The sequence below is a fragment of the Opisthorchis viverrini genome, assembly GCF_000715545.1.
Source record: "Opisthorchis viverrini unplaced genomic scaffold opera_v5_159, whole genome shotgun sequence".
NCBI lineage: Eukaryota > Metazoa > Platyhelminthes > Trematoda > Opisthorchiida > Opisthorchiidae > Opisthorchis > Opisthorchis viverrini.
The window spans coordinates 625480-697568 of NW_008751816.1; the positions used below are offsets into that span (position 1 = coordinate 625480).

Here is a 72089-nt window from a genome sequence, read left to right on the forward strand (position 1 = left end):
GTAGATGATCGAGCAAACAACCAGTCGGGTTTGTTTCAAAAGCTACTGCTTAGGTCCGACCCGTATTCAGAGATGAGACAGAATGCATTAGTCCCGAGGAGAATGAAGTACCCGTGGGGATACCAAGCATATCGTTGGCTTGGTAGTTTGTCTTGGGAGGGGCGAGAGTTAAAAATTATTTTCCTCGATGTACGCATTCGAGGAAACAAGTCCACGTATCACCTTAAACAAGACAATGCAAAGAGTAAAAAGTTTCAGATTACAGAATGGTTAACTCCTTGTTTGACCAAATTTGGCGTTCACCTTCAAACTAACACCATATGGCTGACATTTTGTTTCCCAGTGATTGGGTTCCACTGCAGGCCTCATGATCAGTGAATGCGAGTCGTGGTTTTTCTCATCAAATCCTCAATTATTCTCCATTGTTCTTGGAAGTTATTTTGTATGCACCTAGTCACGCTATAAAGCAACTGATTTGTTCATACGGAAAGAAAATTGCCACATCTGGTAGATTACGAGGAAGAACCTGTGCAAGGGTTTAACTAGACGTTTAGCTGAGTGGCTAGACATGTTCTGCTCGAAAGAATAACTATTTGCGCGACATAGGTGTTGTTTTCCAACTGTAAGCATCTCTATTGCACCACTTCTGACTTACACTCAGTGAAAATTTCTCCAGAAATAGGACAAATCAACTCCAACAACATCTCAGCACCCTCTAAAAATCGACGATCAGCGACTAAGCTAGCGTGGCTGATCAGCGAGCCTTGATTTCAGCGATGAACCCCGGATACGAAATGCTCCTCATCAACCCCGATGGTGGATCTTCAAGCATTCAGCTGACCTCTCAGGCGGCAACGTTTTCCTGCACAAGGCGGTCCTGAAAGTGGAAGTTTGGTCAGTACTTTATTAGGACCACGCAGGATGCGTCCAAACCACCAAAGATTCTGCCACCGAGGCCCGCTCGGGGAAGGTGAAGTGCTCTAGCAACGTACGTATTCGTCCACCGCAAAGTAGAAATCAAAAGTCGAACTCCATGAGTAAGCAACTGGAAGGGGCCAGGTGTCAGAGGTACCCAACAGCGCGGGTAAAACTGCAAGAAATAGTGGACGCATCATCCGCTTCAAGCATTCGAGCGGTATAATAAACGTGTCAGCTTCCCAACAGCCGGGCTGATGGAAGCTAGTGCCCTAAATTGTTGGCATTCGTTTCGGTGCTTTCAACGAGATACAAAAAGATCTTGGTAGAAAGCGTGGTTATATGGAAACAGTTTGCAGCGAACAAGCGAATGATAAACAACACATGTTATGCTTTTCAATCCCTTTGCAGCTATCCTTGTCAAATATCTCACTCGACGGTTCATTGTTGAATATGCACCTTATTTGAGTAAGTGATCGCATTTGTTTGTTCCGTATATCTAGACGATTCTATGTGGTCTGACGAGGTTTGGGGTGTTCTTTCTTGATACCAACATTCATTTGTCTTTGTCATATGACTCTCTGATAACCTAGTGGTTTCTAGAACGTAGCAGGCGTATCAAGTAGTACCAGACCATAATCAGCGAACGGCTATTTCGTCAGGCGTTGCCACTTGGTCCCGAATAGACTAACTGTGCTACTTATTACATGCTAGTAACTGAACGAAACACTAGAGTCACCCTGGTAAGACGATCGCGGAAGCTATCTTGCTGCTAATTATAGTTATCACTCGACCAACTTACAAGCCAGACAGATGGAAGCTGCCCTTTCGAAAGATTCTGTGTGGGTAGCGTCATGTAGTGACGAATCACCTGGCGCGGAAATGCAGCGGAGCAAGGCGCGTGCGCCATTGCTCGAATCCGAAGCCATCTGTTAGGCTCACTCTTTGTTATCCACTTGAACGGACGGATAGTTACACTTGTGACATGTTGTCCGGCACTTATGTGCGTTTATCTTCTATTCGAAAGACGACAATAGGTCACCGGACGTTCCTGGTGAGTACCAGAGGTAAGCGATAGCCATAGAGAAACAATGAAATGAATAGGCCAAAAGAGTGTTCCCTGATAAATATGTCACCGCACACGCAATTTTTCTTGATCGCCCACTACCCACCAGTATTAGCTTTTATTGAACTTCAGTGTGAATGTACGTCCAGCGATCATGGGAGCAGATGCGAATTTCCCCCCTCCAAGGTTTTAGTGTGTTAGCGTTACCACACTACATTGCAGACTCCCAAAATAGATTCAGTACTACTACGGAAAAATACACGATCCAGTGGTATACGAGAGAAATATATACATGAGAAGGAAACCTATTACTCGATGAGTGCTGGTAGGAAGCAATGCCATCATTATGCGTCCAAAGATTTATCTGCTAGCAGACGTCGTAACAGTCAAAGTGACGCACTGCAAGCATGCGGATGTAATAATTCCAATCCCCATCTCAGGCACATAGTATCTAATTCTGTTGAATAGTATGGAGCGAAGCGATGAATTAAAAAATTTATTCCTATGTGCGTTCGAGCAGGCCGTTTCATAAATAAGTTTTGTCGGAGAAATACTACGCAGCATTCCACGCAAACCAATCGATAAGTATGTAGCCACTGAGAATATGAGATCAAAGAGCAAAGGGGCATAAAAGTGATGGAACTTTAAATTGTGTGTAAATGTAAGCAAGCGTTCCCCTTTAATACCCTTTCGGTGCCTAGCTTCCAGATCCCCTGAAAGTGGCACAGTGACTGGGAAAGTACAAGGTTGCCCAAGAGAAGATGGATTCAACCCCCGACATTCCGGTCAGTAACTTAGCACCTTAGTCACTGAGATTTCACGGCCTCAGTATGATAACTGTCAAAGCGGTCACTGAGAAATGTCGGTCTGTCTGCTAGTATGTGAGTTCTGCAGCGCTGTGGTTATAAGAGTAGTAAAATTGGTTCGGCTGTGACAGGCTTACTATGCGCAAACCTCGTGTGATCCATAGGAACCAAGAAATCTGGGGTGCAGCCAGGTTATCCAAGCCCAGATGGGAATAGCTGAGAAGCCAGAGTTGAACTACGAATCGTCTGATCCGATGCCTAGTGTCCGAAGTTTTGGTATGTGGATGCAAAAGTTCTTCCAGCCAACGATGCGTCTTCATTTCGTGACAGAACGTTTGCAGATCGATTGCCGAGCTCGCTGAACAAATCACTTGCCACCTGAGCAACAACCGGTTCCTGCTATATTCAGCATTCTGGTCCTATTAGGTATGGCCAGGCCAGGTAGACGATTGCGAAGAGAGGTGTAACCCAGATCCCAAACCATGCTACCATGCAGTCAGAATCGGACAGAACAATAGGACTGATTGCATTTTGTTTCCATAATCGACCTGGCCTCATAATGTCTCTAATAATTGGTAAAAATTGATATGTAACCAGTTTATTGGGTCCTTGGTTCATACCGCGCATTACGCGGCACTCTTCTTTTGACGCAGGTGACAGTTACACGAAAGCGGACACAATTGATGGACAAGAAGTCACGCTGAATATACAGGACACTTCGGATAGTGTAAGTTGAAAGGTCCTTTTGCAATAAAGAAAAGCTTCAAATGTCCACGGCGTAACCTGTAACGAGGCTGCTAATGTTATGTTTAATCAGCGTCCTTTTAACGGTGGGCGCAAGTCCATTTTTGTCCCAAGTCAAGCATCCAAATGCTTGTCGATAGGTGGTAGTAAATCGTACATTTAATACCTCACAGACAAAGAAGAAAATATTTCACTTGGAATTGCATCCAATCAGTGTAAAGTATTACTGCTAGACAACGTGATGTTGCTGGAAGTACGTGGGTATAACATATTCGATGGATCCATCTCTAGACAAACTTCACAACTAACATTTCTGTATTCTTGCGCACGCAGGACGATATGGATCTGGAGGAAATCTTGAAATGGTCCCAAGCAATCATCATCCTGTTCTCTATTACCAGTCGTCGGAGCTTCTATCGCGCACAAGAACTGTTGGAAAGCATCAAACAAAACTCCGAGCCTCATGGACGCCAACTGTCTCAGAGGCCATCCAGCACCGGCAGTGCGTCCGCGCTTTCGAGCTCAGTGGGCAGCTCCAGTACAGCTTCACCTGTCTCATCACTAGGTCCTGGTTACACAGGTTCTTTGAGACGCACGGCAGTATATGGTGTGGCTACGGTTCGGACACCAACGCTGATGTTAGTTGCGAACAAATCTGACTTGGATCGATTCAGGTTCGTGAATAACAATGGCTTCGTCCTTAACACCGTTCGTCAAAATAAATGCACATAAGCTAGCGTAATGCACAAGGAAGTGGGTTGTGCGTTCAAACAAGGGTTAACATGAGCCTGTTCTTATGACTAGTTTGCAAAACAATTTGGGTTCAGCTTCTGATAAAATTGTCGTTTTCATGTAATCAAAATGGACTTGCAGCGTAAAGACTGGTTTTCAATGAGACAGATGTTTGTTACGTGTCGGGTCCGGGTTGAACAGTAATTAAACCAACTAGACGCGTAACACGGACTTCACACTGTAACCAAACATGTGCGCGCATCTTGTTAATCAATCATCTCAACGGTCTGACGTCACTTTAGCTTCGTTTTCCTCGTTGTTTTGTAGCTTTGCTTATAGAGAAGTTACTCACAGTGTCTGGAACGTTCAACAATAGAGCTAGATTCTGTTGGACCTTCTTGAAACCGGTTACCTTATTTTACGGTTGTGATAACCGCCTGAACTTTCGCAGTTTTCTAATTACTCATTTTCTGCCTCCCCCCACAATCTTGTTTCGATTTATGACGCTACACGAATGATCAACTGGGGATCATTCAACATGAAAAAGGTAGTAATTAACTGTAACTATGGAGAACCTAGAAAGTCTGTGATATCCTAACTACACAGCAGGATGTTGTATGACATGGATGTTGTGAGGATGTAATGCACTAACCGTAAGATTGTTGAAAGCTCTTTGACAACCCATGACCGGTTTCACCCTTCTTGGGGCTCATCAGGTAGGCGCAGTAGCTGAGCTCCCGTCAACTTTACACTCTACTTGCTTAAGAACATCATAAACGAGAGATTCTGACCGGTTTACCCTTCTTGGGGCTCATCAGGTAGGCGCAGTAGCTGAGCTCCCGTCAACTTTACACTCTACTTGCTTAAGAACATCATAAACGAGAGATTCAGCTGGGTTTCAGGTGAGTCTCCCGCCAAAAGCAAATTGGCATGCAAGCGAGCTTATTTCGCTAATTTTATGGCAATTTTTTTCGTCATAGGCTGGCGGGTCATCTCTGGGAATCGGTGGCTGAGCGGAATTTGATGGGCTACTGGTATCCGTTGAATCTCTTCAGACAGCAGAGGTACGATATATTCATTTGACGATTTTCACAGATGAGAGGCCAAGCTGACAGTCGTGGATTACCACCAAGTCATTCGGCTGCACTGAAGACAACTAATAATTTTACCAGCATTCTGAAGATCGCTCAGTGTTGCTAGATAGCTTTGGAATGATGTCTATTCTCCTAATCTCAAAACCCTACATGTCGGACGCCAAAACGAGTATTGTGGTTTGAGTAGGTTTCAAAGTAGCGCAGACAGAAGACTCTGTTTTAATCGAATTTCTTGTTGTCTAAACGCGGAACTTTCATAACTTAGGGCTAGTATCGGTGCGAATTGTCATTTTCTGTGAAACCGTGCGCACATTTTTGGAAAATACCCAAACGCCACCAGTGTCGCTGCTTCGGCCAGTCTCCTCAAAGGTGTACACCGAATTCATGCGTGTGGAATATAGTACTGAATTTTTTTTATTCCAAACCATGAAACGCACCATGGGCTACTTTCACAGTATACTGCGTTCTGCAACTACAAGGCAATTATAAACCTTGTCGTCTTCGACTGAATTGTGTTAAGTTCTCGGTGAAGCGGTCACGTAAGGCATAACGGATCAAAGTCTCACTTCAGCGTTCCCTTTAGCTCCGTCCTCATGCGTTTTCTGGAGAGTACTGTAGTTATCAACGACGGGGCAGGCAACAACTACGTTATGAGTAGTGCATTCCGTCTATACATGTACCGCGATATTTCGAATAGCGTAGCAAATTGAACATGATGAGGTCTGGTGCAGCACACTCAGTTGCCTAGAGACATCATAAACGAGAGATTCAGCTGGGTTCCAGGTGAGTCTCTCGGAAAACCAGATTCGTTGACCAACGAGTCTATTTCGCTAACAACTACGTTAAATCAAGCATCAATAGCTTTATTTTATATTACATTTTATTTCGAAACAAAAGCAGCTCACAACTGACTTCGATTAATCGCCCCACAGTTGAAAGACTGTCGTTCAAACTTCAGCTCAGGTATTGCTACCTGAGGCCTGAAACATATTAGCAGAATACAGTAAGATCATGTAAGCCAAGGCAACCCAGTGGCTGAGATGTGAAATGACCTACCGGAAGGTTCATGGTTTAAACCCCATCCTAAGATTTCGACTGCTCTAGTCTTGGACAACCTGGAGGTATCTCAGCCCTCGTGCTTCCTTCGGGTGACATGATAACTAGGCTCCCGAAGGGTGTTACAGCTAAACAGTTATATATTACTACAATCATGTGAAACTGTTTATTTTTGCCTTTTTTGTGTATCCTGCAAAAATCACAGACCCATCAATGGAGAAGTATACATAAAATTTCTGACTTTTGCCTTTCTCTTCGCAGACTAGTCGAAAAATCTGAAGCCGAGGCCTTGGCCAAAGCACACGGTATTCCTTATTATGAGACCACTGCAGCCGAGACGTATAACGAAGTACAAGGTATATTCCACACAGTGGTTCGGTTGTCAAATTCCACACGCTTCGGCAAGTCACGAGGACCGAACGGAGGTGGGGCAAGTGTTGGCCGATCCATGAGCTCCAGTGCCGGATCCCTAACTCCGGCCACGGGAAGCGTTCTTTCCAGTCTGGCTGTGTCACCTGGTCTTTTGCTTCAAAAGAAAGGGATACCGATGCCTGGGTTACCTCCAACCATTCAGCCAGCANTTGGCCGATCCATGAGCTCCAGTGCCGGATCCCTAACTCCGGCCACGGGAAGCGTTCTTTCCAGTCTGGCTGTGTCACCTGGTCTTTTGCTTCAAAAGAAAGGGATACCGATGCCTGGGTTACCTCCAACCATTCAGCAGGATACAACGAGTCCAACAGTCACTGATGGTGACAACAATCTGACCAATCCGGTTGCGCGTCTGACTAATCTCCGATTCCGCGGAGCAAGCCCACCCACATTTGGAAGGAACTTGCGTAGCCCGAGCCCCAGTATCACGATTGGGAATCGACCTCAAACAGCATCTGCACCTGTGACTACAGAGTCAGCGGCAGCTACCTCCCACACTGGACGTACTAGTCTGTCGCACGCACAATCATTCACGGGTCCAACTGGACATTCAGAACATCCAGTCAAAGCCACAACCACAAGCAATCCTGTACGCCCACCACAACCGTCGCAACAAATTAAACAGCCCGCTGAAGAAGGGTCGAAGTTAAGAGCGACAACCCCGACACCCTCTTCCACAAATCTTCCACCGCCCCAAGCACCACCACCACTACCACCTAAACGAGGGCCCATGGGCTTCCGTTTCTTTGCCAAGAAGTCCAAATAAGTTGTTGCGGCATCTCGAAAAAGCAGCAATTCGCAACACTGAGTTCATTCACTGTGTCAGCAACCAGAATCACTGACTCATTGTAAGATGAATAATGCTCAACCATTGAGAGAAACTCGTTCAGTCATAACTACTTACTTTTCGACCGTGCTGGGAACGGTGAGAATGATATACTGTTGGTTCACAAAAAACTCAGCATCGGACAGTTGACTGTCACGGGACGCTGATAGACCCGATCACTTTATCTCTTTATCAGACTGCAGCTTATAACGCCTCTCAGACAAGAAGCAGTTGCCTGGTCACAGCAGAAATCAGTTGATCAACGCTGATATGCAAAAGGATGATAACGATGTAAGAGTTGTCCTAATTCTATTCCACATCAATTTGCACTGGTGCTTCGTTGTTTTTTTGCTTTGTCAGATACGAAGAGGCCTCTGGATGTGAAATTCAAATAAGCTGGTTGGTCACAGCGTCTCGAATTTCACAAAGGCTATTGGCCAGCCCTCAGCATATGTTGCTTTCACACTATCACAGACTGGATTCCGTTCTGACATCTGAATAAGACATCACGGAATGTTATGAACAGAGACTAAGGGGTAATAATCCCGTAACAGATACACATCGAGTTCCACCCTGGTGAGAGCTCATCGACAGTACACATCCTAGATCATACCGGGATAAAGACGCCGGTCATCTGACACGCGGTGAGCACCTGAGCCCACTCTGCCTAAATTACTACATCTGAACGGTTAGTGAGTGTGTTGATCCGCTTGAACAAGACCCTAGTACGAATTCAAATCGCCAGTACGGCCAAGAATATGCGCCGCTGTTAACCTCCAATGAATGCTCTTCCCCCGATTGGCGCATGTAAACTAACCAGAACAAGAGATGGGTGATTCGAAAAAAGAATTATTTGAATGTAAATCTATAATCTCAGTTAACTACTCCATAGTTCCGTCCATTCATCTGTCAGAAAGAAAACAAAGCTAGTTGCTAATATCGTTACTGCAGAGTCGAGGACCTGTTCATAATTCACAGCTCGGCAATTTTCAGGTGGAGCTCTTATTTCTGTCTTTGAGTTCGGGTTGATACCACGAGGAGTAGAAAAAGGCGACAGGTGGAGCACCAAAGTATCACGATTAAAACTTCTAACAAGAACATCGGCGATATAGAGAGTCGCGTCAGAGTGAAGTAAGTCACAAGAAGCGTCCAGTTGCTTCCGAAAAGTGGAATACTCATAGCGATGATGAATTGGTGGGCTGGTTTCAGGTAAAGTGTTACGCGATGGAACGGATAGATTTTCTGGTTCACGAGTGCACCTACCCACAGCATGTGGTCACCTAGCTCCCTACGCAGTGTCTGTCTTCGAACTCACTATTTTTGTGTGATAATTAGACGATTAGGGAGTCAAATAACAACCAATATTTGAGAGAAAGTGTCATTTCTTCTGGCGTACCAGAAGACACTCTTTTTAAGGTCATCGCAAATATGATTCTCCCTCAACAGGAGGTAAGTATGAAGCGCCATTTGGGCTTAAACTTCGCGACAGGTCGTCAGAGGAACCAGGTGCTGTGTGAACTTTTCATGGAATTAGTCTCCCGTTCTTTGTCTGCGACGTCACTTCTGCATTTGATCGTCAAAAGATGTATAGCAAAATCTGTGGCAATTTTTTTATATACGGACGTTAGCATATGTCGGGAAGGTTATATTCCCGAAGATTATCCCAAAATACCAGGAACCAACTGAGACCATCAAGTTTAAATCAAGGTCAAACAGTGTCCTTGAAAATAGAGTGCGAGGCCTTCGCACTTTCACACTCGCTTTTTGGCAATAAAGCCACTATGTTCCTTGTCGGCGAGTCCTTTATCGGCACTGAGGCACTGGAGCAGGACAGCGGTCAGATATAACAGATTGGTGACAACAGAAACCATGACAATAGCCGATAGAGCGCTGAAGGAAATCCTGCGGCAACAACAAAATCAGTTTGAATCGGTGCGATCGCCTTTAGTGGAAACCTTTATACAGCAACTTACAAATCAACCACCAAATTCCGCTCCAGATGCAAATTCCGTCGACTTGATCACCAACAGCATCACGGAGTTCCATTATGACTCTGATGTTGGTCTAACCTTGGATTCGTTAAGAAGATATTTTCAAAGTCGAACTGAAGCACAAAGACGACGCCTGGAGAGTGCACTTATTGTTCAGACAGCTTGAACCTCATGCTTCCTTCTGATGGCATGGCAGTTAGGCACTGAAAGGGTGCTACAGCTGAACAATTCAAAAGGCTTGGCACAACGGAACACACACGGTATTCCAACTTTATCCTGTCTAAGAACACGTGAGATCTCAGTTTTGACAACCCTGCAGCAACTCCCGGTAGTATTCGGTGAGCTTCGTCCTTGTTTAATATTCGCTGCCAACGTACGAAACGGGCGAAAAGTGAATCTGAAGACTATATCACATACCAGTAGAGTCAATCTTGAATGTGAACACTTCAAGTTATCTGTCATGATGGAAGACCAATTCAAACGTCTTATTTTCAGTCACATGCAGAGAGTGATATCAGGGCGAGGCTATTGAACAAGATTGAGCAATCTCCCGAGGTAACGCTGCAATCCACTACTCACGAGTGCCAGCGCTCCTTGATCCTCAAACACCACCATGTTGGAGAGGCCATTATTCAGTGTTGCCAAGACGAATTCCAGGTAACCTCCAGTTGCGGTAAATTCGAACAGAGCAAAGCCCCCGTCGGTATGCTGATAATACGGTGAATGACATTTTGTGCTATTGTGTCCCCATAAAAACCACAGATGTTCAGTGTGCAATCGACGTGGGCACAAGGGAAGTCAGTGCCGGGTATGAAAGGCTAGTTGAAGACGCAGCCGAATCCGGAGGTCACCAAGCAGACAGAACCTCGCTTCAACGAATACTTGCCACATATGATGCTCACCGCAAGTATGTTGTAATCAGAGCAAACTGAAGCACAATTCGACTGCAGTTCGATACGGCTTCCGATATTACGAATGCTTCCCCGTACACCTGGAGGAAGATCAGATCACCAACAATGGACACCGCCAGAAATGCTTCATGAGGTAAGCTTCAATTGCCTGGTAAACTTGATTATGAGATAGAGATAGCAGGCCACCGTGATCGCAGTATTATATACCTTGCTACTTGTGAGCTTAATCTGCTGATTAGAGACTGGATCGATCGTTCGTATCTATCAACATTGCCAATCGAAAACTTATTCCCATCAAGACCAAAGGAGTGGAGCTAACATCCTACTCTGGAAACGGTGTCCTTGTGTGAGACTACCGCCCCGGGCACCAAAGCCGGGCTGTTGGAATCATCCTCAAAAGACTCGGCCAGGTGATCTATAGCGTTCAGGTGGGACCATTGATATGGAAACGATATGTCAATCAGCTACGGCCGGCTGAGTATCCGATCACAAAAGAGGAAGATCAGTTACTAGACCTCAACGTACTGATTGAATCCATCGATCTCCCAAGACCAGCACCAATAGCCACCGCTTCACGTGTCCCGTCCGAGACTAATGCACTGCCGCAACCGAGACGCCGTACTGGTAGCGCCAGAAGACTTGTGAAACCTTTTAAACTTGCCCCGCGCCGACAATCTTACGTTAAACGGCCAAAAAGGTGTCAGGAAGGTCAGATTCCTGAAGATTATCAGAGTCTTGGATCAAGGTCAAACAATGCCCTTAAGGATGTGGCATCATACATTCTAGAATACAGGTCAAACTGCCATTAAAAATATAGCGCAAGGCCGTTGTACTTTCGCACTCGCTTGTTGACGATAAAGCAGTTGTGTTTCTTGTCGGCGAATCTTTTTGCGGCACTAAGACACTGGAGCGAGGACAGAAGTCAGAAATAACAATATCAATTATCACATCCACTGCTGCCGAACGTAATCCACTACTAGGATGATTGTTCTGACAGATCGCAGAATCAAGACTACAAACTGGGTGAAAACAGCCACGACTGTTCGCAGCCTCGTATTTTTTTCACATTCAAATCGGAGGACCTTGCAACACATAAGCAGATCAAGGTCACGGAAGTAACCATGAACTAATTTTACTCGCTATTTCAAGCGAGCTGGCGGTTGGAATTTTACACCATTTTCTGGGAAAATGGAACTAGGGTTATCAATAGTTTGTCGAAAAAGGAGGCACCTAGGAATTCATGCAATACATGATCATCTTCTTGAATTATTGTTGAGAGCAAGATCAGTTTGTTGACCTGCTTGCGGACATTGCAGGCGACCGGATAGACTAGGCGCCGAGGCTTGATTTCGAGGTGCCAGACCTCTAACTACTAACCAACCTGGTAAGAGAGACTGTGAGTATCGGGCGGACACAACCAGTAGAGCTCAGCGGGTCGCCGAGGTACACAAACCGTCACACAAGGTCCAGTCTCTTCGTAACTCCTAATAGTTGGGCACATTGCCATATAAAGAGATGCAGCTCACCAAGCCAGTCTTTGATGATATTACGGAAGACCAGTAGAGCCAGCGGGTCGCCGAGGTACACAAACCGTCCCACAAGGTCCAGTCTCTTCGTAACTCCTAATAGTTGGGCACATTGCCATATAAAGAGATGCAGCTCACCAAGCCAGTCTTTGATGATATTACGGAAGAGTTATTGGAGTAGGCCCGAGCTATCGAGGCGCACTGCGTACCGTGCCGCTTCTCGCGGCGATAGTTGCAAGTTGATCCAGAGGAAGTAGGCGGTGTATCACTGATTTTTTCAAGTCCTTTTGAGATCGTACATTCTCCTTGCTGGCGGGATCCTCCGGTAAACAAATGGGAAAAACCCGCGGCCTCACGAAGTTACACCAAGATAAAGGACAACCGTAGTACGAGTGATTGGCACTTTCACGTGTCACCTTGACCCCATTTACTTGCCGGATGAAGCAAATCGGTTCAAAGTACGTTCACAGAAGACAAACCAATACGCCTCAACTCGCGGCAAAATGCGACTTTAATGGTTTGTTCAATGTATGGTAAGATGGTAGGGAGATTTTAGTCGAGCGTTTGTCCTTAACCGAGAAAGATCAAAGTAGATCACCGTGGAAGGCGTCAATCAGAGGATCACGGACATGTTAGCATTTGTCCGTTATCGTGCATACTTGAGAGACGTCTGGAATCAATGAAATAGAGGTTTTGTTGCTCAGAGAAGAGGGGTTCCATAAGCAGAAATTTGCGAACAATCCTGCCTTACTGAAAGGAATGCTCATAAACGCCGTAGCTGATGGTCGTGGGGGGGGGAGGTAACTAATTCACAGCCTCGTTGATTGTTGCCTAATTTTGAGAAACAGCCTGCATGCTCTCGGATGGTCTCTTGTATGGAAGAAGCACTGTAGTAGGTCTCCGTCTGGACGATGGCTATGTCAAGGTGGAGTGCAACCTGAACAACCCTGGCAATTTGCTTGAAAATATCTTTTCCATACAAATTGATGCAAAACGCCTCTCAACGGCTAGATGTTAACTAGTGGGTAGGATGCATTGGCTGATTCACACAACTCTATAGGTTTTAGGTATTTTCGACTACTTTTTGTCGCGACCATCATTGCAGAGACTCTAACAGGAGCAGAAGACTGATCTACATGTCAAGAACTGTCGTGTAACGCTGGGCATTACGTACCTACATGAATCTTGGGCATTCACATGGATTCTCGTACTGCGTACAGTCATCTAAAGGAGAATGTAGCGAAATATTGGTGGTTGTTAATCTGTTAGCTGAACTTGGCAGTTTACTTGTAAGCCTTTCGTCACCAATCATGGCGATATCATCGACACGCGGATGATGTTGACGAGTAGCTAAAACCTGTACAGAAGCGGTAATATCTTCTGCGCAGCAGAATACGAGCGACCTGAAATCATCCTCTCCAACAACAGTAGAAAAGAAGAGGACTCGACAGCATTTTCCTCTTCATTGTAAAAAACTGCAAGACATCACAGCATACGCAAACTGGATACCATTCCGGGGGAATTACAGAAACGGAACACAAGTTACAAAAAGCGGGGACGATCAGAATACACGAGGTCTAAAGGGTAGGATAAGAAGTTTGAAAGGAATTACTGATTTCCATCTGAAGAACCGCCAAATAAACGCATTTTAGGTGAATAAAGAATACTTTTCGCTGATCCCCTTGATTTTGGCACAGGGCTATCAAAAAACTCGTCGTCAGATGGATCAGCGCAAGGGGAATTGGGGGAAAACAAAATCCGCCCGGACTTCTTCCGTTGGGGACATGATTTGTGTTCGGAAGGTGAACTGATGGCGACAGAGTGCAAAGAAAGACTGGCGGGTGGGACGGGCTGGTGACGTTCATCAGAGAACCGGTCAAGAGTCGATGGGGAATAAAGAGCCCGCACACTCAAACTGATTGACTCACGAGCAATACGGGCGGCAACGCGAGGGAGAACACCGCGCGAAGGGGTCGCATAAGGGGGTGGTGTTCCACTTGCTTTCCTCTTTCGTTTACGTTTTCTGTCACTGTGAGGCAACTTGTCAACACCTGTGCCAGGTGCGGTGCCCATGGAGAATTTGTTTTCCCTTTTGCTCCTGGGGGTTATCGGGTTTTCTGTGCCAAGTTTTGTGCGTTTGAGGACTGGAAGCTGACGTAGCACAGCGCCTTCTGTGTCATATCCCAAATTGGATGTAAGGCACCGCCGCTTGTTTGTTCCCCTCTTTCGGATTCGTTGAAGTTCACTCCCAGATGAAGCGTGGGCATCACATGGGAGTTGGGCTTCGAATGAAGCAGTGTTTAGGAGCCAATTAAGGGACTTACGGCGTTTTCCTGCGTCCGACTTGGAACTTGGTGAGTTAGGAGGCAAAACGCAACGGGACGTGGACAGAGTAGAACTGTCCGTGTGAGGGGAAACAAGAGGGGTAGAAATGATCGGTCTGGAAAAGGGAGGTGAGGAAGATGGGGTTGTTTCGGATAAAGAAGGCTGATTAGACCTTGTGGAGTTCGAAATCACGGCATGTGGTTGATCCGGTTGTTTGGTGCTGCCGGTCGACAAACGACGCATGGGTGAGGTTGGCGGTGTACAATTCTGTGGGCGGTGAGTTGTTTCAGTGTCTTTGCTGTCGAAAACAGGCGAACAGGAAGCTGAATGAACAGACTGAATAGGCGACAAACCCGCATTATGATCATCTTGAGCCTCCAAAAGTGCGGAGACAGCGGGTGTCTCTTCAGGTGTGCTTCGTTCATCTTGACTCGATGGAATAGCAGTCGGTGACAACATGCCGTCTGGAGAGAACGAAGTTCTTTGACAACCAAACCCATCCAACTGCAAACTAGGTCCAAGAAGGCTGTTCATTTTCAGGTGCATCGAATCGGGTAAACGGGACGGGATATGTGAGCGGCAGCAGACTGAACAAGGGATGTGGAACCGTTCCAAGACAGGAGACACATTCATCGTACAGTTTGAATCGGAACGAGAAACTGGTTGGCGGAACGATTCACTTACATAGATTTCAGCACAAACTGAATGCCAAGCATTAACAGTAGAGGTAGCTGGAAAATCAGGCTGTTGGGGGATGGGATCTACAAAGGCTGCAGGGAACCCTTTTTGGCCCTCGTCAAGGTCAACTGAGAATGAAATAATCCTCACGGGTCCAGGTGAAGGTTCTTCTACTGCCAAGTTCTGCTCTAATGTCGTGACCGCAGGCACCTCAAGAGGCAGCGGAGTGGAAGATTTCAAGCCGACTGCATCCTTGGTTACTGCTTTCACCAAGGCTTCGTCATCGTGATCAGCCTCATCGTCACTGAACAACTTGAGCTGATCTACTGGTTCTGCATGACCTTGCTCTGCTGGATCGACTGATTTCAAGCAAGGTGGAACCATGGGTTTCACGGGGGATTCATCCACCGCAGCAACATCCAGAGAGACTGTGGTTACTGGACTAAAACAGGAGCGAAATATGGAAGAAGAGGTAGTCATTAACCGAAAAACCCGGACTGTAGCGATTTGTTCGAGCTAGAAATTACCACTGATCCCAAGGAGGGACCTTGGTTTCTCTAGAATTGGGATTCAAGTTCAGAGAGATCAGGTCAATAAAAAAAACGAGTAAGTTGAACCAGAAATTCAGTTGGTCAACCTATTAATAGTGGGGAAATGGGTGAAATTCGTGGCCGATCTGGAAAATTGACACAGTAGTCTCAATGAATCCTGAACGAGTGGGTTGAACGATCCGATTTAAATGTCTATACATTGACGAAACGGATTCCCTAATCAGCAGTGTACAACCGGATCGAGTGCAATTTTTAAAAGTGATATTGAACTCAATTAGGAAGTTATCGATGGGTGGAGAGGCCAGGCCATCAAATAAAGTGTCCAAGGAGCGTAATCACTCAATGTGAAGAGAGATGAATTCGTTTATATTTTAAAGCTGTCTCGTATATGGAGTAGGTGCGTGTAAGAACAAACGGCAAAATTGTCTCTATCCTTAAGTACCGCTCAAGGGGCTGGGAAGTTAAACAATAGGAGTACAACAAAAGATCACAGAACTTCGAGCAAATTAGTCCCAGGAGATTCAATTGCTTTTATACTGATTAAAAAAATAAAACGTTCTGAGTGAACGTACGATGCCGCAGGGTCTACTGATCGATAAAACTCTATTTTCGATGGCCCGTCTTCCCGACAGTTTATACTCTGAAGCGTACGTGGTAACCTAATGGTAATGTAGACTCATGTTCCCATTCGAAAAACAACTGTTCCCATTCAACAGTTTGGTACACGGATGACATGGATAAAATGGAGGGAGGCAACTCACAGAGATGACAATCCGGCATGAAGTGCAGCAGTGAAATGACAATGCGATAAAAGTGAAAAGAAGATCTGCAGGGCTGCGCACTAGACACTCAATGGAGTTTACGTCATCCAGGAGACCAAGATCCGTGCTTCTAGTCGGTCAGATATGAAGAGCTACACCGGTGAGAAAACCCTTACAGAATACCTACTAATAGGCACTACATACGCTTTCATAAGTCAACGGCTCCCAGAAGAGCTCATGTTTAGTTTATTCTTGAAGCTTTGAAGCCAAAAAGAACACGTCAAGAACAATTTCGATCAGACTCTCTGAGGAGACACCGCGCAGCTTGGACGACGGACAACCAGATGTCCGCGAGCTAAAGGAGGGCGATTATTTCGGATCCGACTGGATTGCTTTGTGCAATGATAGGTTTTTAAATGATGTAATGTACTAATTTGTCCAAATATGCTGAGCAGAGGGATGAAGGAGTGGCAGGCCCAACGACTGGTTCCACTTCACGACCTACTCCGTTCGATCTCACCATAAGTAACTCGCTATCAGGACTGAGCCGATTGAAAACTTGTGCACTTTTGGTTTCATACTATTCTGTGATGCGCCGGTGAAAATCGATCACGTGAACCTCTATGGCCTTCGGTCTGTTACACTTACGCTTAATTAACCTGGGTTATGCCTTAAAGATTCAGGCAGTATGCCTTGTTACCACCGCAACCAGCAGTTTTTTGTACATCAGATGCAATGCAAAACTACCATGAGTCCAGAATGAGGGGGGGTCACACCGGATTCATACAGAAACGGGTCCATCCAACACGGGTCATCAAGGGCATTCACCTCGCGTTATCTGGCTGCATTTTAGCACCTCAATAACTCGAACCATTTTCTTCGACGATGCCGCTATCGTAGAGAGCAAAACTTGAATTTCATACCAGATTTCACTTTTTCTTCCATAGATTACTTTTCTGTCCGACACAGTGGTCGTTCGGCCGACTATTTCAACAGCACAGTACAGTCGAATGAGATGACTAGGGTCAAACGTTTGGGTAGGGGAGCATGTGGCTGATGCCTGCTATCATACGATACCGAAAACACATTCACCTTTCACCACAATAAAGATTGGCAAGGCTTACGAGGCGATGTGGATTCATTTGGGTGAAAACTTACACGCCATGAGCAGCGGGCTCGTCCAGATTGTCCTGCGTTTTCTGGGACACCTGGGCGTCACAAGCAGAAGACTTAGAAGCGCTTTGGTGGCGTTTTCTGTGAGCCGTCGGACGCCGATCACCCGCATCAATCGACTTCTGTTTGATGGTCTCCGAAGTAAGGAAGGACTGAAGCGACGGCAAACGATTCAAGACATCGTCTAGCAGGTGATAGTTCTCTGAGTTCTTGGCGAACTGTTGGTGTTCAGGACATTTGAGATGCTAAGAACGGAGATGAGTCGGAAGGGGGTGTCAGTAGAAGATCTCACCAAAGTAGTTCCCAGTACCATTGGATGTGGAAATTGTTGGGTAACAAATCGATTAGAATCATCCACGTTTTTCTCGAGCAATCTAATCCGTAGGACAGTCGAATTTAAAACAATCGCCGAACGAAATACCAAATAAGACGCATACTTGGTTTCGGATCAAGTTAAACGTGTCTGAGAAGTGAGATGCTAGTACAACCAATCATGATCCAAAAATGCGTATAGTTCATGTGTCGAGCAATGCTCAGTAGCATCTCATGGATCAGCCTCGAAGTTACACGTGTTCCGTGAATGACACTTGTCCAGTCCTTGTAATAGAGGCACTATTATAACTTGGCGAAACCGAGGAACGGTAAGCAGAACGGTGCTACCTGCGCTTTGGCTAGGATGATTTAGGGCTAACTGACTTCGAAATTATCGGTCAAATATGAAGAGCAATCTAAGAGCAGTCCAGTCGTGCAAAAATACAGAAGACAAGCATGGAAAAAGAAAGTTTCCTAATGAGTTGTGCTACGCCGAATAAATTAACATGTACCTTAAAGCAAAGGCGATCCTTCACTGCACGGATATACATTATTCGTAACAGCAGCATATAGGAAGTGCAAAAAGGTTAGACAAGTATCTCGGATGAACTATGGCCATGTTCAAAAGGGAACTTACCAAATAACGAATAATATCACCTGGAAGTTTGGATAGAATGACGTGGCCTTCGTTGATGTAAATGCAATGGTAGTGTGAAGTGACTGGGGAATTCGCAGCAAAGAGTTCGTCCTGTCAGTGAAGGCAATCTATGCCGAAAAGCTGAGAGGCACTGTACAGCTGCTTCATCCTTATGGGACTCGCAAGCAGTGCACCGGGTTAGAAACAGTTATACAGTGCTTCCAGCTTTTCCGCATAAACTGATTTCAACTGCAGAGCAAAATCTCACTTGTCAAGTTCAACTTGGATGACCCTAACGGACTAATGTTGACAAAAGATGATACCGGTGTGGAATGAGATCTTCGCAAGCATGACGACTCGTTCGACAGCTCAGAAGGTAGATTATATAATAGATAATTGTTCAGCTGTAACACGCTTTTGGTGCCTAGCTGTCATGCCACCCGGAGGAAGCACGAGGGCTGGCATACTGACAGGTTACTCAAGCCTAAACAGAAGTCGGGATGCAGAGGTTGGGTTCGAAACACGGACCTTCCGGTCAGTAAATTCGAGCTCTAACCGCTTGGTCCATCTCGCCCCTAGGACACGGCCTGGGAGGAGTCCTACTATTTGGTGCGAGAGGAACGTGAGAAAATTAAGGTGCGTTTATGGCAGAAGCAATGCTGTGTTCCTCCGAGGAACTAAGAGGTAGAAAAGGTCGAACATAAAATCTACATACTTTGACCACTTGAAGGCTGACCATAACCGTCCGAACGTTGTTCATTAGGAGTGAAACACTTTTAAAAATTAAGAGCCCAATGCTGTTCAAAAAATACTTGCTGTGCACAGTATCATTACAAGTGCAAATCCTATACTTTGTTGCCTGCGCCATCGTGTTAAGTCACTCTGCAACTGTATGTGGATAAGATCTCGAGGTGGAAGGCCCCTACTTCTAGGCTCAGCGATCAAAAATTTCAAAGGACTTCACAGAGAGGAGAGACATCTTTCGAGTCATGTAACCCAGGAATAGAGATAAATAGGGTGAAAGAGACGGGCCTGGAGGGCAAACCACCCTTGTTGTAAAATAAAGAGTATGGACTACAGGATATACCTCAGTGCACTCAAGGACACTCAGCTGACTGGTGAGGGAAAGCGACGGGTGGCTGGATCTAGTTATACTTCCAACTGGATTTGAACAATACAAAAGATACATGAACACAGTGCCAGATTCGCAGTTGCATACCCCATGAACCAGAGGATAATGGATGAACCAGACTGCATCAACCTGAGAATGATGGTTATCCCAATCTGGCTGTCGACGACATGGTTTGCCACATTTATCTGGCGCTCACACTCAGATAAAAAAAAGAAGGAATTCTACGATCAACTATCAAACCTGATCAGCTAGGCATCCTCAAATGACTCGCCCTTCTTGTTGGGTGATTTCAATGCTCGGGCTGGCAAGGAGTAGGAAACCTGGAAGAAGATACCTGGCTCCTCTGGAATATGAACAATGAACGACAACCGCGGAAGATATGTGCGGCATTGGAACTCGCAATAAAAACATGGTTCAATGTGGAGAGGACATCACCTGCCATGAGGACTCATTCAAAAATCGGACAAGCACACTTGACAGACAATATTAATGTGACGCAGACAGATTTCAATGTACTTATCACAAAGGTGAAGCATGAAGCTTAATGTAGTACCGATCACTTTCTGGTGCACGCCAAGTGCACGCTAGGGCTCCACTTTGTTAGGCATTTGTACTATTTTTACTACCGTAGAGCAGTGAAACCAAGACATTATACAGGCGATATGTTGGGGCCCATCTCACTTGCAGTGTCAGCTCAAAATCATTCAGATCCGATGGATAGACGAATCCTGAGCACCGAGGTTCTTCGAAGAACAAACGGTTGCAGTCAAACGCAGTCTGACAAGAAAGCAGTTCGGCTCTTTAGGCAAACTGGAAAGAATGGCCGAAACTCGCATTCCACATTTTGTCTGTGGTCAGATGCAAAACTGAGTTCAAAAATGAGAATGCTCAAAAGTCTGCTTTCATTTTGGATCATACGAGGACCTGGCATTTTATAAGGCGGCCTAAAGAAGGGCTGTCCATGTAGGCGTAAAAAGCTTTGGGACGCGAAGCGACCTGCGCAAGCTGAACGCACATGCCTTGTTGGGACCTGTGTAATGTGGCACCTCACCGGTTCAGTGGCTAAGCGTGGAAAGTTGGTCTCATTTTCTGAAAATCGCCTACTCCACATTGCCATCTCAAGAGCGAAGAACATCACTAACTTATGGTTGGTGTTACCATGATTATAGTTCGAGGCACCAACATCAGCGTCAACACTCATGCTTCAGTTCGAGACTACCAGAAAGACCATTTGATCATATTTATAGCCATAAAGTGAAAAAAGGAGAGTAGAGGGTGGACATGATGCCAGCATATCGCAAGAGTTCTGGGGTGCCTGCATCACCAAGCGCTCGATCAGAAAATCTAGAAAGAAACTGAAAGCACAAACGTGACTGACATCGATCAGCTGCCANTTGGTGTTACATGATTATAGTTTGAGACACCAACATCAGCGTCAACACTCATGCTTCAGTTCGAGACTACCAGAAAGACCATTTGATCATATTTATAGCCATAAAGTGAAAAAAGGAGAGTAGAGGGTGGACATGATGTCAGCCTATCGCAAGAGTTCTGGGGTGCCTGCATCACCAAGCGCTCGATCAGAAAATCTAGAAAGAAACTGAAAGCACAAACGTGACTGACATCGATCAGCTGCCATTTCTTCCGATTTCCTCGGTCAAGAACAGGGGGAACACCGGGATCTCAATACCTAAGCTGTTTCACAACCTTCAGCCAAGTCGCACCTCGAATTTTGCTTCATTCTGAAGGAGGTATAGACAAAAATCCACCCAGTGCACTATGTTTCGGCATGCACATGCCCGAGCCATCGCAGCTGATGGTAATGAATGTTGTCCGCGACTGAAATACCTGTTGTACAACCAAATACCTGTTGTCTAGTTACCTCGTTATGAATCCGTTAGCTCTAATCGACACTAACAACACTTCTGAGACATAGGTGGACGCAGAGACCGCGTCCCGCAGCCATACAACGACATACCCTGGTACAAATGATCCTTGAGACTCATTGTTAGGTCTTTCTGACACCATAAAGGACTTAAAATAGCAAACGTGATTCTGGCCTTTGATATTCGTGTACTGAATTCATCAATCATCGTCATCGACCGCATGTCATCAGTATTCAACACTGATGCTTCGTTGCCATACAACCATGTGTTCGAAGGCCTTATTGTGAAGAAAAGAATAAAGGACAGGACTCAGAGCTAGCTTACTACAATCATTCTGAGGTACCTGCACCTCCAGACATCCATTCAGTCAATCCGGATACAAACTGACAAGAAGATCATTGACACCTATTAGCAGCCATATCTTACAGCGTCTCCAGCCAGGCGCAGCGGGGATCAAGTGTCCCCATGCTGAAAAGCGAGCCGCACGGACAACACACGCTCTCACTCTCCTTAACCTCTTTCATACCCTCTGCTAGCTCAAGGGTTGGCCACCCCTCTGATTCCGCCACTATGAATTGGGCACAGAAAACGCCACTCTTTTTTTGGCAAACGATGGCTAGGCATACGCAACACATGGCTTAACCGACGCAGCTTACGGTGCTAGACACGTGCTTCAATGGAATTCCCCGTGGCACAACCGAAAACTCGCTTTTTAATTGTTTCGTTACAGATTCGTTGCAGCAGGTCCCTCTACACGTCCGCTCACCGATCCTATTCCCTCGGAGCTACGTCGGCTCCAAGGGCCTGCATTCGGCTCTATGCAGGCCATTTGTACACAAATGTAATCGGTTTGAGCACTGCCTACCAGCATGCCCAACTCGGGAGCTGATACAATGGACGAAGCAGAACAGTGCGAACTTTGACGAGTAACCGACTAGTTTCCGGCGGGAAGCAATTCCTTAGACCCTTTCTTCCGCCAATGAATGGATCTAACAGAGACAAGCGGATAGGTGCCCTCCTGAAACGACCATGCAGTGACAAAGGCCATCCCAGATAGGATCTATCCTGTAAACCAACGAACACAGGCAAAGGCGAAAACATCTTTCTCACCATGTCCGAAGAAGAAAAACGCAACCCAATCATGCATCAAGAATGTTTACTCCCATCTCCGTCCCCCTCTCCACACGTTCTCCACAAGCACAAAGGCTTGACGAGTCTATGCATACACACATAGACAAACACACGTGTGCAAACGCCCACCGATAACCGGAACAATGACACCCGACCGGTTCAGGTACGGTTGTTCCCAACGGAAACGCGGAACAGATGGAGTGAGCAACTGTGACAAAGTTCATGAAAAGTACGTGTTAGACCCGATAGTAAAGAAGTGGATGAAACTAACTGAAACCCTCATCTGCACACGAATCTGGCTTTGACAGGAGACTCAACTGAATACAGCTGAATCCCTCGTTTGTGATGGTTCGTTTCAACGGAATGTGCTACACATCATCCCGTCCGGTCACGAATGACTGACTAGCCATGTGATCAAGTTGCACTCAGTTCCCGTCACGTGATCCGGTGGTGTTGACTGGTTCTCCGAGTCAGCTTGTTCTGACTAAAACAAAGACTGGGTGAAACCACATGTACTGACGTACTTTATTGTTTGTTACTAGATGCGTTACATCTCAACTATTGGGGGAATATGCTGCGTGTCAAGTGGCGTTTAAGCAGTTGTTTAGCGCCCAGATTGCAGCTTGGGTAAAGAATATTGCTGGTGCCAGGTCTCTTTCTCCTATCAGTTTGTTTATTTTTCCAACGGTAGTACTGTGCATTGTTGTGACTGCCTGTGATGATAATGCTGATACCCTACTAACAGCGCCAGGTAAATTCAAACTAGTTCGAACACTCATTAAGCTCGAGAAAGCTCGAAACAAACCTCTGCATCTGTCTGGGCTTGGGTGACCTGGCAGTACCTCAGTCCTTGTGCTTCTTTCGGGTGGCAACTATGCACTGGAAAAGGGTGATACAGTTGAACAATCATTGTTTTTTATCGTTACTCGTTAGGCAAAAAAGCTTGGTGCAAAGCTAATCGGCAAACGAAACTTGGGTGACCGGCAGTACCTCAGTCCTTGTGCTTCTTTCGGGTGGCAACTATGCACTGGAAAAGGGTGATACAGTTGAACAATCATTGTTTTTTATCGTTACTCGTTAGGCAAAAAAGCTTGGTGCAAAGCTAATCGGCAAACGAAACATGTGCAAGATTCCAACGGGACGTGTTGGCACTACTCACTTAAGTCACACTAACCACGGAAGACTCTTAGTCTGACTTCCATGAAAGAATGTAGACATAAGGGATGTGTGAGTAAAAAAACAGGGTAACAGTAAAGAAGGGAAAGCAGAACTGACCTCAAAAAGATTTGGAAACGTCATCGAGCAACATTCACAATAACCCGATGGTTCGTCTTCCACGGCCGGCTTGGTTCGAGTGCTTATAGGGTAAAAGGACAATACGACAGGTGCAAAGTGGGCTTCAACAGAGAAATGGTCAAGAAAACAGAAAGTCTGGGACGACTCCACTTCCACCAGACTCAAACATCACGGGCCTCGTTTGCTGATCTGTCCGCCGAGCTTAGACTGTTGCCAGAAAACGTCTTATCATCTATCGAGGAGACGTCAGTGTGTGGTTACGTTTCGAAATAGTATTTATGGGACACCTTCATGATCAAGCGAAGGGAAATCAGGGCGCAACGCAACAATACCGATTAAGTCAGGGAAAGGACATCAGAAGAGATAAGGGCCTACAATCAATGAATCTCACGTAAAGATGCTAGACCAGAACGAAGCAAACATCGAACAAATTAAAGGAAAGCTGCTTTAAACCTAGCACAACATATATGCTAAAAACAGTATAGACGAAAGTTGGAGAAGAGAAAACATCCCTCTATTGGCATACTGACGTTGTCTCCTCAGTTGTTTACAAAATGCTTGCAAATTACCAAGCTCAGTAAACAGATCAACAAACAATGAGTTCACTTGAAGTACTTGGGAATACAATTTAGGCGATGCCCTAAAGTCCGCTCTGGTGTTCATAGGGTTCTCAATTATAGTAAAAATAGGATAAAACAGAATACCCCTCGCTTGCACACACTCTGATGGGCAGCCAATCTTCCCCGATATACTGGTGGAACGTTTGAGCGAATGAGCAAGTTTGACCGACGTGTGATGTTTTGTTAGACGCTGTTTACGCTTCATCCGGCTAGTCTGCCGACTGAGGATCGACGGAGTTCCGGTCGCTGCGGTAGCTGGGTGACTTTGGGATGCAGGTGCCCCAGTTCGGCCGAGACTTGCCGCAGGAACACTGCCACTACCCGCATTAGTGGATAGCTCACAGAGGGACTCCTTGGTCTTGGCGGGGCGATGCGATAGAAGGTTCCATAAGCCTGGCAAATAGTCGGTTCGGTCCATGTACAACGGTCTTGTCTGACCAGAAATATCCAAGATTTTGATGCAAGGAGTGGTAAGGTGACGGACTGGAAAAAAATGAAAAAGAGCTAATGTTAGCTACTTAAAGTCATCTTCACAAGAGAGAGATCATTCTGCAAAGTGAGTTCACATTCATCGTTCATTAGAATTACAGGATACTTCCTATCTCTTGCTGTTGTTGAGTGGCCTTAGCTCAACGTACCGTACGCTATGAGCAAAGTTGCATTCGTTACCTTGTCAAAAATATGTGAAGAATTACAAAGTGAAATGAAAGCAGTTCCGAAACAGGTTATGAACGTTGTGTGATCATCTACGACCTACCATACTGATAAGTAGTCACAGGCATCAAGTCGAATTCGCAGCTCAAGTGAATTCCTCTATACACAACAATTTATTATGGTATAATGTATTATACGCAATAATAATAAATAATACAATAACAATTCGATATGTTATGGAATAATATAATGTGACGCAATATAGTGTAACGCTACGATACAACCTGATACAATATATTATACCACAACACAATTTAATAATCTAATATTATGCAATTTCACAGTGTGGTCACCTTTAGTTATCCATTCTGATGAAAGGGTTTTGCAAAAGACGAGACATAAATACACAAATGTGAAACTTGGTTGTTCCTTCGTGATAAGCACAACTTTCCACAAACCACGAAAAAGACGGGATACATCCGCCTGGGAATGAGCAATCTTGTTGATGATGACAAGCAATAGAGGTAGACAAACATGACCAACAAGGTCGATGATTCGTTAGCGCACACACACTCATGACCCACCCTGACAAACACGGTCCCGTTCAGGATCGTCTGGAATATCTGCAATCGACTTGTCACTGTCTGCGCCCTCCGCTGACTAGAAAGCAAGGAATGACGTCGGAAGGGATGAAGTGGATATGGCGAAAAGCACCATCAAGCTCATTAGGAAGTAACCATAGAAATAAATCATCCAGCAAAAAGTGATTAAAATTCCTGGTAAGCGGCGGGTCCTTCTGTCAGATTCCTCGCAATGAAAAGCATACCTTTGTCAAGAAAGACCCTGTGGAAGGAATAACCTTCATCCAAGGCGATACCTTAGTCGATGCGGGGCAACACCAGTGCCTAGTACACCTTCACGAGAATGCATGTTTCAGAAAAAAATGTGACATGTTGTCGATATCAGAGTCTCGCATGACTGTCTGGGTCCTTCAGCCCTACAACCTTTTCGATGCATATCTGCTATGCTCCCCAAAAGAAGCAAGAGGGCTGAGGAACTGCCAGATGGTCCAAGCCTAAATAAAGAGCAGTCAAGATGCAGAGTTTGGTTTCGAACCCGACCCCGAGCCCCGACCACTGAGCCATCGTGAGCTCATGACTGTATCCTGTTTTCAGTTCCATTCGAATACACAGAAGACTACCACGCAAAATGTCAGCAGGGTGGAAAATTTGGCCAAAAAGTGGGTAATTTCAAGGTGCCCGCAACTAAATTAAATATTAAATATGAGGAGATTTCTGAGACTGACCTTTGACTGACTATTTATGCATGCCCGCCGTAACTGCAGCATAGCTATGACCGATCCGTTATCACACACTAGTGGCGTAGATAAGAGTCCAGTGTAGTTATGTGTTGTTGTCAGACAGAAAACAGTAAAACAAATAACACGATACGCAATACCTTGCTGAAAACTATTCAACAGTCTGCGACTGGTTCTACCCTTCTGGCAACTTATCAGATGGGGTGGTCACGCATAGTCCATTAACATTGGACCCAAACTGAATGCAATTCACGAGATACACTCATTTACAAACTAAGCCGACGTTAATGGAAAATAAAAATGGATCCCAGCGGAACTTGTCGTTTCTGATATTTCTAATTGAACTCGCTACACAAAGGTCCCCTCAGTTGGTACGACACTTAGGAAACATGAAGCGGTCTTTGAGCAGTATACTCAACCGAGAGATTCAGATGGGATTCATTTGAGACTTCCACTAGAAAGTATGAATGTGATTAGCGAGTTGCACTCAATTTAGGCTCAAACGGAACGCAAGGTTGAAGAAAACTCGGGGACCATCAAATGAGCCTCAAAAAGGACAAGTCCGGTATTGTATAGAGTTTTCAGTATTGTTATGTGTGTTATGTTAAATACACTCCAATATTTCGCGAAGTCTCGCCTTGAAACCAATGTGATTTTGAAATAAATGTGCTCCGTCGAAACCTTCTCACTTTACTAATAGTATTGAACAAATGATTACCGCCCTTCGGCCAAAGTTCCACTGGACAGTGACGTCATTTAACTGGGAACTTTTCGTTTTGCTTTACAATGAGTCTTTCAAAATGGGATGTAAACAGGACAATAAAACTTAGGCGAAAAGTTTGTCACCGCATTCGGAACCAAGCGATGATATGAATAGACGGGCGTTTCTTCACCATTTATTGTTAACCCACCACCCTTAGCAGAGACTGCAGTGAATGTCATAACCTATCAACGCCGCAAGACATGGAGCATTCCGGTCACGGACGAACATTCGTGTCGGTTTCCACGTTGCAACGATTTGCCTGCAAACGCTAGTTTCAATGAGAAATGTTTCCAATTTATTTATTTCTTGGTTAAAATATTACGCTATTCTAGGAGATGAAATCGCTGCGGAATTGCCAGTTTTTCATCAAACTGCTCGGGGTAGTCCAAGCCCCACACGATCAGCTCAGAAACTACCCATACACCTGGTTTCAGCAGTGTTTTATTTCATCAGTGTCCATGCACCGACTTCGATGCTCCCGTCCGAGTCGCGTTTATTACTAGAAGTTATTCCCACCGATCAAAGTTCCCAGAGGATTTTCGATCAACATCACACTTCGATATCGATATCACCAGTGTTTAACAGGTCAACCGATTGAACAGATGTTAAATATCACAGCTGAGTGCGAGAAGCCTTCTCCACGCGTCATCGTGAAGAGGGGTATGGTGTCGGGGATTTGAACACTGGTGTGCTGCAGACCGGGGCTAGAATCATAAAACTACCTCACATACACGCTGAGTCTTTGGTGATGAGATCTCATAATCAGTGTATGGACCGTGACATCACCATCGACAGCACGGTATCAGTATTCCCGATGGATGCTTAGCTGCCGTACGACAAAATTCTTCAAAAGCCTTAATGTGAAGAACAAAATTGGTCTGCAACAAAACTGAACTTCTCACGTCCATATGGATAGAGTCGCCGAAGTTGATCAGATCATATAAAACGCAATTTCAGTAATTAGTAAACTCAAATTCTCCGTATGTGCATTCGGGAGGTCATATTCCGTCACCAAAGTGGCGAATTGGGTCCGTATCTGTTGTCAAATGCTGGCGAACAAACAATAAGAAATCAGGACAATTCACGGAGGAACATTTTGTACCCAAATGTCAACAACAGAAGCACGGGAAAGTGATAACTGGCACAGTCGAAGTAGAAAGATAGATGGTCAGTCATCAACGGGACAGGGGCGCATGCTGCTAGGGTCCGCTCAGCACGATGGATATCCCGGTCACAAGCGAGTGACGCAGGACAGGAGACGATGTCAAATATAGCGACACGCTCAGGCTATCAACAAGCACTAGAATGCGTGGACCCCAAAGACAAACTGGTGGCTGGTGGTGCGAAATGATCTGTGGACGCCGTTTGTGCTGTCCGCATTCTAGGGTGGGTCCACGTGAATATTTTGCTTAGCTGGTGACATTGCCGTTGACGTCCGTGCTGTCGGTTTCTATCCAGGTTGTTACGGTGAATGGTATCCATGGCTTGGGCTGGATCCTTATAGAATCTTGTTCTTTCCACTACACAGCTTCACTTGAATAAGTGAAAATGATTTGTGAAAGTTTGTTATCCTGCGAACGGCATTGCAACTCCCACGTCGGTCCTCGACTTGCTGTCCCATCCAATATGCTGGTTTGAAACAGGAAAATTATAACAACTGTATTTATAGGGTCATCATGGAATGTTCGAAAAGGTCACGCTAAAATCTCCGTGATGGTGCAAGAGCGCCTAGCTGAAAATGCTCGATCTTGATTGGCGGACACTCTGACCAACCAGAGTATACCTCCGTTCGCTCCGTAACCGGCTTGCGACACCGTCCAACAGACACGATCGGTTACTTGGAGCGGCTCACCTCCGAACACCGCCTTTGAGGATGCTGCTCATCCAGCCGCTGATTTGATTTAACTTGTGACTGCTCAAGGGGCTACCTGGTATGCCGATCCTGTGGCAATGAGCATGGTGATTTTGGCGTGCGGCGTGGTTCCATTGTGGGACAACAACCTGCTACCTGAATTTGGTTCGTTTGACACACTTACTTCAGGAATCTGACTTGTGCCGCTAGCTTGACATACTATTGGAGCCGGTGTCCACCGTGGAAAGCGCTCACAATATCCCAGAATCAGCATCTGGTCTTCAAGCGGTGTGGTGTACCTTCCATCCCTCCCCGTCGAGGACGCTGTGCGACCTCGTGTGGTTGTCGCTGATGACGACCACCTCTTATATCAGAAGGTAAGCAGATTTAAACCGACTAAAAGTTGTATACGAAACTCAGGATGACGGTGCTTCGCTTTGCCGAAGAGAACAAGCGAAAAGTAAATAATAGTCCACCCTTCAGAATCGATGAAAATCACCTCTCGGTCACATAAAAATCGCTCCCCAAATAGTAACCAGACCAGGCTGTCTGCTTCGAGTAATTGGGTGTCTAAAATGTGGAGTTATTTCCCAGATCCGCCCGTTTTGAGTGGCTAGCAGTGTCACCTGCTCAACCACGACAAACAATAAGCACGCCATCCCTTTTCGGGGGGCTGTTTGGCCTGGCCATGCCACTCTGAGGTGGCCGTCAAAGGCCACGGGATGGCTGGCGAACCGCTGACGACCCGCATTGCTGCTATATATCCACAGTACGTGCATATCTTGATTCCGTGTTGGACAGCGGGTCATTACGTCTCTTTTCAGCAAGATCGTATGAAAACGAGACAAAGTTATAAAGGACTGATTTACTGGTGTCGCAGATGCTGGTTGGACCTTAATTGAGAGACCACGAAACATTCTCTGTTAGGACTTTTGACCAGAAAAGCTAGTGACATCAGTTGACAGTGGATCTCAGCAGATAAAGACAGACTTACCTGTATGTAAGTTTGTACGTCAGACGGTAGGTTTCGGATCCACTTGAAGACAGCTGAAGCGGTAAACAGAGAGAGAGAGGGTGGCTGAACAATGAAGGATACGTCTTATACAGGCGAGTAGGCAAGCTGGGTAGGAGACAAATATCAAATCACAGAAAAAGTTCCTGCTATCAGCAACAACAGGCAGCAAAGAAAGATAAGCAGCCTACAGATGGTAACAGAGCTGTCAGGCAAATATGAATGATCTGGTAGACGCTTGCACGATCGATAACAATCGCCGCAATGAAGTTCGCGTATGCGGCGAGCCTGTTTCCGACAGTGCCGTGAAGGATGGATTTGATTGCGAATGTTTGCTTTGCTTCTCCCCACGATGCAACGCTACCAGCAACCTCGGTAACACGGTTTGTCGGGCGCATGATGAACAGAGGGGTGGACCGGAAATAACAGCATCTAAACCAGGAATGATCAGTGGACCGATTGTCTGCTATATGATCACATCTGGCCGTGAGCCTTTGTGGCGCATTTGTCATTATTTCCATGCGCAACAGGGTGTTTAGGCAGAGGAATCTAGCACCGGCTCCATGTCAAACAATGAATCACACTCAGATTAGCTACCCATTGCGCCCTACATGGCACGCACTTGCGAAACATTTTCCAGCGTCATCCCCAGTTTTCAAGAGGCGCAAATCAGATGTTTCAAACTGCGTACTCCATTGACGGATTTTTCTGGTTTTTCTTACCAGTAGCACAATGTATCCCGCTACGCTGTTCTTCTGTGCAGACTTACATCACCTCACCAACACACAATCGTAGACTCATTGATCCAGTTGAAATCATTCAGCGTCGAGGAACGAACCTACGAAAATGTCGGGAAGATTGTGGTCTCCGAAATGACCTGAATGGTACTGAGGTTGTTATAGGGAGTTGCCAGTGCATCAACCTGAGTCCGAACGCTATAAGTATGCAACAATAACGCGAACTTTGTGAGCTCCCAGCCAGAAGTTTCCATCTCGAAGTAATGATCGATCATCAGTGTCACGATGCGATAGTTCAAATATCGTAGCAACTGAAACACGAGGCGGCCTGGTGCAGCACATTCAGTTGCCTGAGAACATCATAAACGAGAGATTCAGCTGGTTTCCAGGTGAGTCTCTCCAGAAAACCAAATTAGTTTGCAAATGTGTGTATATTCGCCAATTTCGTGCAATTTGGTTTCAAGTATAACATAAGGTTGACGGAAACCCGGGGACTGCGCCTACCTGATGAGCCCCAAAAAGGGCGAAACCGGTCGTGGGCTGTCGGCGGATTTTCAGCAACCTTATGAGTAGTACATTACAAAGATATACAAGTATCGCGATATTTCAAATATCGTAGCGACTGAAACATGAGGCGGCCTGGTGCAGCACATTCAGTTGCCTGAGAACATCATAAACGAGAGATTCAGCTGGTTTCCAGGTGAGTCTCTCCAGAAAACCAAATTAGTTTGCAAATGTGTGTATATTCGCCAATTTCGTGCAATTTGGTTTCAAGTATAACATAAGGTTGACGGAAACCCGGGGACTGCGCCTACCTGATGAGCCCCAAAAAGGGCGAAACCGGTCGTAAGTGTGGGACTTTATCAACATTCGGATAATTACAGCGAACACTCCCAAACTAGAACTACTCTTGTCCCAATCCCCCTAGCCTCTATCTTCTGAGACCCTCCGACTTCCACACACCTTCTGGCGACATCCAACGAACAGCTGGAATCCTTCTAGATTCCAGAACAGAAAAAGACCGGAGTGATTGACTCAGTACTTGGCAGAACAAAGTAGCTTGACATATACCTGATGAACACATTACTGCCCATCAAGTCATTTTGCACTCCAACAGAGGACAGCACAGGAACCGACAAGGATGTTTTCTATGGCATGTTGTCATATATCCTGTGCCAAACAACAAATGAGGACCTTGTACTTCTGGCTAGACACATGAAAGCCAAACATCATCGAATTTTCCCTGAGAAAGGCAACCGTGAGATATGTTCAGTAAAATAAAAGTCGTTCAGCTGTAGCACCCTTTCGGTGCCCAACTGCCATTCCACCCGAAGGAAACATGAGGACTGGGATACTGCCAGGTCGCCCAAGCCTAGACAGGGGAAGTCGAGAAGCAGGGATCGGGTTCGAACCACGGGTCTTCCGGTCAGTAAATTCGCGCTCTAACCACTGAGCCACCCCGCCCCCAATATGTTCAGTTCCCTAAGATAAGGCAAAAACAGTCGTGAGGGTGTCTGACGAATGGGCTTACCAGTCTGTGGCTATCCAGCGGAGCGTTTTAATGAAACTGGACATCATAGCTCCAAAAGAATGGATCTCGGCCGAACAGTCATCTTTGCTAGAGGAAAACTGATCCGCTTCACCTAATGGAAGGTGAAATGGAATGAAACGGAAACTAGAAGCAAACAGATTACGAAGATATCGTGAAGACCGTTCGAGAAGGCTTTTGTCTGGAAATGGTCTCACTTCATTCTTCTATTTTCACATGGTCGCCGGCCGAATTCTGATTCCTAGTGAAGTCGTGCGCAAAAGAGAAGACGCCAACTTACGGTGGATCCCACCACCTTGCCGGATGAACTGAAGGATTCAGAGAACAAGGAAATTCGAGAGGCAGCGGTCGGGTTCGAACCACGGGTCTTCCAGTCAGTAAGTTCGCGTCTTAACCATTCAGCTATCCCGAGCTCAAGAAAGTAAAGTACACGGGAAACTGTCTCCTCCATATATGTAGAAGTTCGATTTCTCACTTCAGTTTTGTAATTGACGACAAAACGAGATGGACATCCTCGGGCTCGATATCCACGGGCGGCATAACAACCAGCACTGGAAACGCGAACGCCATCTTTTCTAGTTCATCACCCTCACAGAAGCGAATTATGTTGAACCGGTTAGGAAAGTTTGGTCTTCGCCAGAAGCACGTTACAAACTCACCATGCGAAGTCATTCTAGAACACTCAGCCGGTGCATTCTGACTCTACACAGCAGGTAGCTTGCTCAAGTCTATCGGGGATTCTATGGGGTGGATGAACTAGCCTGCAGAATAGAAAACGCGCCCTGCGTTCGCTGCACTTCATCAACTGCAAAGTCAAAAAGATATGTTTCCAGCGAAAGACAGTTTGTAGTGTTTGTGTCCATTGTGTTTCGGGAGCTAGGAATTCGCAGTGAAACAGTGAATAGCACTGGTTTGTCGCGGAAAACAGTGAAAATAAAAATCAGTGGCTTCCTAAGCGATATTGAAGACAAAGTTCCCGTCTAAATTTGACCATGCATCAAGTTCAGTATTTTACCAGTTTAATAACATTGGTAATTTAGACCAGTTAGTCGACAGACAGGATGACGTACCATGCCTTTGATTTAATGTAGACCTCACCACTGGGAGTATAACCAGCCCTACCAGAAACCGAGCTCGAGACAGCTGAATAGTTATGATCGGAAAGTCAGTGGTTCGGGCCCAACCTCTGCTTCTCGACTGTTCCTGCCTAGGCCTGAGCAATCTGACAGTATCTTAGCCCTTGTATTCCTTTCAGGTGGCCTAGCAACTGAACGATTATCACCATTCCACGAAACAGGTGGATGCAAGTCAACGACTCTCAGTTTGATTACTCGCCACCAGTTTACGCAGCACATGTAAAACTTGATACAAAAAGCACACAGATACTGTGCATGAATGCATACAAAAATTGAAAGAAGCAGGATAAGTGAATTAACGGAAAATAGAGAGAAGGAAGAACAAAACACTCACCTTCAACAGTTAGTATGCGAATTCCTAGACGTCGAGCACGAACCAAGAGATCATTAGATGGCGACCACAAAGCAGCCGCGCTGGTTTCCGTCAGTTCTTGTGCTCTGAGATTCGACGGTCCACCGTCTGGAGTTTTGGTAGCCACAGCAGAAGAATTGGTGTTTGTAGGTTGCAGCTTGCAGAGACAGAAAGACAGACCAAGTACATTGTGTACTTTACGAAACCAAACGAAGATGGAGTATTTAAAATCATTTCAATGTGATACAAAATTAAAGTATGTGACCTCACCAACGTGAAAATCCCGGAGAGTTGAACGTGGTGGTGTAGTGTTCAGTGAAAGGAAACTATCTCTTGAGACGCTTATGCAGTTGCGAAAGCGGGGGAACTGATTGCTCCCTGGAAAAAATTTCGACTCATGTATTCGAACAACACGAATGATTTAGAAGAAAGAGAGACTGTGGTACAAGGGAAGAACAGGCGTTGTTGCAATTAATGGCGAAGCTTAATTAGTGAGATGGCTCAAGTGGTTAGAGCGCGAATTTACTGACCGGAAGGTCCGTGGTTGGAACCCGACCTCTACCTCTCGACTTCCCTTTTCTAGGCTTGGGCAACCTGACAGTATCCCAGCCCTCATGCTTCCTTCGAATGGCATGGCAGCTAGGCACCGAAAGGGCGCCACAGCTGAACGCTTATTGTTTTATACTAATTAGTGACTTGCACAACTGTGCAACCTGTTCTTAACTGTACACCTTGGGCACGATTACTGGGGTCACTCCAACAAAAAAACGAATGCCACCTGGACAAAGACAAAATGAAAGTGCCCTTGAAAAGAAATTAGGACATTTCCACGAGAATGTGTACACAATATCACAGCGGTGTAAGTGGGTTAGTAAAGTGAACTTTGTGGATGATACCTCATGGTCAACGCATGGAACACAAAAACAAGCTAAGTAGAGTGGTCCCATGCAGAATAAAGCTTAAATGCGAGTCAGCCACGGCAACATCAGTTCGAACTAGATGATAAGGGGTGATGACTGTGTGACGAGTGGCTTGGTCGAGATAGCTCAACGCTAATACTGACCGTGGTTCGGACCGAACTTTGGACTTCTGACAGCTACTGTCTGGGTTTAGGTAACCTTACAGTATTTTTCGGGTGCTTTTTTCGGTCTACATGGCAGCCATGTCCCAAAAGGGTATCACAGGTAAATGAGTCTTTATCGATCAGCTCGCGAACACCAAAGGCGGATGAAAAGATTCGGACGATGCTCGGCACGGAATTACACAACGCTGATCTAGGGCCAGCTTTAAGGGCGACAGTGATACTGGAACGAAGGAACCACTGAAGCTATGGTAGCACTGGAGGGCTCGATTTTGCGGGTCATACCCGTCATTTGAGTGGACACCAAGGTAACTATGCTAGGTCGTATGGGGCCGACATATTCCGATTAAGATGCTTGGATTGTTCAGTCAAGCGGGTGGACCCCTTATTGACGCACAACTGTTTGGATTCAGTCCATCATATTACATGGAAACGACATTTTCAATACCTGACGTAATACTTCTGAGGGTTTGGGCTCCTGTGGGCTGGTGGTGTTCAAGGAGCCTGTGCTCTTCCGAGCAGCCATGAGCATAGCTCGGCCACGAGTCACGGCAGCGCTGGCGGTCTTTGCAGTCGGCAAAAACGGTGTTTTGAGAGCCATGGACGAGGGAACGTTCGTTAAGCGGCCAGCAGAGGAAACCGGTTGCTTCGGAAGCGATGCGTTGCTTGAACCGTTGTGAGTCGGAGTCAGACTCGGACTGAGAGAAGGTATTCGCGACTGTGGTCGATTGGAAATGACATAGTGAATGTCACGACTGAAGAAGTCGACCAGGTCCTGAAATTTAATTAGGAAACACCTATAGATGAACAGGACTGTAAAGATGAGCGAATTGGTCTTGAACACCAGAACTACCTGAATGTAATGTTTGCGAATGTTCACTTATGACGTGCTGAAACTTAGGACTCCTGTGAGAGTATAGGAGTGAGTTTTCACTTTTTAAGTGAAAACGTTTTCAACACAAGCCATAAATCGAACTCAAAAAGTAGGAGTCCGATAGATATGAACTCACCCACTACTTCCACAGCTCACACATATTACGAGCTACGCAGTTTGCCCCATATGTATATCTAACTTCAGTTTCTGGGGACACAAAAGAAAACAGTCACCCCAATATCATTTATGAGGCCGATAGACACCCCATTGCCAGTCGTTCCTGATACATAGGCACCGAGTTTTTCTTCAAATTTACCATGAAATTCGACTTTTATTACACTGCACACTGGTTGGATATTCCTGCGTCTACTATTTCGCGTGACACTGAGTTCAGCTGTGGTCAACGATGAGTTAAGACGCAGAGATTTTTTTCGAAGAAGAGTAAATGACAGTGAAGAATACTGCCTTTGATTCGGTGGTATCCAACCCTTGAATATGTGACCTGAGGCAATGATATCACGCGAAGAAAAAATTGTGGTTCGGTTCGTCAGCTTCTTAGACCAAAGCCCGGAATATTCGAGGCAGCAGCAATGTAGAAAATCCATCTCTCATCCAATGAACAAAGCTTGAGAACTTTTCCCACGAAATCGCGCAGAAAACCAGAGGCAAGACGCAAACACTCTTTGTACCTACAATGGCTGCATTCCCCAGATCAAACCTAAATACGGTCAAAAACCTATAAACCTGGTCATTTGCACGAACACAACTGAAAATTTCGTCTTTGAGACTGAAATCCAGATATCCCTAATAATGTTGGCAGCATCGAGGCACGGGTGTGATATGAAAACCTTTATGCCCAGTTGGAAAACTTGTCATCAGGTTGGTGGAAATAACGAAACTCTTCGAAATCGTACGCGAACTTTTCTCTTCATCGATACCTCAAAAGTGTTGTCTTACGAAAGAACATTAAGGCGTTACGAAAACAGCCAACGAAATGGATGACCTTTCAATTATTGGGCCAAATAAAGGCTCCCGCGCCATATATATATATATATTAACAAAGTTGGATGGAAATTTCACATAGTGTACACGGTTTCACGTCTAGTGCACTTTGCAACCAACAGAAGCTCATAGGCCGCAAAACTCCACGCCTACATGGGACTCCGAAAACAAAAAGATGGAATCCCATGCATGAATCCGCACATGATAAACTACCACGTTGGTTGGTGGATAGTTTAACTCCTGCTCGTGAAATGCCAATAAAGCAGTGTGTCAAGGAAACCTTCCGGCTTGAACACCTCCTAGAGGAAGTCGCGGTGAGCGCACAAACTCTACAGGAGTGAACTTCTAACTGAGAAATTGTCACTCGAGGAGCCAGTCAACATGTGACCACGTGACGTGATTGAAGAATGAGTAGCACTACATTCTAAGTGTGAGTTAATCAGACTGCTAGTCAGCTGGTGGTGGCCGAACGGCTTTGTTCAAACTACTAATCAGGAAGTGGCGGATTCGAGACTCCCTCGTTAGATGGGCATTGATGGCGATTCTTCTTGAGGATGGCAATGCCGTACAGTGCTGATCAGCTTTTCAGCACAAATTAGCTTCACTTACAGGACGAAATCCCTATTGGAATTCTCATATCCCCTCACATTACAGACAAAGACGTCTTCATTAGGCTGCAGTTTGAAGGCGAGTATTTCGCACCAGTGATTAAGCACAAAAGACATGCTGCGATTGGTCACACTTATCCAACCGCCCAACTACTCCTAATTTTTGTACGACAAGCCACACTGGGGGCTAGAACACAAAACGCAAACACCGCCTCTGTCTCATACGTCGAATGCAAATTTACTCGAGTGGTGGTGGAAATCACGTTGACAGAAGGGGCCGGAGCTTGTGTGAACGTGCCTTGTTAGTTGGGCCAACTGACTGGCAGTTTGCAACCAATTCCGAAAACCGACCTCGTCAGCTGCAAGATATATTCGGGTTGACCTCAAAACACGAATGAGAGCCTCAGTCTCAACACAATGAGTTAGTGATGATTAATCACCACCGACCGAGCTTACGAGCTCAGAAGACCTTGACATCGCAATCAGCTTTCGGTTGCAGTAAAGAAATCGATTTGACTGTTTCACATCGATTGACTTCATCTACGGATTTATTCCTCTTTAAATTAAAAAAAAACTTGACTGTAAGTTGTACGCGGTTGATGAGATCAGAAGGGAGTGACAACAGTCCGCAGCCTATGCAAAGCTGTGCAAATTCCCAATTATCGAGGCAAAGCGAATATCGTTTGTTTCGCAGCGACACCGATTTCGATGGACATTTTTCCGAAATCACCGCTAAAAAATTCGTTTGTCTCTTGGATAATCAGTTAACAAGTAGCAGAGGTCTTTAAGTTTTTAGTTCGACAGCCGAATTCAATTAGATACGTTCCGGTCGGGGTTATCACATTCATTAACCACAGTTCGAGAGAAAACTTGCTCGAAGACCACATGGTATACGTTTCCAACATTCGGATGAGTGTTTTGTTTACTTTATTGTCTCTAAAGGGATCCTTACTATGGTACCTTTTTCATTCCACCTGTTCGCTATTCGGGGATGCCGAGGAACCGTGACGCGGGATGAATGTGGAACGAGGATTGTTCCCTTGCTTTCGTTTCAACCCCAAGTGCTAATGACTGATATTTATTTTTTTTGGTTCACGAAGCAATGGTCATTTCACACCGAGGAATCTGCTCTCCTCAAACCGCCAAGGATGGTGTTGGACGGGCACTACCTAAGGTCACAGTCAGTGATTTGTGTTTTCTCACCAGGTCGGTTGTCTGCCTACGAACACATCTATGCGTTTGGTGTTCACTCTTGTCATCGGCTTACACATCTGATACTGTATGACGGACACCCTGTGCCAGATGTGCGAGTCTTGACTGTGCTGGCGTTACTGTGCTCTGTAGAACATTGAGTATTGTTTGACATTTTTCGGTTGCAGGTCTTTACGCGTGTTTCCATGCCGAAGATTCTGACATACATTTTGCCTGACTGGAGTACTGCTGACGGCATGCCTTTGAAAGGAACGTTTCCCTCGTTTTATCCAATGTTCTCCTTCCACATCCATCACTCGTATTTTTTGTTTGTGATAACGTTCTTCAAAAAAATAGACGATGACGGTATGGAGTTAGCTGGAAGTTCCAGAGTTGACGAACTGCATAAAGGTTACAGTACCGAGTGTCTTGTGGGATGTGGTGTCCTAAAACGGCGGAACTGAAATGTCCTGGGGTTTTTTATGGCCTTTGTCTTAGATCGACAGCTCACGTAGGCTTGTGCCAACAAACACCCAATTAGACAATTAGAACACGGGTGTTTGATTTGATCATGCACTGAGCATGCCAAGTCGTCGTTGTCAAAAAGAGTGCTTTTTTTGTACCTGATTCAGAGTGATAAAAGCAGACATGTGACCAGCGCTCAGCCCGTCAGAAGAGTAGTAATGCGATGACAGAAAACATGGGTACTATCGCTGCAACCTGCCTTCAAGGATAGGACCTACATGATTCTCCCTGAACCTGAAGAAAGACGGTGTAAGGAGTGTGTGTTGGATGATGACAACGTCTGAACGACTGGAGATGTGAGCAACTCAGAAAGCTTTTAGTTAGTCTGGTACTAGTCCTTTGCAACTCCCACTTCATTCCGCTTTCCACATTAAGACTCCAAATATATCACGACTGTACGGCGGTGAAACACCGGTGTTCAACACTGAAGTACTGCTGATGATTACGTACACTATGAAAAGCCCCATTTCCTCACACTTAATTCCCGCATCGCTAAACTGTGCCGATTTCCAAAACTTTCCTTGCGTCACCTCTACAATATTTGACTTTCTCGTTGTAAGTTCCGCTGTCCCTCATATTCAGCATCATGACTGAAAATGGCCGAACTAAAGTGAAGTGGCCTAAAGGGCAGACAGGTATTCTTTCGTGTTTGCAACGACAAGTATACGGCGTAACATGTGTTCACCAGCCGATTTGAAAGCGCTCAAATCTGTCAAAACGGTTATCTAGGAGTCATCCAGCCGGTCAACTTAGCTCAGTGAGACAAAAGGTTTGGAAAGGTTTTATGAAAACTGGACTTGAGCGTTTGATAAATAACATGCACAAGCGCTAGGTGAAAATTTGGAAGAGAACAGGATAGTGTGCCACGTATTCAACGTCATGAGTTAAAATAACAACCAGCCGGTCATATGGGTGGTACCTATCCCGGAGGGTTAACAGGGCGATTTCCCGTCTGTCAAGGCTAATTATGGGACAACTCACGCTACATAACAGGAAACATCGACCTAATTCGCCTAAGTAATTCCCAAGTGTTGTAGGCAGTTGAGATGGAACAAAGTGACCAGAAAGTAACGATGTTGGTGTGAGAAGGATATTGATCCACATACTGCCCATCAAGACAAACGCCCCTTCCGTTTTGCTGGGACGATTTCGAACTCAAGACCACCAGAGATCGTCCACACCAACATAGTAGGCAAGTTTATTTGTTTTTTGGTCTCCCAAGTCAGTTGTGACAGCGGCAGATTAGGTTGGTGAGATATTCACGTGAGTTATTATTGCTGATTCATACTGTCCAAACAGATGCAACTGATGGTGCGCAAAAAACACTCAGACCTGTTTGGTTTGGGCACAGTAGTAGTTCGTCCAGTCTCACCGTTCGACATTCCACGGAGGAGCGTGTTTACTCGTATGAGTAGTTTATTTGAAAGTGGAACAAACGGTAGTGAGACCTTTTTCGCAAAAATAACCAACTTCAGGATTTTGCCTGATAATCGAAAACATGCCTTCAACGAACAAAGACAGGGTATCGGAAAAGAGAAATATGCATACGGGGAGGAAACATACCGCCTTCAGTTTCCGCAAGACGCTCTCCAAATACTTGTCTGAACTCGTTCCTGGGTCATAGTGCATGAATATTTTCTTCCCGTAAAGCGGAGCCATTCGGTTGGCACCCGAACCAGAAAAGCTGCTCTTCTCTCGTTGGCATGCCTCTGCCGTGAATCCACTGGTGGAAGGAACGACGGGTAGAAAGTCGGCCGACTGACTATTCGGGGAGATTTGTGTCAGGCGTGGATCAATGTTTTCATCCAGCATTTCAGCCGTTCGGGAAACGGGATTAAATAAGTGAGTTCATCTGTTTTAGTCTCATTGAGCTAAAAATGATTGTAAAGAACTTTCGTGATCAGAAAATATGCAGATCTCACAAACTGAAGTCAACACAGGGGACATGAAAGAAATTTGTTGGTTTTATTGGGACAAGACAATGGGCATCTGTTTTCTCCAACAGTACACTCCGAATGATAACCTTTTCCCGGAACGCGACTTCAGTGAGATGTGATAATCGTCAGAGTTTTTAACAACTTTATGAGTAACATATTATCTCAAAAAAGTGTGCTGTGATACCTCGAATACCATGCCAACTGAAGTATGAGGCAGCCTTTATGTAGCGCACCCAGTTGAAGAATACCTTAAACGAGAGGTTCACTTGAGCCACCCACTCCCGTGTAATTTGCAAATGAGCGCATTTCGTCAAGATTCTCAGACCGTTTGAAACGAATACAGTCAACGATAACAGTGGAGCACTGAGACTTACAAAAAAGTGCGCAGCTCTACGATGGCTTATTCAAGGAGCTGAGGAATATACGACCACGCGACAGCACAGCAAAGGAATTATGTAGGTATCGTTAACAAAACTATGCCAGTCGATTGGCAAGAGACCTTCCGGGGAAAGATGGTTCGGCTCCAAGAATGTTGACAGAGCGTGATAATCAGCAAGGTACAAAAACAGCACCATAGAGATGATTTGGTGCTGCACAACACATGAAGACTCAGAAGTTCAAGATCATACCTCAATGTTGAGTGAGATTTCCAAATGTCAGATCAATTTGGGGGGAGTAAATTATAGCCGCATTCCCTTTCGCTTCAGCAGCCGTCGTGAGCAACAACAGCCAAGTGCTTCAATTCTGCTAAGGTCATCAGTTTGAGGAGGCAGTTTCCGAGACACATGGTATAATAATAAATAATAATCGTTCAGCTGTAACACCCTTCCGGTGCCTAGCTGCCATGCCACCCGAAGGGAGCACGAGGGCTGGGATACTGCCAGGTCGCCCAGGCCTAGACAGGGGAAGTCGAGTGGCAGGGGTGGGGTTCGAATCATGGACCTTTCGGTCAGTAAATTCGCGCTCTAACCACTTGGGCCATCTCGCTCCCGAGACACATGGTACTATAGATTGGACAGCCTAAGCGCATGTGTGCAGCTTTGTTTGGAGGTCGATTTTCACAAGACGGTACAAAGATGCGTGGTCATCCAGGTGTCATTTGTGCGAACACCTATTTATAGTCGTCCTTGGCGATTTGGGAGGCAAACAAGGTTAGACCGCATTTCCCTTGAAATTTTGTTTAGAACGACTATATACTCAGAGTCCGCGATTCAAACTCCCAAAGGTGACTGAAGGTATGTGACAAAGCTCTGCCGATCGGACTATTGGAAAGCATAAATTAATGCATATAGCCTTGTGGAACACCAAATTTTGCAGCCAAGGCGGCTGCTTCCGTCCGACCCCTGTACAGAAGTTGGAGCTGGCGAGATTCAGTAAGCTATCGGCTTTCCAGAGGGACAAAAAATATTCCGCCTTGAACGCATCATATGCTGCACGGAAGTCAATAAAACAAATGTTTGTTTGGTGCATGCTTGATGTTTGCAAACGACGTACTAGCTGGAGAATAGGACCTGTTCCGAACTGAAATTCTCCTTATTCGGTTTTATTGGTGACCACAACCAAGGATCAGACGTACTGTTCTGGGTATCCAAGTTTGATGACGTCAAACCGTTTTGTGGGCCGTGGTGTGTATTGAACGGTAAAGTTCAAAACTTACGCGTATAAGAGTAGGATCTGAAGCGCATTTATTACCAGTTTCTGCCTCATGGTGGGACCTACAGCCTTCATCGGGATTCCACTAGGATGTATTCTAATATGGAAGCAATGCGAAACCAGTGGAGTACTACGCAACTAGACACCTACGCGGTTTATAGGAACGTGTGCTAAATAGGAGGGGTCGACTAAAGGAGCCGCCAGTAACTGTCAGGATATCGCGGTTCGGCATACCATTGACCACTCGATTGAGCTTATCGCGCGAAATTTTCAGACTTGAAGGTAGGATGAGGTGAGAGCGTAGAGACCTATGACAGTCAAGTACACTGGAAAGTCTTTGAGATGAACTGTAGAACCCTGAGCAATACCGTCTTCCGACAGATTAGGACGTCATGGTCGGGTGCTTTAAGGGTAAGAACGACATCGTGCAGACACGAGTTATCATTTCGGTATAGCATAAATGTTAAACACTGATGCTTTACTGCCATGCAAACGTTATTTTTCCGAAAGGCTTTCTGTGGTGAAAATAATAGAAGTGGTTTGGAGAGAAACTAGTGCCAGCCTACTGCTATCATTTCCACACCTCCAGATACTCACTAGGCAATCTAGATAAACAGACAGTAAGAACAACACTACGTTCGATTAGCGACCGTATCTTGCAGCGTCTCCAACCAAGTACAGTGCGGATCACGTGGTATTCATCCTAAAATGCGAGTCACACCGATACCACCCAGGCTTTTCGTAATCTCCTTCATATCCCTGTGCCGAGCCAAAAATTGGTCACTTCTCTGCTTGCACTACTCTGAATGGGGCACTCCCTTTAAAAGACGGTGGTTCTGTACTCGCAACACACGTTCTAGCTACCGCAGCTCTTGGTAGTAGACACATTATTTGATGGAAGTCCACTTTGCACACAAGAACACTTGTTTTCTAAGTGTCCCATCCCGGATTTACCGACACCAGCTATGGTTACGAGAAGAAAGGTTGACGAAGTCGTCTGTCCCGCTGTGCAAAGAGGCCACGTCTAACAGCTGAAGAGCAAAACAGCCCGTACTGTAGCTTCATACACACCCTTTGAGATGTAGGGATACGTTATTTTGACGCCATAGGTGTTGCAAATGAGTGTGGAGTAAGATGGAGAGTAACATAGTCATCTGTGAGCTATAGATGTTCCAAGGACCGCAAGGCTCTTACCAGAAAGTAGATATCTGATCTGTGCACAGCCAGATGCAGGCTACAAAGCAGTACGAAGGGTTCGGAGAGCAAAACTGCCGAAGCAGCCATCAAATCTCGGGTCTATCTCAACCGCTCGCTATCATGGTTGGCATTCGTTCACTTAGGCCTTTGCACAGCCAAACGTAGCGCTCAGATCAGAAAGGGTCCATGACTGTCTATGACACATCGTATTACCAAGTACTAATCAGAGTTGCACGTCTTCCTCTTCACGAATAAAACCTCTTTACAGAAGGATAATACCCGTTTATTTGGCATTTTGTACAAGACCCAGTTGCCAGACAAAATCCCTGATGGCACCATCGTCAGAGTCAGGTGAGCCTATGTGTGACAGATGTCACACTGACGCGCCATGATGAAGGATGGATTGGCTAGTGATGTTGGATAATGAGAGTAAGTGGTGATTAAGGTGATTGGTGGCTGTTGTTCTGTAGATGTACCAAGTTAACAAAACAGAACAGCATTAACCACTAAAGTTTCCCCCAGTAGCAAAGCTGACTGGTGTTTTGTGGGATTTGAAAAGCAAAGATGGGACAACCAGGACGTGATCGAGGTTAGGCCTTGTTACCCGCTTGACGTAGGGGGGTTTGGGAAGTTTGTGCGCCAATCGGGTTGCTCTTCAGGCTTTCCCTAGTAACCCGTCGTCTAGGGACATTCATTATGAATGCCCAACGGCCATCCAGTAAGCAAATTAGTTTCCCATCCAAAGACCTTAGCAGGGGACAAACAACGCTAAATCAAACCGGTTAGTCAGTAGAGTCGACTGGTTGAATAGGTTTATATCCGTGTAGGCATACGAAGACTTTTGGGCTCAAATGAAAAGTTTTCGTTTCCGCACACAGTTGCGTGGATGCTGCTGGTTCCAGAATTAGTAAGGCATATGTATAATTATCAAAAACAATAACATCAGTATTGACACTGACGCTTCACTGCTGTAACCCATATGTAATAAAGAGAAGAAATAAGACTGACATGCGCCTGAATGTTTTTGCACCACCTACATGGTCAGTGTAATAAATGAAACGTGATAACTACTGGCTAGAGAGGAGAAGAGCTACGGTGGCGCTAATTTTGAGGCTTAAGATATAAACAAGTATTATGTGCCGTAAAATAATACAATATATAACACATCGATGAATAAACTTCACGAAAGCAAGATGCATGCCATTATCTCGGGGGAAAAAGAACTCCAAGAGAAGTCGATTTTTTCTTCCCGGCGTTGCCAATGCGAACGCTCATTACATGCCATGCAAGGCCATTTGAGAGGATAGTGGATCTGCACATTCCTAGTAAACACATGGCCAACTCCAACTGGTCGGCTAACAGTTGGTTAGGGTTCGGTCAGGAGTTAGCCATTTACCCACTATGATCATCGACAATGAGCGGGTATTGGCGAAACGGTATGAATAGCCTCGCGTGAAACGTACTAATTTCACCTGGTTAACAAATATGCTCTACGAATTGGTTTCGAACCCCGATACTGCGTGTATTTGCTTCTATCGTCCATTGATGAACACTATCATCTGTCAGCAATCTTGGATTTGAAGCAGCTGCGTGCCGGAGCGTTTGTGTTGAAAGGTGCACAACCTCAGTGAGGGTTTCATGTGCAGATGTGAGTACACTACTGTCTGAAGCTTTATAAAAATGTTCATTCAACTTGTGCAAATGCAGTGCAGCGAACACAATACTACTCGACAGCATATAACTACATGAAAGCGGATAAATAAAACTCGGTTTGGCACTACAAGGCATCGTCGTGAAGCTTCTCTTCCAACCCCTGAGGACGCAGAAAATAAAGTTTAAGTTTAAGCATTCACACTGATGCTGCTATCTCTGATGATGGTGATGAAGCTGGACGGGTGTTATATTTATTTACTAGATGCCTGTAAAATAGTTTAAGTCAACGCAAGTAAGCATGATGAGTGGAACACAATGAATCAAACTATGGGAGAAGGCAGTGAGGATATATCCTTGTCGGTTCTTAGTTCTATTATCAAGCGGAGTGCCGAATGAAATTCGGCGCACAATAAATTACGCCAGTTTTATCCCACAAGATGCATTGGCTCAAATGACGCAGTCAACATGATGGACTCTGGTAATGTTAGGACGGTCAGGTCCTAACAAACAATTCTGCCTTCTGTGATATTTCAGAGATTTCACTTTCTCTGTTGTAGCCAAATGAGCCGCAGCGCTCTTTCTTCCATTGGTCCACCTGCAATATAGCCTATCTTCATCTCGTATCCTTTGTCTTCTTCCTTGAGGGTTTTCCCACTCAAGTTACTAGCCTATCAACGTGATAGAATAAACTCCATCAAGCTCTTAAATCACTCAGCTAGCTCCCTCAGACACAACAGGTAGACTCGGAGCCATCGCGGCGTCCAGGTTCCAGATCTCGCATTGGGTAATGTAGACACTTATTCAGACGAACTGGATAAAAAATAACGTCAAGAAATACATTGATATCGACTAACAACCATATCTCGGAACACCTTCAACCATGCACAAGGGAATTGCGGGAGCCTATTCTGGAAGGCGAAGCGCACCAACGGTAACCAAACCTTTGGTACTCGCCTTCATATTCACCTACCACCTCAAAGGTTAACCACTTCACTGCTTGCGCCTTTGAATTTGGTAAGGGAAGCAGAACTCCTCTGTAAACGGAAAATCCGCGTGACAAAACGACCGCAGGTGATTGTGCTGGACACATTCTTTCATTGAAATCCCTGGTGCACCATCGAATATTCGTTCTCTAACCGTTTTGTTGCGGACCTGGTATCGGCTCACGCGAGCAAAGGTGACCTCTGTCACACTACAACCGGGACTAACACAAATTTCAAGATACGAGAAATGGCTCAGTGGCGAACCCGACCTCTGCACCTCGACTTCTCCTATCTAGACTCTGGCATCCCAGTCCTTGTGCTTCCTTCGGGTGGCATGGCAAATAGGGTGCTACAGACCAGCGATTATTACTATCTAAGATACATAAAACGTTCCAAAATTTTGAATCTCACATCGGATCGTAAGTTGCAGGTTCAGTGGCTGCATGTCAAGAAGCGTGCCTTACATTTTGTGGGTGCATTTCGCATACCAAAAGATGGGATGACTTTGGTCAGCTCGTCTAATAATAACTGTGTCTTCTTCACTTCGAAAGCAAGAAAGATAGTGCATTTCGCCAAAAGATGGGATGACTTTGGTCAGCTCGTCTAATAATAACTGTGTCTTCTTCACTTCAAAGCAAGAAAGATATCGTCTGAATTCCAGAACTGCTAAATTTTCGTTAGCACCTATTTGAATATCAGAGCCTTGTAAACCTTTTGGTGTTCGTCTCATCACTAGTCGATTACGAAATCGAATAACAAGGGAGTAGATTTTCCTGTCAGATACCACTGTACATGCCGAATCATCAGGAGAGCTTCCCGCGTGTCCGAGAACACGAAGAACTCATATTCACATGATTCCGAGGTATTCCTTGTTAAACAAACGTACTAAGGAGAGCAGGCAGGTCACCACAGTCAAATACGTATTGGAAATATAGGTCTACCAAAACTGGATCGTTAATACATATAGTGTTGTGCTAGAGGATCATGAGGATGTGGACAACGCAACTCCTACATGGCGAAAATCTCGCTTGCGGCTCTCGAGTCAATTCTCCACGGGCGATGAAGGACAAGTGAGTCTCGTTAACCTGAGTGAACCTGATTCCCCTGTAATAGTCGCATTCAATACGAACCGTTTTTGAGAACGGGTGCTATCATCGATTCTCCATAGTTGTCTGGGGCATTCTCCTTTTCTCAGATGCAGGCGAACCGACCAGATAAGTGCTCACCCACATCTTTGAATTAATGAGAATAGAAGGTCGGACGCACCAAGATCTCCGTGGCTGCAGAAAGAAACAATGCGGTTATAATCCCTTGAGGGCATTCCAGATTCACCGTTCGGAGTTCAAGAGACTTGAGAACCCAAATGAGTGGCAGTAAATGGCCACGAGAATGGTTATTCAGAAGGTTGGGCCCAGTGGTTGAGTCGACCGTCTTTATCATGGATGATCGTGCCTGTTTGATTCTTGATGGTTTCCCTCACAGGTGGTTTCCAAAGGGGGTTTCAGGGAACAACAGAATTAAACCTCGATCACCCCAGGGAATTCACCACAACTTCCACTACCATAGTCTTCCATGTCTACCAGACCTCGCGGTCGGTACACGACGTTTGTAATTCGCTGGGGTTGGGCTGTCTTCCGGACTGACAGGAACACATCTCCAAGATTCAAGCAGTGCCATTGTTCTGTCTGGTATCCAGTGCATGACTGAAGTTGGTAGCGCCATGCCGCAGACGAAGACCCTGAAATTGTCTAAATGTGTCAATCCTATTTCAGTGCGAACCGACATTCAACAGTGAAGCAAATTGAAGTCCACAATATAGTTCTGATAAACTATTTTAACTTCGAGGTCTGCCAACCTATCTGCTAAGCGAGTTGTCCAGCAGATTGGAGTCCACAATATGGTTCTGATAAACTATTTTAACTTCGGGGTCTGTCAACCTATCTGCTAAGCGAGTTGTCCACCGCTCGCGTGACCACAATAGTTGAAGGGAGAAGCAAATCCAGAAGACTGCATGACGAGAATGTAAACAAGTGTTCCAATAGGAAGGACAGCTAGTTATTCATCCACGTTATTGGTAAGTGACTTCTGCGGAATCAACTTCGGTCCGTGGCTGACACGATGCTGACCATGTAGGAAGCATGACTATTCCGAAGGTTATTACTGCACAAAAAGCCTAAGGTCAGCACACAGCTAAAACAGTCACTCACAGTCGCCCATATGTACCCATTCCAGTGCAAATCGACTAGGTAATTGAGAATCACATGCGCTTAGTCCGCCCACACGCGCGGTCAAATCACTGGCGGCCACAACTGTAGCTGAGCCTTTGGTCCACAAAAACAGTATATTTAGTGAGTTTTAAAACCCGTCTCGGATGCTGTGTGAGCTTGTCGGTAAGCCGTAATCAGACATGATAAAGATAACGATCAAGTTCCTTTTTGTGGAATTCTTGCACATGTTACTGGATGAACTGCACAGTAGAGGCTGTCGGTGAGTTTCCATTCAAGCTAGGACCCAGTAAGAAGCGGGAATGATGGAGCAGGTAGCTCAAAGATTTTGCCTCGAGCTTGATGCCTTGTTTCCGATAAAAACGATACGCTGATCTCAAGCAGCTCCGGTGCGTGACTGAAAACAACTTGTTTTCGCGCTAGCTTTAGAATTTGAGTCCTAAATGAAGCGAGATAAGCCGGGCTTCCAGGCTTGGAGATTGACTTCGACAAGACTGAGGCTCTCCGTGCAGGATGTAAGTGGCAGGGCCCGTACAAACTGAATGGGGCTGTTAGTGCGGTGGGTCTGTAATGAGGGCAACATTCATTTGTGTGTGTGAGAGAGAAGCCTCTTTTCGTTCACCCTACCCATTTATGCGATGAGAAGAGCTATGGGGCTGGTAACATAACGCAATGGCTAATGCGGCACAATGCCCGGGTCGAGTTGCATCAATTAACCGAGCGCCACAGCGATTAAGCTCATTTGGCGTGTGCTGTCTACGCACAACGCGGAGACATGTTCTGATTGGCCAGCATGTGGGTCAATCGGGGCCGAGCATTTTTAGGTCAGTGCTTTCAGCCACTACCGTGAAGGTTCTCGCAATCTTGTGTTAGGTTCCATAATAACCCTACAAATACATTCATAACAATTTTTCGCAAAAACCTAACTCAGACCAGAAGTCTCTGACGAAGAGATGTCAATGGATGTGAATCAGTGAATCGATGAGCTGACTCGAAACCCCGGGAGATCAGGTGGGGTTGCATCGCGACCCTGAACACCAGGATTGTGCCTTCGGACACCACCTACACCTCTTGTGATGCACTGCGGATTGAAATCCTGCTTCGTGTTCTCCTCAGTTCTTCTCAGTTCTCCCCACCGATCGTTATTCAGCAAACGGAAATGATCTCTTTGGAAAAACGACATTTTAAGAGGTTACCATTTCATGGTTAAAAACGTCTGCCTCAGGCTCTTTTCTGCGAAGTCTCTGTAGGTTCAATTTGTTTAGGTGAACATACCTTCAAGGTCAACTTGGAAAACAGTTTCTAATAAATTCGGATATCGCGACATGTGTTATAACGGGAATCGCTTTTCATGGGCGAAAGTTCCGGGCGATTCTGAAGCCGTGATAGATTGTGAAAATTTTTAGGGCTTGCACGGTAGTAGTGAACGCATAATTCTGGGGGTATCACTGCTCCAACCAAATTCTGTGTCGTGTCTTCTGCTTCAATAGACGAATGGTGGATACCTCGTCCTCGCAACTCGATGTTTGCTATTCCGTCCAATCACTTCGTCAGACACCACCACATTCGGACAACGCGTTTGAAGAACGTAAGGCTTACAGACGGTGATGACCTGTTCGCAGTTTGAGATTTATAGTACACTGCCCCATAACCACGGAAATATTTAGGTCTTGTTTGGTGGTAGCGAGCTCTCGGTTGCAAGTGGTGTACCAATAGAGACTGACGTACCTGGCCCCATGAAGTTACCAGATAGCTTAACGCCTTATATGTACACGGTAAGCTGCATATTTTAAGAGCGAACATTGAGTCCTTACCTGATTGCAGGAGGCTGTCGTTGCCTGCACAATACAGTAATGAGGACCTAGCTAACGCACACGACTACCATGATGCTAGGGCTACATTACGCCTAATCGACGGCTGAGTGCAACATGCGTCAACCACAGCTAACCTACGCCCATCCACCTCGACTGAGAAAAACCAATGGTCCAGCTTGAACAAGATGAAAAAAGCAAGTTTATCTGGCGTTTTGATTACTACATATCTCCTAGCAGGAGGCATATGGCGACTCTAGTGCGTAATGTTGATCAAGTTGAAGTCCCGAAACAAAAGGAAGATATAAGTTAGTTTATCGAAATATAATTGACGTAGGGGGTGATAGACTGGAAGTAATACTCGCTATGTAAAGTGAGCACTTCAGGAGCGATATAAGTTAGTTATCGAAATATAATTGACGTAGGGGGTGATAGACTGGAAGTAATACTCGCTATGTAAAGTGAGCACTTCAGGAGCGATAGGCTTGTGGTATCTTTCTCGCAGAAGTCATATACAACGGATGGTTGAAGTCTACTGAATACTAGGTTCAAGAAAATACTGAACTTAACTGGAATGCGTGGTGCCTTATTAAAGGGGGGCATCGTGGAGCATGCGGCCACAAATGGCGACGCAATAACATCGTCGCCTCCTACAACTGATAATCTACAACATTTGTACCGTTGTTATGCCGTAATTTATAGCCGGATATTCGCCCCCCCCCCGGTGTAGCTCATATGGATGTTGTCTTTTACATTGCCTAGCCTTAAACGGAGTCGCCACTCATAAATCGTTCGTTTTAGTTCCAAAAGTGGACTGCATTTCAGAAACCAATTTATCGAGAATTTTCTCGTCAAGTAATGTGTGTGATATGCAGGTGACAATTACCGAGTTCACAAAATAGCGGAATATCTTGCTAAGACACATTTCAAATATATCCAGACATGGGATATGGCACATTTTCGTTTCAAATGCATCTCCACTGGTTCCTGACACAGGCTATGAACACTGAGGCTTGCTTGTGTAAGCGAATGTGGACAAGTGTGACAGACTGTGAGCCAAGATGGCATCTCGCGTCTTAAGTAAGATCCTCAGGTCAAATGTCGTGGACGAAGCAGCTGCTGAATTTTTTATCTGTGTCTAGGCAATAGCGCTCTTGCAGTTTACTATAATAATTAGTACATTTATTTGTAATGCACTATTCGTAAGGTTGCTGAAAATTCATCGACAGCCCACGACCGGTTTGCCCTTCTTGCGGCTCATCGGGTGCAGCACATACAGTTACCTGGAAAGATTACAAACGATAGATTCTGCTGGGTTCCAGGTGAGTCACCCCAAAAACCAAGTTAGTTTGCAAATGAGTATATTTTCGCTAAGTGCTGTTATTCTTCGAGCTATTCTTCAGGTTTGTCAAGGATTCAAGCAAGGCTGTGGTTTTTAAATGTGCAATAATGTGGGTTTGGTGTCGCTCGTTTGAAGTAAACGAGTATTTGGGGTTTCGCTTCCTCGTCCTTGTGATTACACGCACTAAAGTCAAGGCAAAATTTATCCGCATTTGAAAATATGAACCCCGTGGATACATATAGCCACTTGAATATGTTGATGATGAAAGCCGTGGTGGCCCATACCTAAGTAGGGCGTGTGAGCTGTGTTTTTTATAACGCTATAGCATTTTTGATATTTCTGTGTGCAAGTAACAATCATTACATTGCATTAAATCAACGTCATACTATTCCAGTCAGCGAAAAGCCTAAATGCAAATAATATTAGTTTATTCGTTCAAGGCATGGCTCATTCTTACAAAGATTTGAGAGTTCTTATGGTCTCTTTGTCTGACGACGCATAGTTCAACCAAAAGCAGTGGGGTGCTGGTAAATTACACTTGCAGCAGTTGTTATTCGGCAAGTAAACACCAAATCACTGCTAAAACTTCAAGCAAAGGTGTCTACGAAGCCCAAGATGGCACATGGTTCGCCGAAATATTTGCGTCCTTTTTCGAACTCACTCATCCGAACGTCATGATTAAGGCTCATTTGTCTAACACAGTCTTACCCACCGCCTGCTTAGGTCCTCCAAAGTTCTTCTCGGTTTGACCGTCGGTGACTCCTGTGGTGTTTTGCACTTTATTTTGCTTCCGTTATAACATTACGTCTTTTCTCAGTCGCACAACCGTTTTTTGTTTGGATAACAAAAACTACAAAAACGCGCACTTCCACAATTTCACGCACTGCAAGCGTGGTCACGTGCTTCGACTCTCTTTTGATTTTTCTCGCTTACACCGGTCATTTGAGAGTCTCGAGTGCTTACTCAGGTATCAAAACATTTCAGACTCTCTTCGGAATCTATGATATGTTCAGAAGACCCCTGTGCAACCATAATTGGACTAGTGTTTATACGCTGACCTGGGCCAAGGGAAAATTAGTTTGAAGTGAGTGAGTCAGTTCCCTCTGATCCCTTTATTATAGCATGCTCAACCTAGCCTTATTATTTTCATTCCTTTGCTACACACTCCTGGTAATCCAACTTATTGGGTACCCAGATCAGTACACTACGAATCATTACGCTGTGTGGTGGGACAAACACGCCAGTAACGCCGAGATACCCTAAGTTGGATTTTGGAAAATTCTCTCTCCCTCGATAGATCGGCTAATGGTAACCCACCGGTTAAGCTTTTTTGTGATATATATCATATATCGCAGGCCCTGTGTTGGTTAGGGGTGACATATCGTAAGTCCACAACCTAGCAAAATACATTGAATACATTACAAAAAACCTCGAACGCGTTGGTAAATGATGTCCTTCCAAGTGGTAACCATGGGATGGAAAAAAACCAGTTGGAGGTGATCTTGACAGATGAAAATGTCAACCCACCAGTGGTGATCTTTCATCATAGTTATCTCATCTAATGAATAAATCTATATCCCTGTCAAGCTAAACAAACAGAAATATTCGACGTCCAGGCACTAGTTGGGCCACTGCCTCCAAATAGCAACTCTCGTTCGCTTATTGACCTCATGCTCGGTGAACGGAACGGCAAAAGCTAAAACCATTGAATTTCGATGCATTGCCTGTGAACTAAAAACTAGACCTAACTAAATGTTGGCTGGCATTAACATTGAAAACAGGAGGCTAAGCGCCTTTGCGGCACATTTTTAGACAAATAACAAAGTTTGCCTCAATTTCGATTATCATATGGCTAGCTTGCATCGAAGCAGCAGGCTGGGATACCAGCATTAGTAGCCAGGGTTACTATGGCCTATTGCCGTGCTAATTGCGCAACTAGGAATGAAAACACACTCTTCGAAGACAGTGGGGGCGATCGTCCGCTCTTTTTCTCAGGGGTTACAATAGTGCCTCTTGTTTCAAGCAACTTGGGTAGAATGCCTAACCGGTATATCTGCATCGGTAGAAAACAAATTGTAGCCACTGACCAACAAGAACAAAACCGACCCGGGAAACTTGGGCAAAAGCCTCGAGCCTGTGTATCAATCCGTGAATCCGTGATAGCCGGCGTTAAAGAAGGTACACTGCCAAAGGCTTAACGGCTTCTTGGAAATGACTGTGCTGTCACGTTTGTTTGATCAATCAACAATCTTTGTTGCAGATCAGAATGCTCGCCGCAATCAAAACAATTTGGAATGGAATGATAATACTGTCCAACGGCAGCAAGAGTGAATGGAAAGCCATCGTCAAAACTCAAATTGATAAAAGACGCAAAGTACCCGTGATACTAAAACTACCGACAAGATTGAGGTGGGCGCGTATAAGGAAAGAGAGTCCAAAGAGCACTTCGGTTGAAAACGCACTACCATCTGGCGCAGCCTAACTCGAGTGATATGAGAGCCTAATTTAACGACAAATGTAGGTCCCAGTTTGAAGGGAATCTTGGAACAATCATTCAGCGTAAAGTGGCGCCACGGAAAGGGTAATCGAATTCAGCGCAAGTACAGACACTCCCGTGCTGTCTCGTGATGAATTTGAGTAGAATATGTCACGGTGATTTGTGAGAAATTTTAGCAGCATCTGCAATAGAACTGAGCCAGGATTCAGCGTGTAAAATTACATGGGAAATGTTCGGTGCTTCAGGATCGTTTATTTTATTTGGTTTGTTATAGAGATTAAAGACTTCACCATGGGCACAGATTAGTAAAACGGATCACGCGGCGATGTAGGGAAGAATGGTAAAGACATGCATTGGGTGCATTCCCGAGCACCGAAACGGAGAGTTCTGTGTAAAATTCTGTGTGATCGTTTTGTGATTAGGCAAGTGTAAGAGGTGGACTGTGTGCCAGTAAAGTTGTGGTCGATGCACGTGACCTCAAGGAATTGATAGACAATTTGACGGTTCCCTTCTAACGTGTTCCGGAGTTCAAGAGGAGCTGACCGTGTGTAACTACCGACATCAAAGAAGGCGTACACTCTGTATGCGAGCAAATATTTGGTTTGGTTGGCCATTTCTACCGGGAAAAATTACTTGATCATACACCCAGAATCTCTCCAGAAACAATAGTCTGAACAAGAAAAACCTTTGCGAAAATCGTAGTTTGCCTTTGAAAACCTCAGAACCTGCAGTTTTTTTTAAAAATTTCAACGTACACAGCTAGTTTGGGAAAATTGCGGTTGTTATTAGCTAATAAATGATAGTGCTCCCGGTTATTGGTACCGGAGAAATTTTTCGTTGCTACGTCAGTGCCTTCAGGGTTTGTCGCTTCTTCCACAACTGAAGGCTCAAGTAAAAATGAAAGCATTATTTCTGCGTAAATTTGAAAAAATATCCCTTTCTAGCTCACATGTTACAGTGTCCCATCGCTTAAACGGGCGTTTGGCTGGACGACGGCCAAGAAATTAGCCACATCTGGTAAGTTGAGTGTATTTTTGTTGGTGAACAGATATGGCTGTAATATATTCCTGCTTTAGGACAAAAAAGAAGTGTGCAGCGTTCTTTTAAATTACATAAAGATAATAATAGAATGCCGTGATGTGTCGTAGATGAAGTTAGGAGGCTGTGGATTATAGGGTACACCGGGAAATACCGCGCAAAATACAGAACTATATCGTTTTGTTTGATGTATGCTCTGCAGATACGACCAATACCGCTTGATGAAATTGACGAAGGCTTTTGTCCTTTGCTGGCGAGCACCTGAGTGCTGCACAGTGAGGAGACAGCCGCCAGTGAATTCATTCAGAGCATCCGTCTTTGGGTATTTAGTTGCAAGGTGTACGCTAACCCCGTGGAGGATTAACTGAGGACTGACAGACAAGTCACGAAAGTATTTTTTAAAAGAGAGAAACTTGCCCTTCCGCTGCAACTGTTCAGCTTGGCGAGAGGAGTAATGGGCGAACCGTATTTCATCAGGACCTTTGTGGCGGTAGAAACGACAGGCCCAAACGGCAGGCGAAACGACAAAGGCCGGAAAGTATATGCTTGGGTTTGATATGATGCAATATAGTGAAGCGTGGTAACACAATGACCAAATTACACGCGCTAGGCGATCCGACTTGTGCGCTTGCATTAACCCCTCCTAAGAAACTTTTAAACCTGATTACGCTGCAGCACTAACACTAGTGAGTCTCTCAGTTGATAATCATAATGGTTGTTTCCCAACTTGGGGTTACATACCGTCAGGTATAATAATGTTACAGTCGGACTGAAAGCATGGCTGGTGGGTACTGAGGGCATAAGGGTTAGGAAAACGGACAGCATCATTGATGTATGCCGCATACGAAGTAGGTGTGATCACCACTAAACCGGCACAGGAAAGAAGAACAGTTACCATGCGTTTTTCGGGAGAATATTAAGCAGGACCAGATCGCTAGGATTTGAAGGTGGAGGGCAAAATAAGCAAAGCGGAGGAGGGTTAAAAAAGAGGCCTCCTGTCTGACACAAGGCAAGGAAAGTGTAACGGTGGAAAATGAGGGACCAGAAAATCCAATCAGGTGTAGCAGCAGGGCTGGCGCCATCCAGTCAAGTACGATCGGATAAAATATCTGGTAGCTGGAGTTATTTATTAATGCACGAGCTTGGATGGTTTTCCACCTTGCAGATCTGGTAGCATGCACGAGGGATGAAAACCTCCTCGTGTGGTGGACGGGCACGCCCTGCAGTGAGGGTCGCCCTGTTACGTTGCACCATGGTGCGTTCGTATACTCGCCACCCTTTCAGTAGCACGGGTGTATCGCCCATCGCCGGTGGTTCTGAGCCTGGCCTTTAATTCAGTAAAACCAAAAAAGAGCAGCGTTGCTGTTTGTCTGTAGCTAGATTGGCCTTGTTACGGTTGTCACTTGTCCCACAACACCAAGAAATACAAGCGGACGACAGCTGCCTCCCATTTGTTCTAAAAAAAGAAAATGAAAAAACATCAATGCATGGGGTAGCCTGAGAGTACCTGTGAGGCTTACGACTAACGTCGACGTGCAAGGTGTTGCCACTCTCGTCTTAGTGGAGTCACACCAACCGTAGTCCAGTTCATCCCTCAAACATAGCGCACATGTTCCTCCCTCTTGTCATCTAGAGCGATCATTCATACAAAATCCTAATAATTTATGATTTCTTGATTACAAGCAGTCACATCTGGCACTTAATGGCTTTTTATTGCAATGCACCATTCGTTTTCTGGAGTTGACAGCATTGACTCGGCGACTGGTGATCCTTAATCTTACTTTTCTGTTAGATTGATGTAGTAGACCTCAGTTAAGCTACGATTCTTACCACTTATCTGGGAAGATGTTGCCTGTCCGCTCTTCACTTGTCCACTGTCACTGCTGACAGTCATTATATTTCTTTATCTTCGCCCCTCTTCTCAAGCTTCAATCCTCGACCGCAGTTGCCAAAACGCCCATTAGATCTGCTATTCACTCAAACTAGCTGGTTCCCGGTCTACACTCACACGGTCCTCTAACAAAAGGAAAATTATCCGTGAGCCTACATCTGCATGACTCCCTGTGTCAATCTCCGTTTCACCACGGAACTCCATATCCCTTCACCGACCCTTGACGACCGTTACGGGGTTGTCCATAAACCGAAGCAAGTCAGTGTGATGATGGCATGGCACTGTCATGCTCAGTGAGATTGCACTCCCGCGACTATTTTCTCCAGAATCTCGACCGCAAGCCCCCGCCCGCTCTAGCCTGTAGCAACAACTTCGAGCAGTTTTCATCCGGCCTCGTCTCTGGGATGGGCTCTTCCGTACCCAATGAATTTTCGCTCAGATTTGCCTAGCATGGCTTTCCTGCTGCAATTTTGACTTGCCTGTTGCACAAGCTCAAATCCGTATACGGAGTTCAGGTCGCCCTATATATTAGCAACTTGCCCCCATCCAACGTATTCCCCTGCACCTGACACCCCTACAAAAGTGCAGCCAGTGCGTCTGCTTGCTTTTAGATTAAACAATTTTGAGACAAAACTTGTCATGTGCTCCCAATTTGAATTATCCCATCTCAATCTCCACTTTTGCTCGTTGTGACTCCGGCCAATTACCTAACCACCCAAGGTCACTTATGGCCAGCAATGGTTTTCAGTTTTAGTTCATGAAACCTGACTGTCTTTGATCTAGTCGAACCTCATGCCCATTTTTCCCAACAAGTTGGGAAATAACCTATTATTGCTATATCATCGGGTGTTCCCCACTGTTTGTGACATTGTCCTCTTTTTGTGCAATCCGCACCCCCACAAATCCCTCAGTCATGCTCCATCCTGACTGTAAAACTATGATCATGCCAGACGGTATGCCACCCACAAGTTGGGAATAAACATTATCATTATCATCATCATCATCATCATCATCATCACTACCAGCGTTAACACCTCGTGGCCTTGGACTGTTGGACCCATGGCCACGGATTCACGGATTTTCACGGATTAATACGCAGGATCGAGGCTTTTGCCCAAGTTTCCCGGGCTGCTTTTGCTCTTGTCGGTCAGTGGCTGTCGTTCAACTGAAGGGGAAAAGTGAAAAAAGGGTGTAGCACTGCTCTTTATGTTCTCACAGCGGGGCAGTATGCCTGCCAACGCGGAGATTCGCATAAATAAATTTCTAGTACTGCCTTGAACTAGATTCTAGAAGGAGCGTGGACAACCGTCGGAGCAAGGTCATTCCACGCGGCTGCTACCCGAAATGAGAAAGCATTTTCCTAATGAATGTGTGCGCTCTGAGCTTAAAAATCTTCTCATTATGTCCCCGCCGTGTGTTTGCTGGGTCAACGGTAAAAAACCTTTTTGCCAAGCTTTGTTCAAACAGGACACGAGTGGGAATTAGGTCCCCTCGGAGGCGACGATACTTCAGGAAAAAGACGTCAAGCATCGCTAGACGCGTTTCGTAGTCCACGGATTTGAGGCCGGCAACCATTCTCGTAGCGGCCTGCTGGACACGCTCAATAAGGTTGACGTCTTCCGTACGTCCTGAGTAGACAACTTGGTTGGCGTATTATAGGAGCGATCTGAAGTAGGCCCCGTAGAGTATTTGGAAGTCCATTCGAGTGATACGGGAGAAGGTGCGTCGGATCATTCGTAAAATGACGAATACCTCTTGAGCCGATTTCTCATAATGCAGCGAGAAGGACAAGTTCGAGGAGACCCAGGTACCGGAATCCTTTTTGGCGTCTATCCGCGTGGTGTTTTCTGGTCCTCCCTCACCTTGCGTGACAAAGACCTTCTCTGATTCTCCTACAAATGACATGTGGATGCACTTTTCGTCATTCAGAGGAAGGTGCCGGTCCAACGACCACTGCTTTGCAGCGTATACGTCCATTTAGGGGGCACTGGAATTGAAACTCTAAGATTTCAAGTCGTCCGCAAAAAGTAGACGTTTACTTGCAAGAATATCTGGGAGGTCGTTGGCGTACGTCAGAAACAGCAGTGGTCCCAGGACGAAGCCATGAGGAACTCCACTTGAGACCAGCGCTGGAGAAGAGAAGGCAGAGCGCAGACACACAGAGATGGTCAAGGTCGCATGAATAGTTCAACAGTTTGGAATGAATATGCCATGGAGGCAGCAAATGTCAGGTGAAGTTTGTCGTATTTTCAGTTAATGGAACGAGCGGGCGAGAGGACATGCTCGAGAGGAGGAATGGAATAGTTGAGGATGTGCTACCAAACTGTGTATGATAGTGCCGAGCCATCGTTGGTCTGATGTGCTTCAATTTTTTCACAGCCCCGTAACGGACGTCACATTTAAGGTGATTGGGCTGGGGTGTGCAGTTCTTTGGGCAGAGGGATTAATTTCAGGCTGGCCAAAGAAACAAGGTGGAACAAAGCCGACGTGGGATCGCTGCACACTGTGATTCTGGTTTAACTACTACTATTTATCCGTACTACATACCAACAATTCACCTTCTCCACGTGCACTTTCCACGACCATGGCCATACGCCCGACAGCCCAAGACCAAGAAACCTCACTAGCTGTTTTAGGCTTCGGTTCAAATCGATGGGCCAAATTGTGACAACTCTGCTGCCTCTTCAGATCCGTTGTTCTTGTTCCACATTTTCTGCAGTATGAAGTCTTATATCACGTACCAGGCAGGAAGCCTCTTATTATGCACTCCCTCCTGTGGTTTTCGCCCGTTACTTCAAAATCTTAACGGTATGATTTCGTCTCATGTCATGTGTTCCTACGTAGGTTTTCTGTGCATGCGGGCTCACGCGCGACCAGATTTACATCGGCTAATTTCCACCGTTAATTTCATCCTCCCTTTTGGCGAAATTCCCAGTGTCCGGAAGTCCTACCGGTCATGCGTTTATTCTGACTGTAAACTTATGATCATGCCCAAAGGTGTGTCACCCACTAGTTGGGAATGAACATCATTATTATCAACTTATTTTTGCAAACAATTTATCTTCCTTGCAAACCAACCGCAGCCCAAACATGTTCCTCTGCATGACTCGCTTTGACACCTCGACCGGGTAAGTGACTATTCATCGGATAATAGCCAGGTAGACTCCGGCATGGATTGGACGTTATGCAGGGAACTTATCTCGCCTTCATCTCATAACTTAGCTGCCACTCTCTGCACATCCGCCGTTAGTGGGTCTTTAATGCTCCAACTGGGTTTGTTTCAATTTAAAAATGTGCACAGTGACTGTCTTGAAACATACTGACATATGAAGACACGGTGATGGCATGGAACGTCTGAGCCAGGTGACTGGTATAGCGGGTGGCTCATGTAATAGTGGGACGTGCACATTATCTGTCAATATGACCGGCGAGAAATGTGTGAAGGAGACATCTGTTTCTCTTTTGGGGTTCACCTTATGACGATACACATGTCTAATCGGATTTTGGGGTATATTGACCCATGGCCGCTCTGGACAAATAGCCATCTTGTCGATCCACTCAATTTGAGGAAAATATTAGTAGAGTGAACTTTCACCACGAGACCAAAAATGTTCAAAGATGGTCAATGCCTCAACCGATACCTGCAGACGCACTCTCGATCATTCCGTGTGGTTACCCTGAGTTCACCAGTTTCCGGGAGTAAGCAGCCCCTCTTGCTTTAACAGAAGGTTACATTTTCACACGCACATTTTCTGGGCGATTGTTCACCCAGAACAAAATATAGGAAAGCTTGGCTAGGCGGTACATCGAAATTTGATTCCAAAACCCCACTGATCACATCCGGAGAGATTATGCAAACAATTGAATCACTTGGCCTATGGAATAAGCTCCCCAAGGTACGCAACAAGCTCCTGGTGCCTTCACATGCGTTAGAGGAAATTATCTCGCAAACCAGGTGCCTGTTTACAACCACAGACGCCAAAATGAACGGATATCACCAATAATCTTTTTCTCCTAAACCCCGCTGGACTGAAAATAGAAAATTCCGAAATAAACTCAGGTTTCACCGCAGGAAGTCCCCTACGTCCGTAAAGGTATTGGTGACAGCTGATTTGCCCATACAAGTACGCGGTTAGGGTACTCTTATATGCCTGATGCGCAATGCTGCATTCAAAAGGGGTGGGGAAAACATCTTGGTACTCAGCTCGATAGTAATGGTTTATGTTTTTTGTTGTTATATCGCGGACCCCCCGATCAAACAGGGGACAAATGGTCACATAGAACAGCGAAAAGAACGTCACTTTGGAAGGGGTTACTTGTGCCTTCATACTGCATGTACTAACATGTCAGTACAGCAAGTTTTGTGTGCGAATTTTGAGAGTCGAATTTGCCGCAAAGTACCTGCATGAGCACCAACTGGTTGCTAGGGCTGAAATTAGCGATTAAAAGTTTACTGATCATTCAGCGCTCTAATTACATTGGTGTATTCTCTCGGTGAAATAGTATGACTGGTTTCACAGTTACCTTGTACACAGTTGTTTTCAGATTCAAGCTTCCTTGTGCCCAACACGTCCATGATTTTTGAACGCCAAAATGGCCATTTCAGTGCTGGACGCCGACTTTTGCTGTCTTGCAACCGTCGACGAATGAGAAAATCAGTCACAGCCCTAAACAGGTGTACCGAATGTCACGCCAAACAGCCTTCATCTTCTGCGGAAAAGGCCAATGGTTGAAATGGGCTGATCACAACTTGATGGAGCACGGCGCGGGAAGCAGCGTCAAAATGAGCCTTGTGTTTTCACGGCTATCGAGAGAAGCTATTTTTGTTTGCAAGAACGATGTGTGGCTTGACTCTTTCGGAAGCAGTAATGGTAGCGGCGGGCGAGATAACTGGCTTTTCTTTGGAACCAAAGCAACCGACCAGTGGCTGTGAGACATCTGAACAATGGGGGTATGAGAAAGATTCCAAGGCCAAAATGCGATCATACAATGTTGAACTACTGGCTGGATCAATGTGGTAACCGAGACACTACAGACTGGCTACACCAAACGTATGCTGCAGGTGGAAAGACGTTGAAAAACCGCCCTGAGTTTGTCTTTAGGCTCATCTGGGGAGATGCCGGTAATTGAATGCCGTCTATATAAGCATAGACAAAAGGCAAGACACGCAAAACTTCGTCCATGAAACGTTGAAATATTTGTTCAAAGATGAAAGACGCGGGTGAATTCGAAAATACCAGAAGGTACTGTAACAGCTGTTTTGGAGATGTTATCTGGGGCTACGGGGACACGGTAGTACGCACATACTGGTTGAAGTTTAGAGAAAATATTTGTGTGGCATAGGGTACATGCGAAATCGTGAATATGTGGGATGTGGTGCCTGATAGGGATAGTGGTGTTATTGAGAGAACGGTAATCTCCACAACGTCTCCAATCACCTTTGGATTTTTTGGGTACCATATGCTGAAGCGATGACCAGTGACTCGACGAAGTGCGGATGATCCCGTGTGTGAGAATGTGTTCAAACTTGTACTTTGCGTTCCGGAGCTTATCTGGATGGATTCAACGTGGATTGGTATAGAGAGGTGGACTTTTCTATGGGTGTGTGTAACGACGGAATACGCGACTGGTCGATTGTAGTGACATGGATGAGTGAGGTTAGAAACATCCCTAGGGATGTAAGCAAAAACAGGAATCAGGTCTGATACCCTTGGATGAAGTTGGGGCACTAATTCCGTTGACGAAGAAGGAAAGTAGCGTGTCCAAGAGATGCTTGTGTCGCATATCGGCGGATAGACAATAGTGGGTTAGAAAGTTCACGCCAAGGCTGGGTGTTTAGACGTCGGCCAAATAGAAGATCCACTTGAACGCACGTCGCATTCCGAGGTCAATGGTGGGGGCACCTTTACCGTATGTAGCAATGGGAGTACTGTTAGCGGTTGCTAATGAACGAGAAGCATATTCTTATGAAGTAACACGCTAAGTTCAGCAACCGTATCTACAGGGAAACGTGGACCACTCGAGCGATCGGTAATATGGGCTATATGACTACCACGAGGAGAAACACAGACAATCTTTGCCGTTACTGACTGGCTGTTGGAAAGTGGCTTGAAGAAACACGGCAGTTAGCGTTTGCGTGCTTTGGGAACGAAAGTTTGGTGATAACAGCACCAAGAGGAAGGGGAACGAGACAACGATTGAGATCGTGAACGTGGTCGATGCTTGTCGATCCCGAGCCGCTGTAGACGAGCAAATCTAGTTCATAGTCGTGAAATGACCAAGCTAGTGGATCGGGAACAATGGACCTGGCGGGTGGAGGGTGGGAGACAGAGCTAACAGCACGACTTGGATAACCCTCGTGAATTTTGTCTGCCATTTGAGCTAGCTCCTGCAAGTTTTGGTCACCAACGAAAGCACTGATGACGCGGGACAAGGAAGGTGGGAGTTTATCGAGCCATACTTGTGCCATAATTTTTACCGCTATATTACGGCCGCAGATGAGATTGCGCAAGACGATTGCCACGGCGGTTTCTTTTCAAGTTCGATGGTGCCGAATAAATCCCTCGGCATCTTATTTTCAGATCATTCTGTCCTACTAATGACAGCCACCCAAAGATCGTCATGGGGATCTTCGTTGAGGGCAGCTTCCAATAGATCTTTTACTTCCGTTGTCGCATCAATACGAAGATCTTGGACGGTAAAAGAAAAGAGGGTGGCCCGGAGAGTGACACGTCGGGTATTGAAAACAGCCTCGACTCGGTGAAACCACACTTTTGGAATGCGGGGATTATAGTCCGGTAAACGGACGCTGGTAGACCTTGATTTGATCCGATGAATCGAAGTGTGCATCCATAATGGCTGGGAAGAAATTACGAAGGAAAGTATTAAACATTTCCAGATATACTCGAGCTGGGCAAATTTGTAGTGGTCGGGTTACTGAAAAAGCTACTTAACCTGTAGTGTGTGGCAAATAAATAAAAATAATAACGTCAGATCGAGTATACAATAATAAAGAGGTCAGATGGATTAGACTCACTAAGAATTATTCTCTTTAGAATGACTCGTCGTTCGCCCGGGTCAGTGACGGAATGTAATCCAATCATGGTTGTCCAGGGGTATTTTTTTGAACAGTTCTCACGTGGGATAAACTCCGAAAATAGTCTGATATGTTTTGATGCCAGGGTTGGCACACGGGACTTGCGAATGATCGCTGTAAGCGTGAGCAAAATTAGAAGGGAAACTCGAAGCACGAGAACACGTTTGTATTAAAAAAAATGCGCGTTTTTTGTAGTTTGTACGTAGTCAAACAAAGAACGCCTATGCAACTGATGAAATACGTAATGTTATGATGAAATGAAAATAAAAGAACAAAACACCAACAAGTTGAGAATAAGCATTATTTTCACCACATGGTCAACCTCAAAAGACGCATGAGAAAGTGTGTGAGAATCGCCCATTTCCTAGATTCGAATGACGAAGCTCCCTAGGCGTGCAATATCAAATTCGTGATTTGCTTTGTTTTACGATAACCTGTGAGGTGTTCTGTTTGTAAGCACTATATCGGCCACCTTTTTTGGAAGTTCCCCCAACTCTAGTTTCAGGACCATTTGTTGCCTGGGAGAAAGTGGCTATTTTAGTGCAGTTATCACATGTAGACAGATCAAACGTTTCGATAATGATAAGGCCGGAATGGATCTCACCGCGGGGGGGGGAATCGCTCGAGGGGACGGAATAACGAATGTTGAGTGACGGAGGGCCCAGCGTAATCTTTTGGCAACAATGTTGTACACGTACATCAATCCAATCTAAATAACTGAGAGGTGCAGGGGCACTGATACACTGCATGGACGTTAGGAGGATGGAACTGACCAAAATATCTTGCAATGGGAACGGATTCGAAGCCTCAGGGAAAGAAGGTAAAATTCAGAAATAGTAACCCATGAATCAGTAAGATCCGCTGTTTTCATACTATTGTTCCCTTGCCCGCGTCTCCGCACACTTTTTATATCAATCCGGAGACGCGACGTTTGATTAAACGAGTCTGGGAACTACGACGTATACTCCCACTATACATACCGCGGCTTTGCTAAATCAGTTGAGCCACCTGACGCACTAAAATCAACAAGTCACTGAGTTGCAAAGCTCCAGGATTTTCCGGTAGATGAGTAGCCATTGCGCTTATGAAACAAAATAAGCATAAGATCAAACCCACACATTTACTGGGAAACAAGTTTCATCATTTCTTTGCGATGGTTTTCTAGTAGCAATTATTCCTTAGTACAAATTTTACACGCACTTTTTTGTGAGTCCTCGCCCTGAAAAGCCTACAGCCCTGCAGTTGGTATATGAAGTACAGCACAAGCGCATTTCCGCTTGTAACTTTCAGGTGAAGGTGAGACGCAGAATGACAAGAACAAAACCGATCCGAGAAGCTTAGTCGAAACCTCTACCTTGCGAATCAATCCGTGTATTGTACGGTGGAACTGAATTATCGAAAGCTACGACGCGTGCCTGATGGACCAAGGCAGGCAAGCAAGTGAGTTCAGAGTACCAGTCAAAACTTCTGAGCCTCCATCTAGACGTCCCGGGGTCTCAGTGATGCTGGGAAATTATTTCACGAGGCTTTTCAGTCAGATGTATGATTGCTTCAGTGGACAATGAAATTTGGCGAGCCGCAAAAGTATGAAGATAGACCGGAAAGGTTTTTGGTTTGCGCAATTAGGCAACAAAATGCAACATCTTGACGCGAAAATTGTTATTTTACCTCCTAAATGTTTTCCAGCTAAGAGCATTGTGCGGCTGATGAGCCCCGAATCGTAGCCAATCAGAGCTTCAAGTCTCCTTTTCCCGCTGTCACGCCATTCGCCGATTGCGCAGATGTCCTGTGCGAATGGACCCTTTTGTTTACATACGAGAGCAAGTCCGCCAGAAGTTGCTCAAAGCGAACCTGTGCTCTAAACACGTCAAAGACGCATCTTCCTTCATCCTTACTCTGGGCGAGCATGCTGAAAATATTGGGAAATTGTGGCTGGAACTATTTCAAGCATGTGAGTTAACTAACCTTTCCATGCTATGAAACTTATTTGATTCGAAACTTTCACTCATTCTTCTGAAACTCTAACCCATTGGTGCTTATGTATCGTGTTGTTCCCCAGAAACTGCTGAGTCATAAGCCAGCCATGGTATTCGTACCTAAAGTATTCTAGGAGCAATTTTCCGATGGATCACAGGATTTCTTTCACACAGAGTGAGACTTGGTACAACTCGCTCCCTGTCCCTTAAAGTGTGAGTCCACCGATGTTCTGTTGCCAGGTCGTTATCATTTCTAATGTGCTGCTGGGCGTTATGACGGGTCCGAAAAATCTATTCACCGACGAATACAAATGCTAGAACTCCGACGCCAGCCAACTCCAAATGGAATGGAACACTAGACGCTAAACTAGCATCTTCATTGTACTCACAGACTATACGTGAAGTTGCCGCTATTTGGAGCGTGTAAAATTATGTTCATGATGTTGGACACTATCTACGGGGATACCAGAAGGCATCTGGATGTATAATTTTCTTTCACTATCTAATGCCTCACTCCATCATGAGAAAATTTCGTGACCAGACGCTCTGCCTATCTTAAAATATATCACGTTAAAATTTCTGAAGTGCGCCAACCTGGTAGTGCATATTGGACTGCGGAATGGCCACTATTGTGTTGAAGGTTCTCAACGCACAAATGCGAAACTGGTTACTAGACTTCTGTCTATTGACTGCGGAACACCCCTAGAAGTGCTTGATCCCTACCCGTTTGACACAAACGCTTGCATAAGAGCAGCGTACCCAGTCTGCAGGTGTTTGTCTGATGTTGGCGCAACGCCACATGTACAAATGACCCACAATATTGGTGTTCCTTGACTTCGAGGGTTCGTTCGATTCTGTCACTGTCGTTAACTACACTTGCTCAACTTGGTATGCCCGAGAAGCTTGTGACCATAATACGAGTTCTATACTCATAGTTCTGTCAGTGAGAGTGGTGAGCTCTCCAAAAGCTGGTGTCTGACAAAGATATTCACTCTCCATTCTTGTTCAAAGTCGTCATTGATAAAACATTCAGACCGAGGCTGGAAAGTCCTGAAAACCCCGGTATTCAAATTGTTGCTAGTGAGAACTTTGTGGATCTGGAGTACGCAGATGATATCGCCCTCAGCACTGAAGACCAGGCCGAAGCACAAACCTTGTGGAATAGATTGACCTCCGTCATACCATCTTTTGGCATGCGCCTAGTATCTTCAATTTGCGAAGTTATGCTTCAAAAAATGCTGATTCCGAGCATACCACATATCACCTCACTCGAGGTTATAGATGATTTTACATATTTCGTTAGTTGTATTAGCCTTGATGGAAATGCGTCTCGTGCGGTCAGTGTAAGAATCTCAAAGCCTCGATTCGTGTTTTCTAACTTGCGTAACTTGCTGGGTTAAAAAGTTATATCACTCTGTCTTAAAGGTCGCGTGTACCAGGCTACAATGCTGTTGTATGGTTGCGAGACGTGGCCCCTGCGGATAGATGATGTGAAGCGTCTTCAGGTTTTTTGCCACCGATGCCTCAGAAACGTTGCTGGGTTTGGATGGCATCAACGGATTAGTAACGAGGTGATTTGAAAATTAACATTTGGTTGTACAGCTGGTACTTTAATCGCGGGAAGCACCCAGCACCATGAACTGTGGTGGCTTGATCATGTGATACGCATATTGAAACAGTCTATCGAGACGAGTGCTGTTGTCCATGCCTGCTGCATAATGACGTAAACTGCGAGGTGGACAACTCATGGCTTGGCAGAAGGGATCACGAAGAGATTGGGTGTTGTTGGTCTTTACGCCTTCCAGGATGGGGTCCCCGTGACCCCGCCTGTGCTTGGCTGGAGACGTTGCAAGAAATGGCGGCAAATCGATATCAGTGGCGTTCGTGCTGTCAGTTTCTTTCCAGATTGATTGGGCGGTTGGAGGTGTAGGCACTTCAGAATGCTTGACATAAGTTAGTACTAGGTCCCCTCCCTCACCCACTCTTTTTCTCTTATTTTCACTATAGGGCTTTCAATATATATATATATATAATGTATATATATAACTAGGAGAACATTATGGTGTATCATCAGCGCCAACACTGATGTTGCTGTCTTTGATGGTGACGGTGATGCGATTTCTGGGTCCCATCCCTGATCAATTCCTTTTCTCCCCTTTTCACTCTAAGGCTTTGAATATAATTAGATGAGCTCTATGGTTGTATGGCAGTGAGGCATCAGTGTGAACACTGATATTGCTACCTCTGATGGTGATCGATGTTGAGGAGTTAAATCCTCAGTAATGGTCTGTAGCCTTTTTCGGCGTGCGAAAATCATCAGAACCGTAGGTCAGCTCGTCAGGGACGAGGCTTTTTGTCAGATTTCATTAGTAGGGAGGGGAGGGGGGTAAGTAGTTCCAGTAGGTATGTATTCAATGATAGATACACCGAAACGAGGCCTGGGTTCGTGCCATTTATCCGCGTCTGCCTTCCTGTTACCTAAAAAGTAGCGGACCACAATGAGTGCGGAGGTACCTCTGAGGTGCTTCGAGACTCAATCTGGCAATCCGGAAATTAACATACTGCAAGGACGACACATGCCGAATGAAAGTCATGTCTTTTAGTGCTCTCCGTCGTGCACAGTGGGTGGCCACTAGGTCTCTACTTTGAAAAATGAGTCGCACTGACATCACCCAAGCCTTCTGTAATCGCTTTTATACTTCCCTGGAAGGTCGCAGCTTGACCGGCTTCCTTCGGGTGGCATGGCAGCTAGGCACTGAAAGATGTGATAGCTAAAAGACTATTACTATTATGCTTGCATCAATATAAATCACATACAGAGAACACCACTCGTTTCCGTAGACATCAATAGCCATAACGTTCTTCCGTTCAGGACAAGACTGGCTGTTGTTGCCAAATTTGATGTCGAGCTTCCTAATTTCTCATAGAGTCCTTGCCTTCACAACTACCTCCACCAAATTACATGCATTGACGTCTGCCCTGGAAGGAGCTTGACCGGCTTCCTTCGGGTGGCATGGCAGCTAGGCACTGAAAGATGTGATAGCTAAAAGACTATTACTATTATGCTTGCATCAATATAAATCACATACAGAGAACACCACTCGTTTCCGTAGACATCAATAGCCATAACGTTCTTCCGTTCAGGACAAGACTGGCTGTTGTTGCCAAATTTGATGTCGAGCTTCCTAATTTCTCATAGAGTCCTTGCCTTCACAACTACCTCCACCAAATTACATGCATTGACGTCTGTTCCATAGGACCTCAGCTTTCAGTGTAGCAGTAGTCGATTCACAGGTCTTATCAAAGTCCACATAGTCACTACTTTCTTTCTCCCTAAAGCCGTTCGACTTGGGTTTTTCGTAAAGTGCCAGGATGAGGTATGACCTTATTTAGTTAGTTGAGGTTCCAAAGAGCTGGTAGTCAATAATTTGCCCACAAAGTATTCGTTCTATCACTCTAGATGACGCATTTGTGAGGCTGACAGATCTATATCTGTTTATTGTTCGCCATGGAAGTGGATCACGATAACTTTCCCCTGTTCACTCCGGATAGTTAGGTCTTCCCTGGAAACGTACCTGCCTTCTGAGTTGGCGACATATTAATGCTAAGTGAACCCTTCAAGTCCGGCAGTGAAGTGGCCCCAAAGTTTTGGTCTGGCAGTTCATTCCGTGCTTTCACGACACGCGGCTAAATACCACTAGTGTTTTCGACTTCCAGTGTGAATCGGCGTCCGTGAGTGTTTATTGTGGCGTTCAGCTTAAAGTCGTCTCATTTTTGGACAAAATCCTTGTTGGCTAGTTTTGTGCTTCAGGGCTAGGTCTCCGCGGACACCACAGTAAGCCAGAGAAAATAACCCTGAAGGAGCGTCTCTGAAAAGCAAACAGTGTCAAATTGGTAATCAAAGAGACTTCGCATATTGAGACTGACTTCTCACGTTAAGCAGAATACAGACATTCTAAATGCATATATGTAGTGTGCTTCTGGTTTAGAGGAAAAGTGGATGAAGCCCAACTTATCAGTCTAACGGCCGGGTCAGCGTCGGGGGCGTTTTCTACTGGAAATCGCATGAACGGAAACAACCGTGGTGTAACATGAAAATTTGTGAATGAGCCCTATCTCCAGAGCCGCACGGTGCTGTCTAATATATGCACAACGGAGTGCTGGTTACAAGGCAACACGGAGGATGTACAAAGCGGAATCGTTCAGAAAATCGCTTGATCTTGAGTCGAACTCGTTAGCTCACTCCTTTGGGTCCAGCGTTCGTTCGGGTTTGCTTCCGTGGCCCTTGTGATGCACGGAGTGTCAGGATCTTGTAGTCAGTTCGGGGGGCAGCTCGGTTGTACTAAATACTGACCAAGAGTCCGTGTTCCTTCGTGGCATATGATACCTCTTTGTAGCGTGGTTTTGCTCCTCACGTTGCAGTACTGTCACTGAAGAGATCTATGTGATTTCTAGGAGATCCGGTCAACAGCCGGAAATCCACGATGCCCTGGTGGCATATCCCCCAGAGCCCCGTTAGCCCATGTGAAATTGAAATCACCTCGTCGTGGCACGGCTAGGAGAAGGCAGATCTATCGACAGAACCGGGTGCGTCTCTGGGTCAGTTTATGTGCGGCGTGTACTGTTGCGCTGCCTGAAGTCCTGTCGACGAACAACAATGCAGCTTACTGGTCACGTCATCAGGTACCATTGGCAAGGCTAGAGACACAGCAATAAATGAAGTCTAGCTGCTGCCGGTGGCTTTTGTGCTGTCAGCTTATTTGCAGTTAATTCTCAAAAATAAGGCGGCGTGGTGGCGATAATGGCAATTTGGAAGAAGGGCAGAAAAATGTAAATCTCTCCGCTATCTTCGGCCCACCCTGAATCGACCACCAGCATGGGCTCCCTCCGGACTTAGTCGGCTGTCCTTGCTGAAATCCCTATATCTTTTACCCTGACCTAAGCGGCTGTGACGAGTCTCTACAGAGAACCATATTTGCCCATCTTCTTTCGAAGTGTTTGCTGACACAAAAAACAAACGTCCATGGCAACAAGATGCACTCATTTTTAATTGATCCAGTCAGATGACCCAAGTCGTTAGAGCGCGCATTTACTGACCGGTAGGTCCGTGGTTCGAACCCGACCTCTGCCTCTCTACTTCCCCTGTCTAGGCTTGGACTCCTGGCAGTATCCCAGCTCGGTCAGTCCGCGAGGTGCTCACCGTCCAATGGACGGATACCACTCCCACTTAGCAAATACCGCGATGCCTCTCTATTCCCCTGTCTAGGCTTGGACTCCTGGCAGTATCCCAGCTCGGTCAGTCCGCGAGGTGCTCACCGTCCAATGGACGGATACCACTCCCACTTAGCAAATACCGCGAAATCTTAAGCACCCGCAAAGTAGAGTACCAAAAATATGCCCCCATTATGTGTGTGATTTATCTGGAGTCTCTTTTGCTTGTTTCAGAGTCAACAATCATCGACTGAATGTGAAAGCACAATCCTAGCAAGGACTGTCTTCTTTCCAGTTTAACACAGTACGAACATTAAGATCTCATTA

The 72089-nt window shown here is 45.5% G+C and overlaps 4 protein-coding genes across 4 annotated transcripts in view; 2 read left to right on the forward strand and 2 right to left on the reverse strand.

Annotated features, from left to right (window-relative positions):
• T265_14215 (hypothetical protein) overlaps positions 1-7802 on the forward strand; it is a gene marked incomplete at both ends in the record, with an annotated part of 8803 nt that extends 1001 nt beyond the window's left edge. The window contains 4 exons of the mRNA XM_009172600.1: positions 1327-1383; positions 3441-3514; positions 3865-4205; positions 6675-7802. Coding sequence (XP_009170864.1) covers positions 1327-1383; positions 3441-3514; positions 3865-4205; positions 6675-7608 — 1406 coding nt within the window. The remainder of the gene's footprint in view (positions 1-1326; positions 1384-3440; positions 3515-3864; positions 4206-6674) is intronic.
• Positions 7803-13546: 5744 nt separating this feature from the next.
• T265_07141 (hypothetical protein) lies at positions 13547-41110 on the reverse strand (the record flags this gene model as incomplete). The annotated part of the gene is made up of 10 exons (XM_009172585.1): positions 13547-15541; positions 17570-17829; positions 23958-24039; positions 24700-25081; positions 25837-25912; positions 30180-30232; positions 33954-34128; positions 34498-34641; positions 35501-35827; positions 40816-41110. 10 exons carry the CDS (start codon positions 41062-41064, stop codon positions 13705-13707), a joined length of 3585 nt encoding a protein of 1194 aa, XP_009170849.1.
• A 22951-nt stretch (positions 41111-64061) lies between these two features.
• The window catches only part of T265_07142 (hypothetical protein), a gene marked incomplete at both ends in the record, with an annotated part of 28657 nt that continues 20629 nt past the window's right edge, over positions 64062-72089 (reverse strand). The window contains one exon of the mRNA XM_009172586.1: positions 64062-64337. Coding sequence (XP_009170850.1) covers positions 64062-64337 — 276 coding nt within the window. The remainder of the gene's footprint in view (positions 64338-72089) is intronic.
• T265_14216 (hypothetical protein) overlaps positions 66352-72089 on the forward strand; it is a gene marked incomplete at both ends in the record, with an annotated part of 33110 nt that continues 27372 nt past the window's right edge. The window contains one exon of the mRNA XM_009172601.1: positions 66352-66526. Within this exon, the coding sequence (XP_009170865.1) occupies positions 66370-66526 (157 nt within the window). The remainder of the gene's footprint in view (positions 66527-72089) is intronic.